At 43.8% G+C, this 70,737-nt stretch overlaps 5 protein-coding genes across 5 annotated transcripts; 4 read left to right on the forward strand and 1 right to left on the reverse strand.

The window, feature by feature from the left end:
* The first annotated feature begins 8,004 nt into the window (after positions 1-8,004).
* Positions 8,005-12,228, forward strand: LOC133908736 (MACPF domain-containing protein CAD1-like). Its single transcript, XM_062350877.1, has 6 exons — positions 8,005-8,570; positions 8,742-8,980; positions 9,108-9,303; positions 10,021-10,204; positions 10,659-10,822; positions 11,459-12,228. Exons 1-6 carry the CDS (start codon positions 8,292-8,294, stop codon positions 12,059-12,061), a joined length of 1,665 nt encoding a protein of 554 aa, XP_062206861.1. The 5' UTR covers positions 8,005-8,291; the 3' UTR covers positions 12,062-12,228.
* Positions 12,229-14,719: 2,491 nt separating this feature from the next.
* On the forward strand, positions 14,720-17,681 carry LOC133908737 (probable hexosyltransferase MUCI70). The gene is made up of 6 exons (XM_062350878.1): positions 14,720-15,226; positions 15,785-16,011; positions 16,099-16,275; positions 16,372-16,527; positions 16,785-17,061; positions 17,181-17,681. Exons 1-6 carry the CDS (start codon positions 14,923-14,925, stop codon positions 17,432-17,434), a joined length of 1,395 nt encoding a protein of 464 aa, XP_062206862.1. The 5' UTR covers positions 14,720-14,922; the 3' UTR covers positions 17,435-17,681.
* Positions 17,682-30,305: 12,624 nt separating this feature from the next.
* On the forward strand, positions 30,306-32,860 carry LOC133908739 (large ribosomal subunit protein uL13c-like). The gene is made up of 4 exons (XM_062350880.1): positions 30,306-30,654; positions 31,230-31,415; positions 31,690-31,860; positions 32,508-32,860. Exons 1-4 carry the CDS (start codon positions 30,439-30,441, stop codon positions 32,622-32,624), a joined length of 690 nt encoding a protein of 229 aa, XP_062206864.1. The 5' UTR covers positions 30,306-30,438; the 3' UTR covers positions 32,625-32,860.
* A 1,573-nt stretch (positions 32,861-34,433) lies between these two features.
* Positions 34,434-36,763, forward strand: LOC133908738 (heat stress transcription factor A-4b-like). The gene is made up of 2 exons (XM_062350879.1): positions 34,434-34,791; positions 35,381-36,763. Exons 1-2 carry the CDS (start codon positions 34,576-34,578, stop codon positions 36,476-36,478), a joined length of 1,314 nt encoding a protein of 437 aa, XP_062206863.1. The 5' UTR covers positions 34,434-34,575; the 3' UTR covers positions 36,479-36,763.
* Positions 36,764-44,118: 7,355 nt separating this feature from the next.
* On the reverse strand, positions 44,119-48,949 carry LOC133908740 (probable alpha,alpha-trehalose-phosphate synthase [UDP-forming] 7). Its single transcript, XM_062350881.1, has 3 exons — positions 46,537-48,949; positions 45,570-45,843; positions 44,119-44,975 (listed from the first exon to the last, which is right to left on the reverse strand). Exons 1-3 carry the CDS (start codon positions 48,615-48,617, stop codon positions 44,595-44,597), a joined length of 2,736 nt encoding a protein of 911 aa, XP_062206865.1. The 5' UTR covers positions 48,618-48,949; the 3' UTR covers positions 44,119-44,594.
* Positions 48,950-70,737: the final 21,788 nt, after the last annotated feature.

Genomic DNA, 70,737 nt, shown 5'->3' on the forward strand with positions numbered 1-70,737 from the left:
TAATATGATCCTGCAAGGCTTCGTTGAGTTCTTCCTTGGACACACAATCCTTAAAATCCGACGGAGAGCCATCACCTGACATGGTTAGTAGAAAACAAAGGACAACAAATATTATCCCTATCAACTACTAGGTTGTGGAAGGTGGAATCACACACACTCAAGCGTCTTACCACGCTCTTACAAATGTTCTTACTAACACAGCAAGGAGGAACAACCGGTGATGAGTCTAGAAGCGTGGGATGATTGCAAGAGTGAACCTGTTCGGATCAAAGGAGGTGGAGCTTGGAAGGCACAATATGGTAGCAAGGATTAGCAATAATTGTAATCAGAAGAGCAAAGCTAAATAAGTGTCCAAAGTATGAATCACAGTTGCTGGTCTATCTCGTGTCCCTAGTCCTAGCACAACAGCTGAAACAAACCTAAAAAGGATGATCAGAGAAAGACACAGCAAATAGCACAATGATCTGGGTGTTCTCTATGTGCTCCTCTTTTTTGTCTTTTAGCACTAGTAGGAATCACAAAATTTGTTTTTTTTGTATTTTTCTGATATTTTTTTTCTGAATTAGGAGCACACAAGCAACAACCACAGAAATTTTCAGCTCAAACGGATGCAAGATGTGGCCTATAGAAAATCAAGCACGTTCTTTGAAAAAAAATTTCCGAGCCGAATTTGGGAAAAAAAATTTCGGCGAAACCCGACAAAACAGGGAGCAACAGATGTAACTTTTTCTGTAGATGTCCGTGAAAATTTTTTTTGCCTGATTCGGAGTTCGTATGAGAAAGTTATGGCTGTTTTACTGAAGCCCTGTCGAGTTAGGGTTTTTTTTTCAAGCAACTCTTGCAGAAATTGACCTCTTTAAGGTATTGCAAGCAATAGAATCGCGAGATGAACAAGGATGGCAGCGGTGGCAGGGCAATTGATACAAGGCGGCTTGCGACCTATCTAGGGTTGGCGTGGCGGAAAGTAACACAAGGCGGCTCACGGTGGCAAATCGAGTAATGTGGTGGCTTGACTTGTTGGTGAGGATGGTGGCGATGGGATAGCGGCGTGATCAAAACAGCACGGAGCGTTGACTAAAAACCAAGAACACGACTCTAAAACTAGCAACAAGACTCGACCACGGACACAAACTCAACAACGCGCAACTGAAAACAAAAATTGCAAAGGCACAAAGGGTTCTAGGGCAGCGGAAATTGACGGATTTTTTTTTGGCTTTTTCTGGACTCTAGGTAATGAAAAACAAACTAATCTAAAGGGGAAAACGAAATTACCTAACGGGCAACCTGAAAATCTGATACCAGTTGATGAGCAATGTTGGCCTGATCTTCCGATAGGTAGCGATAAGTCGGTGGGTGGAGAACTCGACGTTGATGATCCAAAGGCTTCGACCCGAACAGACCGTCTCCCTTGCAATCACTACACCACAGCTCCGTTGGTTATCAACCGTGTCGCGCGGTTGACCTCGCCAAGAAGGCTCAATCCCTGCAAGCGTACCGAGAACACAAGCAAGAACGTAGAAGATGCAATCTGAAATATTGCGAATTGAATTCAAGCACTCGAGGTCGGGGTTCCACAAACACTTGCGGCGGCCTAGTCGGTCCGGAACAAGAGTGAAAATCTCACAACTGTGTGTAGATCAATATCTAAGCTAAACCCAACCCTAATTAGGATGGCGGCTACTGTATATAAAAGACTAGGGTCGGCTAAGGACCCCTGGACGCGTCCCTAATGGACCCCAACACGATACACGGCCCAACGGCCCAAAAGATGGTGGCGCAACACCCTGACAAATTCTGGACGTCCACTTGTTTCGATGATTCTCGTTGACTCAGAAATAATTTGGATATTGGACCAGTCCCGTTGGAAAGCTTATCTCCTTAGCTTTCCAACCATGTATAGAACGTTGAAAACGGAGTCCGTATGCGTCCTAGGCGACAATTTTAGTGCAGACTGGTCCTGGACTCCGAAACGGACTCGAACTTGATTGGACCTCCACCTTGGCTTGGGCGCCCTTGCTGTTCTTCTCCCGTGTTCCTAAGTAACAATACATCACAATTATTCAGTAGCATCCCATCCTCATCAAAATATAAAGGAACACTAAGGAACGAGCTCACATCATGATTTAGTTGACGTGCACGAGCTCGTGTCAATGGACCTATTGTTGGAGGAATACTCGGTGTGTGTGTATCCGAAAGAGTGATGTCCTCATCAGAGAAGTTTGGAGAAGTCTCCTCGGTTGATATTCAACCGTCGTGGTGGTCGTGGTGGTCTCCCTCTCTTGTCTCTCCCGGTTTTGAGTGGAGGGAGAAGTGAGTGCAAGAGAGAGAAGAGAGGTGATCGATGGGTTTTATGTGGGCATCTTTGAGCCCTGGCAGTCAGACTGCATGTCGAGCCTAGGGATGAAAATCGAGTACCACGGGTATGGGTAGTGCTCACCCATACCCTTACTCGATAGTTTTTTACCTACCCATAGGTATACCCATGGAGGTCCACGGGCGAAGAGTGGCTCTCAACCTATTACACGCGAGTACCCGTTACCAGCAGGTATACCCATTTACCCGCTAGTGAACCATACTTGTCTGACAATCTTTGAAGAAAAATTTCCTCAATTCATGAAAGACAAATTAACAATGCCTTGTTTGCTTCTCCGATCAAACAAAGAAACCACCGATACATACAGTTAGAACTCATGGTTTACACTTAGATTTACTTCGAAAACACCTTATAAATTGCATGCAAAAAGATCCACAAGTGCAGTCAAAGTGTGTCCTGAACTGGTGACTGACAAACCATTTCTATCATCTTACACCCATCTCCCATGCCACTATTAATTCAGCTCAGTTCAATGTGCAGTGGAGGATTGAGTTGGCTCACCTGTCAGACTTGTTTCACAGTAAATGAGTTTCGTGAGTATGGATACACCTTACCCATACCTATACCCATTTACCTGTCGGGTAGTATTTTCTGCCCACAAACGTACTCATGGGTACCAAATGCTACCCGTACCCTACCCTATTCATGTATTTACACGCGGGTTATCGGGATAAATTGCCATCTCTAGTCAGGCCACGTGCAAAAAATTCTCTTTTTCCCCTATTTCTACCAATTCCTTTCCTCTTCCTTCCTAAATGGTTTTGTGCTATCTAAACTACTTTCAAACAATTCACTCATAAGTATATGGTGGAAACACAAGTCGTTTATCGACATAATATTTTCAAAAAGTTCTTGGAATACTTAAAACAAAATCATAAGCATGAAGCATTATATCATGATATATGTGCGTGCTTGATGACTAGGTTAGGGTTTTAAAGTGTGGTAGGTATGGTCAGTGATGATTGTACCGCACCCCTCCAAGCCTTCTGGAGTTGATTTGGACGATCCTCCAAAATAGAACCTGTACCTTAAGTTTTGGGATTGACCCTAAATTTCTTGAGTTTTACTCAATAGATATCTTTTGCACATTAAATGATTACAATTAATATGAAATTGATAAGTAATCAACAATATTCATATGCAAAATTGAAAGGATCTTGATGTCGCCTAGATGGGGGTGATTATGCGTTTTTGAAAAGTTTGTCCCCTTTTTAATAGTTGACCTAAACTAGCAGCGGAAATAAACTAACAGAGTTTTCACAAATGAAAAACCTAAATATGCTAAACTCAACTAGTACACTAACACCATAAAACAATTGTGAAGTATTACAATCCTAGGTGACAAAGATGATTGTCGGAGGATGAACTCCTGTCGCAGGGATCCCGAGAGACCCCTTTTTAGAGATTCGGCCGGGGGATGATCCTGAACGAGTTTGTCTGGGAAATAAACGGGAACGGAAATAAATGCAGTGGCTGGTGGTGGGAGATGATCGACCTAGTGCAAAAAAGATGGGTGCACCGGGTTTTAGACAGATTCGGGCCGCACGGAGGCGTAACACCCTACTCCTGTGTGAGTGCTATATCTTTCCTTGAAGGGAATTCTTCAAGGATGTATCTGGTTACAGGGGTGAGCTGTCTACAGAGAGCTTGAGGCTCTCGTGTTCTAGCTTGGCTTGAGCTTGTTTGTGATGTTCTTCGTCTTTTGATCTGGGCTTCGGGTGCTTCCGGGTTGTCCCTTGAGAGCTTCGGGGTCTGAGGCCGGGGTTTTCGGTCTGTCTTCAGAGAGCTTCCGGATCTGAGGCGGAATGTCTTTATGTGTTCTCCATCCTTTCCTTTTATAGGCGTGCCGACCTTGACTTATCCTGAATGGGAAAGAGGGGGCGCGAGTGCCAAGGCGCCACGGAGAAAGGCGTCATCATTCCGTCTTGGCGAAGTGACAGGGGCGGTGGAAAATTGCGGCGTGCACTCGACCACCCGCCACTGTGGAGGTCCTTCGGCGCCATTAAGAGGGCCCACCGGGCAGCCGCAGAGGTGCCCGGTGCGCCCACCCTGTCTTGTTCTTCTGTCAGGGCAGGGTGGCAGGCGGAGCGCTTCGATTTTGGCAACGTTATCCCGAGGCACCCGGGTGAAACGGGATGGGACCCGTGCATTTAATGGACCCACGCCTCCCCCTGCCAGAGCATGGCAGGGTCTGGCACTAGGGCGTGGGCAGCCGAGAATGTCAGGATGTCAGGCCGCGCGTGCCTGTTAAATGTGGCATTCGGGCCTTTGACTGGCTGACACCTCGACGATGGGACCCTTCGGGTCGTCGAACGATCTTGCGCGAACCTTCAGGGAACCGAGTCCTCGGGGGCTGCCACGTGTAGCCCCGAGCACTCTCTCCCGAGCACTCCGGTGAGTCCTTCGGGGAACCGAGTCCTCGGGGGCTGCCACGCGCAGCCCTGAGCACTCTCTCCCGAGCACTTGGGTGAGACCTTCGGGGAACCGAGTCCTCGGGGGTTGCCACGTGCAACCCCGAGCACTCTCTCCCGAGCACTTGAGGGAGACCTTCGGGGAACCGAGTCCTCGGGGGCTGCCACGTGCAACCCCGAGCACTCTCTCTCGAGCACTTGGGGGAGACCTTCGGGAACCGAGTCCTCGGGGGCTGCCACGTGCAACCCCGAGCACTCTCTCCCGAGCACTTGAGGGAGACCTTCGGGGAACCGAGTCCCGGGGGCTGCCACGTGCAGGCCCGAGTACTCTCTCTCGAGCACTTGGGGGAGACCTTCGGGGAACCGAGTCCTCGGGGGTTGCCACGTGCAGCCCCGAGTACTCTCTCCCGAGCACTTGGGGGAGACCTTCGGGGAACCGAGTCCTCGGGGGCTGCCACGTGCAGCCCCGAGTACTCTCTCCCGAGCACTTGGCCGTTTGGGTCATCGGGGGACTACAGTACTCGGGGGTAGGCGAGGACCCTTCCGAGCACTTCCTTCCCGGTACTTGGACTCTGCAGATCATCGGGGAACTGGGGTGCTCGGGAACCAGAGGCGACGGCCCCGAGCACCTTCCCCCGGGACTTAGCTTCTTCTTATCTTGCAGGGCGGACCTCGCGGGATGGTGACGCGTGGCGGATGGCCGGCCCGGTCTCGGGACTCAGGGACCCCTGGTTCCTGATACACCGACAATGATATTCAATTATAACAAGACATACAAGAACAGAAGAGCTAATTAGATGTTCCGATCCACCGATTGGATATTTCAATTTCAATAGGATGTCCCAATCCACTGATCGAATATTCTGATACAAGTAAAAATGAGCTAGAAAGGATATCAAGAAATTAACTCAATGAAAATACATATAAGCAATTAAATTAATGTATTGCACAAATATAAAGAGATACGGAGACAAATGAGTTGTTACCGAAGTTCGGATATCCACCAATATCCTATGTCTCCATTGAGGAAGTTTAGCCACACTTGATCTGGGTCTCTTTCAACCTTTATTCTCACAAGGTTGCATAATGCACTCATCGTGTGCACTATGACCAACTCCTTTTCCACTACAAAGATGGTGAGTTCCGTTACAACTTTCAGGCTTTCTCATAATCTTCACTTGAGAAGACCACATGTAATCCACCACCAAAGCATCTAGCAGATGGTGCTCTCTAAGAGTATCAAGCTCCCAGATGCACGTTTCACACTAAACCAAGTGCTCAACCATATACAACCAATGCGTCATGTGCAGGCTACTAAAGCACCACACACCTCTTTCTAAACTCACTAAGCCACAAAGGCTTTGGATATCACAAATCAATCTTAGAGAGAGAGAGAGAGAGCATTCAAAGGTGGAACACCAAGTTCCAATACCTCTTAAGCCTTTTCTAGCACCGGTAAAACAACATCCAACCCTACTAAAGGCTTGCGGCTTGCGTCCACGCAAGGAGACAAAGGGGTATAAATACGCTAACTCTAAAAAATAGCCATTGGACAGATTCTGTACTAATTGAAACCCTCAACCTTATGAGTCCCAATGGTTAGATCTGGTACACAGAGCACACTCAGATTTGCTAAAAAGCACATATCGAAATTTCTGATGTATGGATTGGAACATCCAATCCAAAACTAACTCAAACCCAATAACACCATATTTCTGAAAACCAGAGGTTTCGACACATCGGAACTTACATCGAAACTTCCTATCAACACTGCTGACACTCTGAAAAACATCGATAACTTTTGAATCCGATGTCTGATTTCGGTGATCATAGATTTTACGGAAAGCTTATTCAGAGGTACACATCCCAAATAATTGCTTGATCTCAAACACATTATATCAAATGTAGAAATATTTTGAAAACTAATTCGGACACTTTTATCCATTTTATTAAGCTCAATCACCCAAGATTAAACTAGGTACTCCAGTTAACACACTAAACACCACCAGGGTGTTATCATTTGTCGTCACTTTGTTCAGGGGTGTACTTGCCCATATGCTCATAGAGTAGTTACTGTTAACATATTTTTTTCTTTTTAAAAAGCGAGCATCGCCAAATACAATAGGAGGGTATGTTAAATATATCACAAGCATGGGTCTTTACATGCATGAATAGAGGTCCCAATTTTTATTCCGATTACCAAGATGTATGTTTCCACACCACTATATAGGAGCACCACATTCGAGCATCACATTCACACATTCTCGAGTGCACCTTCTTTTACACGGTTATAGGTTTTGTTATTAAAAAAGTCTCACATGTAAAGGTGGACACTAGAATTTTAACCCTATTATTTAAGGTACCGTTTGGTAGGAATTCTGGATTATATTTCTCTTTAGAAAATCGGAGAAACTCCAATGAAACAAGGATTCTGATTTCTGATTCTTGTAAGAACCTAGGAGAAACATTTTTGGGTAAAAAAAAAGTGTTTTCTCACCTGAATCACCTCCCCCTCTCACATACACTCTTTTAGGAATTAGAATCAGCCAATTTACCCAGAGAATTGCACAAAGTGATTTTTATTCACTACAGAAATATTTAGAAAGAAAAAGATCTGAAAATGGAAATTGAAAAATTCGGAGCCCTACCGGACATGGCCTAAAGGTGTGCGACTTGATTACTCCCTCCAGTCGTAAGTGATGTTTTGGTTGCTTGCAGTAAGTATAAATTTTGATCATGAATACCTCGTTACATAATATTTAGTCTTCCAACTTTATAATGTACTACGATAAAATTAGTGATCAAATTTACATTTGAGGGCTATGCTGATATCTAAAATGTCACTTATTCATTACTTTATAGAATACTCTTTCACAGATCATTCCAAGCTAAAAAGTTTCAACAAAACATTTCTTAAATTCATATCTCTACGCAAAAATTCTAGAGAAACAAATATAGCTTTTTTTTCACTTTAGCTTAGGTAAAATAATCAATTTGTCCTTTTTCTTTGTCCCTTTCGAACAATCTTACAGTATTTGAGCTTTTTCATCAACTCCAAAACTAAAGTCAACTGGTTGGTCAATGCCATGCATTCCATCAAAAGAGAACAAGCCACCTTTCAAGCGCACACAGCATGACAATATTGAAAGCATGCTTTGAAATATCTAGGTAGCATGACAACGTTGAAATGCATTAATAACAGTAGCAAATCACCAAACGGAGATACACAACCCAAAAGGAAAGAGAGGAAGAAAAGAAAAGCCAGTCAAACCCAACCACCTCAGCAGCGGAGTCGCCTTCCCTTCCTCCGGTCCTCCCCGGAAACCGTGTCCCCTTCTCTCTCTCTCTCTCTCTCTCTCTCTCGAGATCAACAGCAACAGCGGCGGTCAGAAGCTTCCGTCGCGACAGCCCCCAACCTCCTGCTGGTCTCCCCCTCTCGTAATCCGTGCGAATCCCAAGGCGGCGGCGGAGGAGGAGGAGCGGAGGGGGGCCATCACCCACCACCCATGAGCCTCGCTGGCTCCGCCCTGGAGGCGGCGCTGCAGGCGGTGGGGCGCGGCCTCGACGCCGCCGGCGACCACCGCCTGCTCTACTGCAAGGGCGCCGGGAGGCTCGTGGCTCTCGACGAGGCCCGCGCGAGGGACCTCCCCTTCAGCGGCGGTGGCGTGCTCCCGGGTGTGCCCCCTGACGTCGAGGTCGAGCAGTACCGCGGCAGCCCCGAGCGCGTCCGCCCCGCTTCCCCCAGCGCTGCCGCTGACGAGCCCTTCGTCTGCAGCTTCCAGAAGGTGAGGGGATGCTCCCGATTGGGAACTTCCGATCGGATCGTGTGCGCGTATGGTGCATGCCGTGTTCAGAGTTCTGTTCTGTTTGTTGTGGACTTCTGATGCGAATCCTAGTCTCCTAAGGTTTGCAGCCAATTTCTTCGCCGTATCTGACCGTGATGCGTTTGTTGGTAGATGGCTGAGCATTTCAACAGGAAGTCAGGCTTGGTGGAGACAGTACCGCTGGGTTCCTTCAACTCACTGTTCAGCTTCACTGGTTCCTGGAAGAATGACGCAGCAGCTACGAAGGCCCTTGCGATCGATGGCTACGCCGTGCCTCTGTTTAGAGTGAAAATAACAAGTTCCGAGCTGACTCTGCTTGAGAGCATCAAGCGCGCGATTCCATATAGTTGGGATCCATCAGCATTGGCTAGGTCAGTAGGTAATCTCTTTATTTGATACTGTTATCAGGATCCATTTCAGTTTCCCCATACTGTATAACTCTTTGTCTAGTTCTTTACCTTATAAGCCGAGGGCCACTCTTGTTTCACTTCCCTGCAGCTTTATTGAGAATTACGGCACACATATTATTATTTCTGTTACTGTTGGTGGCAAGGATGAAGTATACATAAAGCAGCATTCGTCATCCCAATTGTCAGAGCTGGAGTTCAAAAATTATGTGAGGGAAATTGGGAGGGAAAGATTTTCAGATGCGGAAAACAAGTCAAATGCGACTCCTATCAATTACAGTGAGAAGGTTAGCGAATTCCTTACTGCCCTTGCCATCTTAAATCAATTAGAGTGAGCTTTTTTCTTCATCTGTGATGTTCAATAATAACAGAAGCTTGTCAAGACTATCTTAATTGGTTTGCCTGGATGGTGGTGCAACTATGTGTTTACAAGGCTAATTTCTGTAGTATGGCTATTTTTATAACACAACCTCTAGTAAATTACTAGCTGTTGTTAAAAAACGATTACACTCAATGAAAGAAGATAGTAGCATGCATCTGTGCATTCATTAGCAACAACAGGAATTGTTGAGCGCGCGAGGGAGGAGGGTCATATAGCATAACATAGTAGTATGATACTATATTTCGTTGGCTTGCTAAGTAAGGGTCATTTATCGCCAAGAACCTACTCCCCATCAGAATCGCCCTCTTCAATTAGTACCACACAAACTTCCTAATCCCTAGCACACCTTGATCCAAATACAATAACACCAGCTGCATCACCAATAAGGCAATAACAACAAGTTACACTGATGAAACTGAATCTAGCTTTGTAGATGGGACTCTTCTCACCGGCACCTGAACTGCCCAGTGTGCTAGCGTAGCGGTTGGGTAAAAATTCCAGCATCGCTGCCACCACCACCACACACCCCCCCCCCCTCTGTAGCTGCCAATAGATCCTTATTCTAGGAATCTAGCATGTATATGCAAACATGATTAATACAATAATACTTTATTCTCTACAGGATATGACAGTAATATTCAGAAGGAGGGGTGGTTGTGATCTTGTTCAGAGTTTTAGTGATTGGAAAGGAACTGTTACCTCGGCACCAGATGTCATAGGCATGACATTTCTCCCAATTGTCTCTCTTGTTGATGATATACCTGGAAAGAAGCACCTTGCTCGTGCCGTTGATCTATACTTGACATGTAAGACATGCTTCTTGTTCCTTATTCTGTCCATACAGCACATTTGTCATCTCAAATATACATTTTTTAATGCCCTGAGTTATTTCCACTGTTGATTATATTATATTACCAAATTCTCTTAGCACTTTGACTCCTGTTTGGACCAAAATGTTTTAGTATGGGTAATGTTTTCATGATCAACACTTGTACCTCAAAGTCATGAAGTGTGATGTGACAAAAAAAAAAATACATTAGTGAGGCTTTACAAAAGTAGAGCTGTTGAGAAATCCTATAATCTTATACAAATCATTCCCTATATGTTTCCTTTACAAAAGTAGCGCTTTAAATACATTTGTATGTTTCATCTGTCAGAGAGTAGGATACTTTTCTTTGCTTGTTTACTGCTGCAATTAAATGTTAACACATTATGTGATATCTCCTCAGTTATGCTGTTTTGATACGTTTTGTTCTCCAGACAAACCTCCAATTGAAGAGTTGCAGTACTTCTTAGATTTCCAAGTCCCACTAGTTTGGGCTCCAGTACCACCAGGTATTGCTGGTCACCATAGGAAGGAACCTGTCTGCCCGTCACTTCAGTTTAGTTTGATGGGCCCAAAGCTCTTCATCAGCACAGAACAGGTAAAGGCTACCCCTTTGATCTAAACTTATGAGTATGATGATTCCTTTTTCAAATTTTACACCAGACAGGTTAATTTAATTGTTCTCATCAAATCCTATCTTGTATTATCTGAGTGTGTGAGGCAAAAAATAGAGTCAGAAACATTTTTCTACTGCTACATATAGAAGAAAATGAGTAAATTGAGAAGGGGTACAACAACTTGCAAGGTGGGTGTATTCAGGTCACATAACATGACCATTGCTCAAATGAGTCACTAGTCTTATTTAAGTGGTGCATGGCAGGTCCCTGGATGGGCTACTGTATGTGATTTGACCTGCCATGCACTACTTAAACAAGATCATTGACCTGATTGAGCAAACCTCAAGTTATGTGACCTGAATGCACGCACCACGCTACTTGTTGTCCCTATGGTGCATTTTACTCTGACAAAACATTGGCATTTCGTAGCTCCATTGCAACTTGCTACAAAATATTATAGTTTAATTATTCAAGCCTTATAACCTCAAAATGGTAGATAAAATGCAGAGAAATTAGGGGAGTTCTACTTTGCTTTGGGGCTTTGAAATAAATGTTTAAGATGATAAACTGCGGAGAACAATGGAAAGACATGCTAACTTTGAGTGAGACAAATGCAGATCTCTGTTGGACGTAGACCGGTCATTGGACTCAAGCTGTGTTTGGAAGGAGCCAAACAGAATCGCCTAGCTATTCATTTGCAGCACCTTGGCTCATTACCGAAAATATTCCTACCACATTGGGACTCACATATCACAATTGGACCTCCAAAATGGCAAGGCCCTGAAGAGCAGGATAGCCGATGGTTTGAACCAATCAAGTGGAAGAATTTTGCTCATGTCAGCACTGCGCCCATAGAGTACACTGAAACAAATATTACAGACCTATCTGGTGTTTATATTGTTACGGGAGCACAATTTGGAGTGTGGGATTTTGGTGCAAAGAGTGTTCTCCACCTTAAACTCTTGTTCTCCAGAGTTCCTGGGTGCACAATTAGAAGATCAGTTTGGGACCACAGCCCATCAAGCTCTTCGATTCTTAAAACAGATGAATACTCATCATCCTCAAGTGATAATGCTAAACTTGTGAAGATAGTTGACATGACAGAGACATTGAAGGGCCCGCAAGATGCACCTGGCCACTGGCTGGTCACAGGAGCTAAGTTGGGTGTCGAGAAGGGAAGGATTCTTGTGCGTGCAAAATACTCCTTATTGAATTATTGACCAAAATGTTTAAAGCATTCATTCACTCACTCTACTATGACGCACCGTTTTTAAAGATAGCATTTGTTCTTTTGTTCCTCATGTATTGCTCTCCTTCCTCATGTAACATGATGTGGATCTATGTTTCTTGTTGATGCGATGAGTAAAGAAGTTTCATGCTTCTTCTTGTTCATGCGGTGGTGGGTAAAGTAGCATCAAGATGTTTATGCCCAGTTCAAAAGTAATTGATCATGCCTCAATTAATCTCTTCGGCAGTCATCGCAGAGAATGATGTACTTCCGTTGGTCATAAATACATATCATTTTAGTTAAGGTATCATCTCCAATACAAGCTTTGATTTGTATTAGGATATATTTATAAAATCTATTGAATTTATGATATTATGAAAGCATTTTTTAAGATAAATCTACACATGATTTTAAGGTTTCTAAGTAAAAATATTTTGAAAACTATTGTTAGTCAAAGTTCTAAAAATTTAACCGAATCTTTTCAAAACGACATGTATTTATGACCGAGAGGGTATTTTATGAATTTTGCATTGGAGTTTTGCCCTTTGAAATATGTCAGCCGAATATAATTTGTAACAAAGTGCTAACAGTTCGGTGATGTTCATCAAATTCGATGCAAGTAGTATCTGGATGAATTCTTGCGTTTGGATGGAATGGTTGAAGTTTGGAGCACATATCATCTTTAACAGAATGGCCCAGTGTATGGTTATCGCATATGTTTGGCAAAATTTTAAGGTTCAATTGCTGATATGGAATATAGACTTCTTCAAGTTTGTCCGCCACTGAAAGCTTTGCTTGATTACTCGACGCGACGGTTGATTTGAACAATCATACTGCCTGTGTGGACCAACAAATACAACAGTGTTTGTTATCGTTCTAGAGCTTGCCTGTCTGTTACATCGAACGTGTCAAGAAGAGGAAACGGTTATAAAAGATCATAGGCATGGTCACAAATGAGTCGCTGTTCTTTCCAAGGGAGAAAGTAGTGAGCCATTGTACATGACACATGTACATACAAGAACTGTGCTCTTTGCTGCTGCTTATAGCTTGCTTAATTAATCGAGTCGATTGTTTAAGTTACGCGAATAATCATACTGTTTTGACTGGATCAAGATATTCATCATCTTTTGTAATATGTTTAATTAATCGAGAAGTACAACAATATGATAAAACAGCATTAAAAAAGCATCATGATGACTCAGTGTAGAAAGATATCTAATCGTATTTGTTATGCCACAGTTAAATAATAAAAAATATAATACAATCGAAATATAAGGGGTAGGATCTAGCTGGAACTAATCTCAATACAAGATGAACGGACGGGGAAAAGGACGTGTTTATCCATCTGATCTTGTGGACGTAAGGTGATGCTTCCAAATGGAACAAATGTAACAAGTAGGAGAAGACCCTACTGTTCCATCAAAAAAAAAGGAAGCCGCCGTTGACGTTGACTTCTTTTCCCTTTCCCTGCCCATTTGCAAATCCTCTGACCTTCTAAACCTTTACAGAAAGCTAAGCTGAACTGACGCAAAAGGATTTTTCTTCTGACTATGCTATTTTAATTTGTGCACAGTAATTTAGCAACAGAAATATGCAGGGTACAGGCTTGGTGAATTCTCAAGATTCTTCCTGCTTCCTTCTGAGCTCTGACTTGGTGCTTCCGCAGGTCGGCAGGGACATTCTTGTTGTCTCCGTGGAATGTGGATTAGTTTGATTGTGCTGTCGAGCAAATTCCAACCAACGCCGTTCCTTCGTTGCATGTGACAAGCAATTCTCCAATGAAATGTCACACTCCCAGATACTCTCTGAACAATTTATGCGGTTTGATCAGCTTCAGCGATGAACGCACATGGCGTCATTTTCAACTTCGTAGAAGTTCCCTTCATACTGAAGTTGACATGTGATGTGATCGCGAACAAAGGAATGAAATATCCGATCCTTGAAAAACACAGCTGTGGATGTTTCCTTGGAGAGCCTACTATGTACGCAACAGAACATCTGGAGTTCTGGACAAAGTATCAAAGGTAACAGCTTATGCAAGGGTTAGTAAACAAATCAATGTGATTAATTCTTATGTTCACTGGGTTTGCTAAGTTCTAATCCACTATCTGGCAACTGTGGTTGTACACACCCACCAAGTTGTACTAAAGAATTCGACGAACTCCACATCCAATGGTCGTATCTATCGATAATTTAACAAAAGCAAACAATGTAAAGAGAATATCCTAGGAGGACTCGTTCGTCCAGCATGCTTTTTAGATGGTTTTGCATTTGCACCTTCTGAGTTCTATCTGTCCAGCTTAGATAGTTCTTGGCCAAAATGGAAGCTTGTTTTCTCCCTGTCATTTCCAACTTCCCATCGTGCCAATGTTCTCACTCGAAAGGCAACTCACAAGGGTGTGGATATACATGTTATCTCGTATGTTCGTCCCTCTTAACTTATATTCATCTATCCATACTTTAATTCTCTTATCCGCCATATAATTTTTCACCTACCTCTTCTATAAGAATTAGAGATGAGCGTAGAGCGATTTATAAATCAATTTTAGTTTAACTCAATCAACTAGTTATTTTAATTAGATTAAAGTAAATAATTAATTAAATTATACTAGAATAGATTTATAAATATCAATTGATGTTTTATATCTATCTCTAATATAAATCACAATGTAAATAAACAGTTTTAATAACTTGTATGTGTAGGACGGCTGAAATTTTTTCCCTCCTCGTTTTGCTACCCAGGCCAACCTAAACGAACTTGGGCCGGACCGGTTTTACCTAGGCCAAGAGCCCACCCACCCGCTAAATGGCAAACCCACCACGGCCACCATTTCGCCACCGCTTCCTTCCCCGATGCCGTCGTCGACGATCCGGAGCATCTCCATCACAGTGTCCGACGACGACGGCGCCACGGCGCCGGCGGCGCCGGCCCCCCTACGAGCCCGCGCCGGACGGAGGAAGGTGGCGCGCGGCCTCGGGCAGCGGGCTGTCCGGCTGGTAGCGCGGTGGTGGCCCGTTCTCCTGCTCCTCCCGGCCGTCGCGCTGCTCCTCTTCGAGGCCTCGCGGCTCCGCGCCTCGCCCACGGCCCCCGGCCCGCCCGTCTCCAGCCTCGGACGGCTCGACCCGACCACGCGCCTCGTCCGTGGCGTGCGCGAGCGTGAGTCCCCCCTGAGGCTCTGATTCGATCTACGCATAGCCTGCTCCCAATTTTCCCTGGCCCTAGTGGTTACAAATGATGGATTGCGAAGGATTTCGCGACATGGCACAACAGGAACCGATTGTTATGGTAAATTAATTGGTAATGCGAGTGTCGTTCGGCGCAGTATACTGTGCTTATGTTTTTGCAGACCACTGTTTTTGCACAATTCATAGGGTAGACCATGGCAATTGGACTGAACATTTTAGATCTTACGTACCTGTGGGTAAAGCAAAGCTAAATTCAATGGAATAGGAGTATGAAAGTGCTTATACACCTTTTGCTGTGACCTATTAGTCAAATCGTCTGTCTCGATTGATCGTTATGACAAATCACGGAGCACATAGTGCTTCAAATTTGCTGTGCTCACTGACTATTACTAGATCAATCTTTTTTATTAAGTAAGATTCTCTTGGTTTGGGAACTACTGAGTTTTGAGCTCCTTTCCTAGTTCAAATATGTTAGTACAATTAAAAATTAAGCAATGACACGATTAGTTTGTGTTGTTGATATTGACAGCTTGCTTGAAGCTCCTTAGTCCCAAAAGTTTAGCAAATTTGGCATTTCCTGAAGGCACAGGACTTGATTATCTGGTGAAGACGATCATATACAAGTCTGATGATGACGACTATGACACATACCGCTCTGAGGCAGACTCTACATATTTACTGCAGCATGCAGAAGCATCAAGGTTTAATTTGTTTACAGGATTTCAGACACTTACTGAAAGAGAAGATGGCTTCAAGGTTTTAATGCTAACTGTGTGTACTATTTTGCTATCAGAAAACTGTGCTACCTTGGACATGTTTAATGTGTTTTCCATACTTCTGCAGGTGAATGGGACTGTTAATGTGCACTGCGGTTTCTACAGCGACAATGGTGGCTTCAAAATGTCTGATGAAGACAGGAGATACATGAGAGCTTGTAAAGTTGTTGTGTCTACCTGCGCATTTGGTGGTGGGGATGATCTGTATCAGCCTATTGGAATGACCAATTCTTCTATTGGCAGGGTACTCCAGCCTCAAAGATTTTCAGAAATGAGCATCAGAGTAAACCATCACATTCAGTGATTAAATGTGATTTTGCATGGTCGTGCTGTAAAACAGGTTTGCTACGTGGCTTTTTGGGATAAGGTGACACAATCAACTCAGGAAGCTGAAGGAAAGATAATAGGTGACAACGGCATGATAGGAAGGTGGCGTATCATTGTTGTAAAGAGCGTCCCTTTTGTGGATCAACGATTAAATGGAAAGATACCAAAGGTAAAATACTAACAATTATATAATCCATCCTTTGTACAGATTTTTATGTACTTCCAACAACTTGTAAGTTTAATCTGACTGTGATTTTTTGTTTTTGTGTGGTAACTTTCCTTGTGGTTATTCATATAGAGGAACCTCAGTGAAGTAATTTTCTGCTGTTACCATCAAACTTTCCTTTGCCTTGCATTTTATTTCTAGGATTGCACAACAGTGTATATTTTCTGATAGTAAATCACTTAACATGATTTTTTTTGCAGATGTTGAGTCATCGTCTTTTCCCAGAAGCAAGGTACTCCATTTGGGTGGACTCTAAATACCAATTTCGTAGGGATCCTATAGGAGTGCTCGAAGCTCTTCTTTGGAGGACAAACTCTACCTTTGCTATTTCTGAACATGGAGCACGGAGTAGCATTTATGATGAGGGGAAAGCTATTGTTCAAAAGCACAAGGCTACTCCTGAAGAAGTAGAGGTGCAGTTAACTCAGTATCGTCAAGATGGTATGCCAGATGATAAAAGATTACACGGATTGAAAGGTCAGTGTTTGATTTGTTTCGAAGAAATTTATCGTTGCACATGCTGAATATTTTCTCCAAGCTCTGTATTTGCTGTGTGAAGCACGGTTGATATGATGACATCGTTTGTTTCATTTCAGCTTTAGCTGAAGCCTCTGTTATTGTGAGGGAGCTCACCCCTGGAACGAACCATTTCATGTGTGCTTGGTTCAATGAAGTGGTCCGCTTCACATCTCGGGATCAACTCAGTTTTCCATATGTTTTATGGCGTCTAAATATGCCCGGAATCAGCATGTTTCCTGTATGCACTCGCAGGGACCTTGTCAACAGTTTGGGTCACACAAGGAAAGTAAAACCTCTTACACAGATGAACTCAGAGTCTTCTGCCTCATGACATTATTTTCCTCATTCATTTGCTGATAGTCAACTAACCGTTGATTTACGTGTGGTTCTAGTCCTTGACATCTCTTGATCCACAATTTTGTTGTAAATTATTCTTTTCATTTTCCTCTAAGAATCATGACTTGTACATGGACCTGAACCTGATACACATTAAGCTGGTACTTTAACTGCATCTACCTGTAAAAATATCGTTTTCTTTGGTAAGAATAAAAATATTCCGCCTTTACTTTTTACTAATATGTGAATGTGCAAGTGTAACATGTGAATTGTGATTCTTCGTGTGCATTGATCTTTTTCTTTTTGGAGAGAGTGCATGGATAGTTGTGAAAATATCGTACTTATCTTTTGTGCTCGGGAGTACTGGAGTAGTTCTCATCTCTGTGATAAATGTAATTTGTATTCCGGTTTTCGCTTTTTAAGATCCACATTTCTGGTTTTATCGGCCTTTCTCTTGGGCCCAATCATGTTGAGCCGAAATCCCCAGTAATGTACTCTAGTTTTCACAGGTTAACTTTTGGAAGGACCCTAGTCAGTGATAAATGCGATGCTTGATCTGAATTGTCGTCGTGATGTTCTAATGTTCTAATGTACAGTTACCTGATGGCGATGATAGTTTGTTGCGGAAACTAAGGGTGTGGGTGGTCGCTCGAATGAAGTTTCGTAGAGTTATATTGAATAAACAAATTGGGAGGAAGTATGTTGAGTGGTGTTATATATGTTGATAAGTAGATTGTTTGTTTGGTTATATCTGAGGCCGTATGAGCGGATGAAATGTGAAATGAAAAATGGGTCTGTATGAGCGGATGTAAGAGTTGAAATTGTGATTGGTTACCTGTATGAAAATAATTTTGTGATATTGATAGGTGGATCCGTCTGTATGAGCGGATACAACAGTCAGGATTATGCAATATATGTGCATTCGTTTATGCAGACGAAAATATTAGATATAAGTAACCAAACACGTTTTTTCTTGAAATTATACACATGCTCATATACGTCAAGGAAAATGTAGGGAACCAAACATACCTTAAATGAGGATTGACAAATTTCTGATTCATGGACCCCTATAGTAAGCGTTTGAAGCTAGCACTTGAGTTGCAGTACGACAGCAGAGAAGCACTAGCATTCAGCTCTGGTGGATGCGAACACCTAGTCTCGCCACCATTTTCTGTGGAGCTGTGAAAGGCTCTGTATCGCAGATTAGTTTTTGATTATGTTCATAATTGAATTGAGCTACCTTTAAGATCAGGTATCGAACATAAAATAAGATACATGATGTATACAGATTCATGCCTTCGAAGAGGAGTAATACCCTACGCCCCGTGTGCTATATATAGATTGTCTCGTACAAGCAAGGTGGCTAGATCTATTACAATGAAGTAGATCAGATTTAAACTAATTTATGGTTGAAGTCACCGAGTATCTCCAAAACTAAGGTCTTAGTGCTTGCGTCAAGTTGTGTAGGTGTGGATCTGTTATGAGTTCTCCTGGGGGTCATGGCGCCGCTTTAGTCCTAACCGTACTTGATAGTGAGTCATTCATATTATCGGTCAAAGCAAGGCAGTCGAATCCAGCTTAGATACTAGTCTTGCACAAGTCGGTTAACCCGATTGAGACCTTTCTAGTATAGGCTTTCATGATCTTCGGGCATACTTTGCTCCACATATTCAGATTCACAATATCTGGAGGTATCTATCAGGTATATAGTGTACCCTATCCATATGTAGTATACTCCTTATGCGTATATACTCTATATTTAGATATTCAACAATAGCTTCCTAACTCTGCTCAGCAAGTAGGATTTCCACAATTGCCTACAAAAGTATTGCCAAGCCCAAACTTGGTCGAGTGAGGTAGATCAAGCTTGTAGTCGAAAGAATCGAGCAAGGAAAGTCATGTTCTGAGTATCTAGTGGAAATACTATTAGGTCGAATGCCCCGCCGTTGTCCGCACTCGAGACTCCAAAAAAGCTTGAAAACTCAACTTCTCGACATCCGTCTCTTAGTAGAGTTAAAAAAATCTTCAAAATTTGAAACGCTAGGTATAGGCGTATTTAATGCACTCGGATGGGTGTGTAGAGATTCACACGATGTCATCATCCCATCTTTCACGTAGAACGAGACTCCACAGTAACGGGAGCATTTACCAAAGTAAATGTTAATTACCAGGCTATTTATCATTACAAATCTGGAATGTAGCTATTCTTCATCCTCTCGGCATCAGTCCCTGCTTCAAGCTCTCACCTTTCTCTGCTCAAGCTCACGTCGTCACACAGAAAATCTTGATCATGGCTTCCAACCTTTTCGGGAACGCTACCTCTCCTTCCTCATCTGAGAAAGAATCCAACTTGAAGACTGCTAACGTATCCCTCAAGCAACTAGACGAGATGAGGCTCCTGACCGAAGCCTGGATGATCTCAATGATGCAAGAATCGAAGCTCTAGGAACTCGAAGGCGAATGAATCATTTCTCCTCGTAATCTGGCCAATTGGAGGCCGACATCGGGTGAGGAATTCCCATCCTGCTAGTTTGATGATGAGATTGTGATTTTTTAATCCTTTTTTCACTGTGGTTTTAATGTTTCCCCTTCCAAGTTTCTCTTCAATATACTCGACTATTACCAAATTGAGCTCCAACACTTGAATCCAAACTTTATCACTATGCTTAGTGTCTTTGTCCATCTGTGCGAAGCCTTCCTTTGCATCGAATCAAACTTGAACTTGTTCTAGTTTTTTTATCATTTGAAAAGGAATACTGAAAATAAATGTGTCGGAGGTTGTCGTTTCCAACTGCAAATCAGAATGGAGAATTCTTATATCCCAGTTGCTTTATTCTCCTCATGGCAAAAAGATTGGAAAAAACTCTAGTTTTATGTCCCCAACCCCAACCCAGTCGCCTCTCCATTAGTTTATATGGGTCTCCAGCCCCACCCAAATTCGTCCTGGTCGAAGAAGCACCGCGAGCTCGACCATACTGTCCACTATGTCAAGAAAATTGGCGAACTTAGGTAAAGTGGCTTAACCGGGTGGCATATGGCCAAAGATTTCATTAGTCAAAGGTGAAGTCCCTCGAAAGCACAGGATCACTTCGCTTGGGATTATGCTAGAGATAATGATAGCTTCCGAGGCGCGATCGGATGTAAGATTTGGCTTAGCATTTTACCTCTCCTGTAGCTGCAATCGAACTCTTTCGAGTGACTCCTTTTTCCTTCATCCTTGTCCCTGTAGGACACCAATGCTCGACTAAGCAAACTATTTGCTGAAGAGGCACATCCATGCTCTGGTCAGCCTTACTCCCTCAAGGATCCTCGATGAGAATTTGCTCGGATTAAGGAAACAATATTGATGATTGTTTATTCGACTTGATTTGTCTTTTTGATTTCAGGTTCTAGCTCTCCATCAAGAGGATACTCCCTCCTATGGCGCCAGCGGCATGGCGAAAATGCTGATTAGTCACAATGCCGAATGGTCTCTTCGATCCAAGAGATCAGCCTCGCCATTCGACCCACCGCCCCTCAAACTCACCTGGGGAAAGAATCAACTGGTATTAAAATCGAGTTCTTCAATGACCACTTGTTCATCTGAAACTCTGACTATCGACTATATACCAACTGACGACTGGTCTGTACGGGTGGCTTTTTTCTATGAACAACTGGTGCACCCTCTCAATCGCCTCCTTGAGAGACCACTGCGCCTGATGACTCAGTAAAAAGGTGAATCTTTTCAAGTTATCATCCTTTTGTTGCTCATTCTTTTTAAGGCTTCACTTGATAATTTCAGTTTGATGATGTTTTATTGCAGGCAATGGCTTCTTTAGCTTCATCAGACTCCCTGGTTATCCCTTCAACCCAACCAGTCCCATCTACTGGTGCGATGAGGAAGAAAGTCACCATCAAGAGGCAGAAGTTGAACATTATCTCACGCATCCCAATCGCTAAAAGGTTTTGCTTGAACAATTATCTTGTCTTGTAGTCTTCTTTTTCCTTCCTTATGCTACTAATGGCATACCTTCCTCCTCGGAGAAGACAAAAGAGCAGACGACGAACAGTTCATCTAGTTAGCTGGTTCCAACCTCTCCAGTCTCATCACCCCCGCTTCCTTGAGTAGAAAAAACTTCCACAGATGTACCTAAACCAAGCCTATAGCCCAACAAAGCTAAGACCCGATATCGACCTCAACTGATGATCCTTGGGAAACGCTCGAGGATCTCCTCAAGGCTGCAAGTGCCCAAGTAGCTGTTGCCAAGGCTCGGTACACGGCGATCGATCACACTAGCCATCGGAAGGCTCTCGAGGAGAAGGATGCCCTGCTAGTAGCTTGCCACAAAAAGATTAACAGTCAGTTTACCTACTAATCACTAGTATATGATCCGAACGCCAGATAATTGATACTGAATTGTTTTCGTTTGCTTTCTTAGCTCTCGAAGCCAACTTGAGGATCCAACTCGATGTTGTTGCTGAGTCAATAAAGATCCACAAGGATGTAAATCAACGAGAAGAACTTATAGGTGCTTTGAAAAAAGCAGAAGTTGATCGAGACGCCATGGCTGCCAAGCAGGACAACATTACTACACACGAGATGTTGTGATTTTTGCGCTTTCGAATATGAAGAAACGGACCCTCAATCTCATTTCTTCTTGATTCTGCAACTTTGCTCGTTTGTTGTAGGCCCTCGGCGACCATTGTGACCACCCCCCTGATGGTGCCCCGACCTGATACCCCGGCGCCTCTGCCAGCGTTGGCTTTGCCCCTCGGTGTATCGACGGCGGCTCCAGGTCCCACAGGCTCGGTCGAGGAGTCTGTTTTGACTCCTGACTTGCTCTCGTGGGTCGGCTGTTTCCCGACCACCGTCCGCAAGCTGGTCGAAGAGGAGACAGCGACCAGCAGATGCGCCGAGCTGGAGAAGCAGCTGGCCGAGATGTAGCGGAGGTGCGACGAGCTCTCCCAAGAGAAATCCGCGCTGGCCACCGAGCACTCCCAGCTCAAGGAGGATGAGCGCACTACCCTCAACATTCTCCGGGAAGCCTTCGGAGCGCTGGCGGATCCCTTGGGTAGCCTCGGGCTGGGGGTGATCGAGCCGAAGGATGACCGCACCGCCCGAGCCTGGGCCTACGCCCTCCGGGTCCTTGTGGAGCACTTCTCTGAGCTCCCTGCCACCCTGGTGTTGAGAGGCGCGGAGGACGTCTCGCAGGCAGTGAGGGCGATCGCGGAGTATATCTTCCGATGCTACCGCAGTCGTGACCCCAACTTCATCCTGGACTTGGTTCGGGAAGGGGCCGCAATTGCCAGACCAGAAGCCGAGGAGAGACTTCAGTGGGAGTGCTAGGGGGCGATGGACTATGTTATGTTCATCTTCCAGGTGGAGTCCGCTAAGGAGTAAAAAACTTGATTGTAACCTTTGTTATGTAACATTTTTTGAATGGAGCCCGCACACCTTTGTTTCCTGACAAGATTGTGTCATTTTGGTCGTAGAGTTCCCAGAGAGTCCGAGTCTTCTGCCCGAACCGATTTGCCGCCTACGCTGATTGGCCCCCAACCCTCATTGAATCCCCGACCATATTCGTTGACCACCCTTCCGACCGACAATCCTTGGAGGTGGCGGCCAGATGTGTGCGGGGGTCTGTGGCCGTGCGAGCGAGTACATCGAGTGACCTTCAAGGTGCGTTGCACCAACCACTCGCATCACGTGATGGTCCTAGGTTACACATGTAGGATTTGACTGGCTAACACTGGTGTGGCTTACGCTCTGCCGGGAGGAGTTACTCGGGGTGCAGAGTAACTTGGAACAGGCGACCAGGGAAAGCGCCCAGCAGAGGGAGGAGTTCTACGACTGCCTTCTCCACTGCCGGGAAGATCTTCATGCGGTGCGAAAAGAACTCGAGCGGCTAACCAAGGAGAGCGACGAGCGACGAGTGGCATTCTACGACCAACTCAGCCGAGCTTTTCCCCCTTTTGACTCGTTGCTTCGGTCCGATGGTGTCCAAGTTTGTCTGACCCCTGGGAACACCGTGACCGGTCATATCGAGTGGTTTCTAGGAGCCTCCGAGGAGGAAGGTGGCCTCGAGCAGAGGATTCGCGAGACCGTCAGAGACCATCTTTTCGAGGTTGGAGTCTCCGACGCCTACCTGGCCCTTGCCTGTGTCTGCGACCACTTCCCTTACCTGGACCTCTTGTTGGCAGTCAGCGTCGGTTTCGAGGGCACTCGGATGATCGCGAGGGAACTCGGCGTCTGGGTTGATTCCTTTTTGTATGTCGTTCGTTCCTGTCTATGGACCATCCAGTTTGACCCTCTCAGGGGTATTTTTGGGTTCTAGGAGGAATGTCGTAGGTTTGTCTAGTTCCAGCCCCCGGGCTTTGTAATGACAGGCATTGGCCTTTATGTGGGTCTTCTCCGTGTTTGGATGATGAATAGCCTCCGGAGTGCTTGTGTCGCTTAGGGAGGATCGCATCAAGCCGCTCGCGAGCAACATTCCTGGTGCTGAGGGAGACCCTTAGCACGAGGAGTCTTTTGGTGGCAACCAGCGCTCGACCCGATTTAAGACTTACGGCCTTGTGGTCATTAACCCTCGTGCGCCTTTACCCTGTCATCGTGCGAGCGGGTTAGCTTGGGATCTCGTCCCATCAACACGAACGAGCGGGCTAAACAAATCTTGGAATTTGGCAGGAGATCGCGTTTGTCCATGGAGTCCTGCAATATAAAGAGTTCGATTACTTGGATTTGGAAAAACTTACAAGTCATGTCCACGCTCTCCTGGAAGGTCCTGCAAAATAGACAAACATGCTTGTCTCCGAGCAGCCTTATACACAGAGCTGGCGCTCCACGAGCTGTTTGATCGGCGGTCGACCACCTCGGCAAACCCGAACGCGTGAGGCCAGGAAACTGGAGGTCGCTAGTGACATGTGAACAGTTTCGCGCGTGGTGGTCACGGCCATGCCTGAGGTTAGGAATTTAGGACTGCCTGGGGTTTTAGAGAACGGTCTCACGACGTCCAGTCCCCAGACAGCGAAAAGCTGAGAGAGTGGTATGGTTTGCAGTGCCCGGGCTGGTAGGTTGGTATTCCGGTCATGGTGCTGGCACGACTCGCACCTTTTCACCTATTTGCAAGCATCCTGGAGGGCGGTGGGAGGTGGGAGTTTCGGCCTCCACGTCTGCCTCCGAGGATGTTAGGGAGTGCTGTGCTCCCCCATCTTGAGCGATGTATTTTAGTAAAGGGTCGTTGCTTACTTGGTGGTCGAGGCGTCCCTCTACCAAGGATGATTCTAACGGTTAGCCCGTGTGACCTTTTCTGCTGACACATCGTCGTCAGGGGTTGCTTGATTCTGAAGGTAGTTCAAGATTTGATCCATCCAGGTTGTACTTGAATCGAGCAGGGTGACCACATGACGGCCACTCGAGGTCGACGACACCGAGGGAGGCGTTGCCTCCAAAGGTGTTGCCTCTGGTGTTTTGTTTCCAAGCGTAGTATCCCTTCCCGTCGGCCCAAGACTGCAGTGGGTGGCCGTGTGAGTCTTTTTCTCAAAGACTTCGACCGGGACAGGTTCACAAGAAGAGGCTAGACGGGCCAGCCCATCGTCCAGGAAACAAATCCTTGCGAGGGACGTGTGTGACTTCCCGGCCGGTGGAGCGTTGCTCTAGCTTTCTCACTTCGTAGAGGTATGTCGCTATTGTTCGGTCCGAGTACTGAAAACCCCTTAGCAACGGGGTTACACCTAGTAGCGAGTCCCTCATTGCTAGTAGGTGTTTTTCCCCGCGCGGGTGATGCTCGTGTTTCGGTTATGAGGCTCTCATACTCTGCTTCGTATTTAATAACTAGAAAAAAAAGAACTGAACCATGTACCTGACGATGCATGGTCCTGTGGTCGCTCCTTCCTGGTCGGAGGAAAGCATGCCTCGCTTTAGCGACTAGTACCGCATCCGTGGCCCTTTGAAATCCTGCAAGGTAGAACAAGGATTCCCCCTTCTGATCGAAGGGTGGTCAGCATCGGGAAGGGAGAGGGTTACCTTTCTAAGATTCTGGTAAGTTGCCTTCCTTACTAGTACTCAACGGGGAGTGGTCGTTACTCATGCAGAAAGTTCGAGGTGCAGACCCTTCTGTTTGTCCTTGGGTTGAACTTGCTCGGAGAAGCGACACACGCGATTAGTTCTCCAATACTCTTTTGACGAATTGAATCATACCTGCCCGATGGTTTCAGTTCACATCATGGGGCTGGGGGGTAGCAGTCCCGGTGCGGTGAGCAATCCTCCTGGTGGGGTTTCCATCGAAGAAGCCCGTTCCCCCAGAGCTTACGGTCCATAAGCTCTCCTTGGTGCCAGGAGCATGGATGCCTCTGCTGCCTCCCGTTGCCTCACGAAGCCTTCGGATCCTGATCCGATGTCCTGAGTTTGGGACATATCAGCTCCATCTGGGTTATACCCAATGAACAACACCTTACAGCAACTTGGATCCCGAACTCAGAAACGCGCCCCCTACCTGGCGCGCCAAACGTCGAGGGTAAATCCCTGACAGTGATTCCGGGGTGTATCGGACGGCGGGTGCATGATCTTTGTACGTGGAGTGCCTACTGAATTTGTTTGTGTATGTGCAACTCAAGAACATCGAGAATTATCCAGGTTCAGGCCGCCCTTAAGGTAATAGACCTACATCATATGTATTCTTTTCTTGTGGTCTAAGTTGGTTACAGATGGTGTTCTTGCTAAGCCTTCTTCTTGGCCTCTTTCGCCTCTAGGCCCATTCATTTACAAGCTCGGTACTCCTCCCTTTATATATCAGAGGGAGAGAAGAGTTACACTTGAGTCACGACATAGACCTAGGCCTAGCTAGAGTTTCCCACCTAGGCCCATCATTACTAAGAGGAGACGTATCCCATTTGCTCTATGGCGCTACAGAGCCTGTCCCATCGCTCCACTGCCTGTGTTATCACGATCGCCTAGACTGCCCTGTCCCATCCCCACGCGTCGCCTGCACACCTGCAAAAGGCCTCCTGACACGCTTGTCAGGCCGTCCCATAGCATTTAGTGCTACGGGACCGGACACGGCAGCTCTGCGTCGACCATGCCTTGGTCGGCCAGAAAGAGGACATGGTGAAGGGAAATACTCAAGTGAAAAAGTATTTATTGTGATTAGACTGTTTAGACACATACCTGCCCCGCGACCAGAGGAGACTGGTCGCGGAGCTTGGTCGAAGAGCCTGGTTGCACGGTCATTGGCTGGTCGTGCGGTCGCTGGCTGGTCGCGCGGGGTGACCACGGTTCCCGACAAACATGGCATACAACACCTGCTGATATCTTACTGGCATGGGTCCACCCGCGAGTGGACCCCACTATTCTTTACACCAACAGTGGTCAATAACTCGATCTGGTCAAGGGGCATGGTCGATGAGTTTTGAGTTATACTATGAAGGCTTAACTCCTGTCTTGAGCTTTGACCTTTGGATTCCTATCCTGTTTAATGTTTTAGCCAATATGAGGTTAAGCGAGCTACCTCCATCGACCATGGTCCTATGGACTTTGATGTTGAGGATAGTAGGCTTTGGACCACAACCAGATATCGGCCCAGGTGTGGAACTGCGCCTGGGTGGTCAGCTTGGTCGATGGTGATCGAGACTTCCGACCACCTAAGGTATTAGAGAGGTCTAGTTAGAGCTAGGTTGACTTCCCTTTCAACCGCCTTGTACTGCATCTTGGAATCGTATGACGTGGATCCTCTGAAGATGTGTGCCAAGCTCTGGTTGGTCCCGCAAAATTCAGGCTCATCGTCTTTGGCATATAGCTTGGTTTATTTGCTATGGTACTCAGCAATAGCAGCATTAAGCTTGTCATCGAGCTTCTTTTTTATGATGTGACATTTGTCAAAGTTGTGATGGTTGGTCCGATGGACAAGACACCTTTTTTCGCCTCCACGGCTCAGGCCCTTATTATCACCGGTGTTATGCTACTTGCTCCTACCGATCACAGCCACGTCATGTTCGGACCCTTACACTTGTCACCAGGTTTATTTTTCTTCCCATCATTCTTTGAGGACTCGGGCTTATCCTTGCCAGACTAAGGATTTTTTGGGAATGTGCTTGGGCTTTAGCATGCTTTTTGTACTTGTCGGCCATCTTGAGGAGTTCTTTCAGTGTATTGATCTTCTGGGTAGCAAGCTTCCTAACCAATTCTTTGTCCTTGACACCTTGCTTGAATGCGATGATGACCGAGCTATCGGAGATGTCCGGGATTGTATTGTGCCTATCTCTGAATCTGCGAATGAAGTCCTGAAGGGACTCGTCCTTACCTTGGTTCAGCTGATGGAGATCGTCTTCCGTTCCTGAGCACTCGAACGTTCCCTAAAAATTGTCGATGAACTGAGCCTTCAGCTCAACCCACGATCGGATCAAGTTGGGCGGTAGGTTCAACAGCCAGGACCTTGCAGGTCCATCGACAGCAATTAGTAGTTAATTGGCCAATACCTTATTTTTGCCACCGTTCACTCGAATAACAGTGGTGTAGATCCATAACCACTCATTGGGGTTGAAGTTCCCATCGTACTTCTGGATCAGACCCGCCTTGAACTTCTTAGGCCATCATGTTGACCAGAGCTTGGGTGCGAAGGCTTCACAACCTCCATTGAATTCTTCAGGAGGAGATAGAGGAGGACTGTTATGCATGTTCCTTTGAACAGGGGAGTCACGTTGTCCGTCTCATCCTGAAGGTTTGCAATCGTTAGAACGACGGTCGTCATCGTGACATTCCTCATGACGGTTGTCTATTACTGTCCGTAGGTTGTGCTTATCATGAGGGATACAGTTCCTTTGGTCTTCCTAGTTGGTTATAGTCTGGCCCGTAGGACTGCACTCAAGCTCGACCACCCAAGCTTCCTGTTCTGGATCCTCGATCCGGGGATGTCCGCGTCTGTGACTCCTCGAACAAACGACTTGCTAGCTGGGTGCCTAGAGCCGCTGTGGTTATTCACTCGAGCTGCCTGGGTCTAAGCCGCATCAAGCAGAGTCTTGAGTTGATTGACCATCGGGGTTAGGGGGTTCGTCGGATCCAACTTGGGGAAGAACCTCATAATCATATGAGCACTATGGACGTCATCTTCTAGGGTACTGAAAACACCACTGCCATACTTAGGTGTGGTCGAGACAATGTTGCTCCACATTCGCTATGTTGAGAGAGTTCATTCCTCGATCTTGGAATCATTACGGGTGGGGGCACCACCTGCATAGCACACGTTCCCAGGCCAAGTCGACATAGAATATTATAGTTTCTTAATTCTCCTCCGTCCATTGATGATGGGTGGTATCGGGGGCCTATGGAGTCCCAGCTGTTGCTGCGGGGTTCTCGGGGATTTTTTTACCATCATTCATCATGGTGTCAAGATCCTCCACATTTTGCTCAACAGGTGTGCCATCGGCGCCGGCCATAAACATGAATCGATATGTTTGGCTACTCTGGCTGTCGAGGGAGACGTCATTGCCACTTTCCTGACTTTGGCCATCGCTATTGGTGTCCATGAACTGAAGAACGTTAGGTTCCTTGGAATCCCACTCGAGGTGTCACACTTTGCGATATGTGTCCAATGGGTTGGACTCGATGATACCGGTGTGAATTAGTTCACCTTGATGGTTCCAGCGGTATGCCATTGTTCCGAAGGTGATCTTTGAACCAGAATGAGGTGATGCAAAGATGATCGTCGTCGACTCAAAGTGGTCGTAGAAGCCATATCGGAGAATCCAACATGAACGCGCACTTGAGACATGATCGATCCTAAAAAACAGATGAAGGTCCCTACCTGGTGCACCAACTATCAAAGATTAGTTTCTGACAATGTGTTTGTAATTGAACTGTAGTCACGAGATTAGGGATCAAGCAGAAAACAAGACACGTGATGTATACAGATTCGATCCCCTGGAGATGAGTAATACCCTACATCCTGTGTGGATGATGCTGTATAAAGATTGTCTCGAGTACAAGTTGGCTAAACCTATTATAATAGAGTAGATCGGATCTAAACTAATCTGATGTTGAAGTCACCGAGTATCTCCAAAACTAGGGTCTTGATACTTTGCGTTGAGTTGTGTAGTCGTTGATCTGTCTTGTGTTCCTCAGGGGTAAGGGTCCCCGCCTTATAAAAGGGTCTTGGCGCCACCTAGCGCCACCTTAGTTCTAGCCGTAGTCGATAAGGAGTCATTCATCTTATCGGTCAAAGCAAGACAGTCGAATCTAGTTTAGATACTTGTCGTACTCAAATCGGTTAACCCAATCGAGACCTTACTAGTATAGATTTTTATGATCTCCGAGTATATCAGGTCCCGCAGATCCAGATCCACAATATCCAGAGGTATCCATCAGATATATGATATACCATATACATACATACATACATACACACATATGTGTGTGTGTTATAGTTAAATATTCACACCAACCATATTCCTGTCAGGAGTAAGCGAAACTATATTAAGCAGTTCGATTTTGCAGCAAGGCCTGTTTGGAATAAAAGAAATTTGAAGAGACAGTTCAATACTTGCAGCAATTTCAAATATGGAATCAGGGTCCGAGAAGTGAGAACCATTGAAGCTACTGTTTTGAACGATGCAGCTGCAGGCTGTGAGCTGATAGAGATGGCCCAATAAGCTTGCCCATCAGGCCATGACGCCCATATCTTACGCTTAAGCTTCTCTTCCCTTTCCAAAAAAAAAGCCTCTCCTCTCTTCCCTATAAAAAAATTCTATGATTTATCGTTAAATAATTTATTATATTTTTTATCTATTATAGTTGTGTCGATAATATATAAATTTAGATTTTACGTGTTCTCTATATTAGGGATTAACCGATTATTAGATGGTATGACATAGATTTATAAAAAAACCCTTTAATTCCCTCCCCTCCTATCCCCTTATCCACTCAACACTCCGCACCTGGCCACCCCGAAGCGAAATGGCAGCGGCATCCCACTGAACCCTTCCCGTCGTCGACGCCTCCTCGACCCTCTCCTGCTCGCTCACGCCGGCGCAATGGCCACGACCGTAGCCTCCTCCGCGTTCCTCTCCTCCGCCTTCGCCCCGCTCCCCCGCCACAGCCGCCTGGCCAGGCACGCGCCGCGCCGCGCCGCCGTGGCCGGCTTGTCCGTGCGGTGCGAGCAGAGCGACAAGCAGAAGAGGCAGCCGCTCTCCGCGCTCGTGCCCCGCGAGGAGCGCTTCATGTTCGAGGGCGACGAGCTCTGCGGCCCCGTACGGTCTTTCCTCTCCTGAAACATTAGGCGTCGTTCTGCTGCTTGCACGCAGCCCCTGAAATCCTATCGTAGTGCTATAAGGCTGTTGCAATGGGCACTGTACATCTCAATTTTTTCAGTTTCATCGATTGGTTCGGTCTCCTTAGTCCATTTCAGTCAGTTCCTTTACTTGCATGAATAAACAAGTTTAAATGTTATTGCTTACATACTATATATCACATACTGTCACGTCCAAAGTTATCTACGGGCTGCTATATGGTAAAAGAGGATTCAATTCAAATGAACTTAGCAAAAAGAGGGAGTCACTTGATGGAATTGAAGTAATAGATGTTGCATGAGAAATTAGGAAGGAAAGGAAGCCTTGGTGAAAATTCTTACTACATGTTATGCAATCGTTGATTACCTCGAAATATTTAGCTATGATTCGTCACCAGCTTGTTCATTTCTAGTGCTGTTTAGAATCATTTAGTAACGACACAATGTGAACAGTTCTTTGGTAACATGTGCTGTTCTCGCTTCTTTTGAATTACCTTTGTTGTACATCAATCTTGATTGGCAATTTAATTTGTGCAGGACATATGGAATACAACATGGTATCCTAAGGCTGCAGATCATGTAACTACTGAAAAGACATGGTACGTTGTTGACGCAACGGACAAGATTCTAGGCAGGCTAGCATCCACCATTGCAGTACATATCAGAGGAAAGAATGAGCCCACATACACTCCAAGTGTGGACATGGGTGCTTTTGTTATTGTGGTATGCATGTTTTTCCTCCAGAATAGCTATAGTATTATCATGCACAGTAGGTACTCTACTCCCCTCAGGTTCCTTAAAGAAAAATAGAGGAAGGTCCATAACATTAGGAGCAGAGACAAAGAAGCACCACAAGTCATCTTGAAACTGATATTGTGTTTTATGTTAATGTGGTTCTTTTGACACTGCTGTATCTCTGAAGACTCATTACCACACAGATATGTGCATTCGTGTCCTACCATGCTGAAAGTTATGAACACTTTTTATGTTTGAATAGGTTAATGCTGAGAAGGTTGCTGTTTCTGGTAAAAAGCGGTCACAGAAGCTCTACAGGAGGCACTCTGGACGGCCTGGAGGAATGAAAGTAGAAACATTTGACCAGCTTCAGAAAAGGATTCCAGAAAGAATCATTGAACATGCAGTGCGTGGCATGCTTCCCAAGGGCAGGGTAAGACATCATCTTGTAGCACTTCTTAACTAGCTTATTGCATCAGGTGTACATATACATAGCTTAATGCATATAAAAAAAAATGAAAATGACGACCAATTTTCAGTTTGACCTTTGTTTTCAAAATCTAAAGTATTATGTTCATCTTGGTATTAATTAGCATCTCTGCGGAGTGATTTGTTTGAACTTTGATGGTTAATCCTGAGGTACATCAAACCATAGCCTTGTTCATGCTTCAGCATATGCAGGACCTTCAGCATGCATCCCATGACTAAAATTCAAGGGAATACTGTTGTTGAACAACAGTCACAAATCCGGACCAATTTATCTGATTCGATCTTGTCAAGTAGTTTTTCCTTGCGTTTGATGTGTAACTTTACAGATGCCCTGTCCATGCTGACTGTATGGTGTGTTGCATGTGCTTCAAAATATATGCTTTTAGATTTGATTGATTGGATGGCATGGCTAACAAAGCACCAGATGCGTTCTCTGAAACTTCTATTTTGGCTAGAAAGTATTTTGTCATCTGAAGCATTCTACTCTGGCCACTTTGTTCTTCATGTTGGTGGCACGTTTAGTTGAACTCATATTGCGTATACTATATACTTATTCTATTTATTCTGCTTACCATTTTGAACATTTTGCAGCTGGGAAGAAGGCTGTTTACCCACCTCAAGGTTTACAAAGGAACGGAACATCCGCACGAGGCTCAAAAGCCTGTTCCACTGCCTATCAGGGATAAAAGAATACAGAAGACTGACTAGAGAATCCATGTCGACTGAAAAAGATGCAGCAATGAATTCCTCTTCTCAAGGTTTTGCCCAGTGTTTGGAATGCTATCCTAATTCACGCGTCTGCCAGATTGAGTCTAAATTTTTTTGTAATTTGATTTTCCTCCCAAAGATTAAAAATCTTCCGTTCATATTTCTACCCGATGACTAGTCATGTAATATACTAATCTGGTACGGTTTAAATCATCCCAAAATTTCTGTTTGTTCAATTCAAGTTTGTAAATTTTGACCTGAGATGGGATGGTAGATGGTTTCATTGATCGGCTCAAATTCAGAAGGTGCAATTTGGGAATGGGGACCTACCCTAAAAGCCAATCAACTTCACTAAACTAGGGCAGTAGGGTGCAGTAATTTTTCCTTTTATGTGTTTGTTAAACATAGGAGCTTCCTTGACTCTAATGTGCTATATGTCATACAGAACGTTGGTAAATATACTGTGCAATTTGCCTAAATGCTACAAACGCGTGGAAATCTCATGTAGAAGCTTTCGAGATGCTGAAAGAAAATACCATACATGCTGAGGTTATGTTCTCATTTAAGTATTTGCCTATAGTATCGATCTCGTATAGGAACAATTATATAAGAGCATTTGGATCACAGTACTGGTCCAAGGAATTTCAGCAGGGAATTTTCAATTTCTCCACTTTATGGTGGATTACCAACGTGAGCTTGGCCTCACAACATTTCTTGTGAGAAGTATTCTCTCCATTTTATAGGGTGTATTAGAATTTGAGAAAGTCTTTAAAAATATATTTGAACCATTAATTTCTTTTACAATATGTTATCGATTGCTATAAAACCAATATTTTATTAAAAGATATATGAAATACAAATCTACTCACACATCTTTATACACTAAACATGCGTATAATTTGACTAATTATTAATCAAAGTTTGACTTTTGAATCCTAATATATCCTATATTTTGAAATGGATGGAGTATTAAATAATTTGTGATTCTACCTCTTAGCTTTCCACTGTCTTCAATAGATGTTCTACTCCGAATTTACTCTATTATCGACTGTGAACCATCCACACATATGTCCTCTCGTGTTTATATTGATAGAATTCATGGGGGATTCCGAAGTGCTTAACATCTCATTAGTGCATTTTTAATTCATGTAATTTTTTTTTACTTCATATGTTCCGAAGGGACCTTGGATCCTGCACCACTACAATAGATGTGTCACCTAATACAATGCAAAGGGCCTCATGTCACCCTTGTAAAAAAAAGCCTTGCGCCAAACGTCACGCGGAAGAGCAACAATTTCATAGGACGAAGCTATAGAACGTTCATGAAAATTCTAAATTGGTTGGGAGAATCCTAAAGAGGACACGCGCAATCGATAGTGACCGCGGAGTGCGCGACGCTCCCCTTCGATGTCGACGAACGGCGGACGGCGACGGCGACGGCAGGAACAGAGCGCGCCGGGGACGGGGGCAGCGCGATGCACGTAGGCCAGAGATGGACGACACGAGGACGTCAACCACTGAACCTGACCGTGAAGACAGCGGGAGGAGGATGTATCTATCCACCCGTCCATCCACTCGCCCCCCGCGACGGAGCTCGCACGGCACGGCTCCCACCCCGTCGCCTGCGCTGCACGCACGGATTGGCTCGATCATCATCCGCTCCCGAGCCGCGCCGCCTGTACGCGTCACTGCTTACCTACTCCAACCCAACCCAACCAGAGCCGCGCACTGACGCCGTCCGTCCGTCCCCTCCCCTCCCCTCCTCTCCGCCTCGCGCGCGGCCCACGCTGCAATAATTTCCGCCAATCCGATTCCGAGGAAGGCATTTCCCCCCGACCTCCAACCAACCAACCAAACCTAGCCCCTCGGATCACCGGGCATGCGCCGCGCCGCCGCCGCCGCCGCGTGAGGAGGAGCAGCAGCAGCAGCAGCAGCAGCAGCAGCCGGCGGGATGGAGGCGGGCGGTGGGGGCGCGTCTTCGCTGCCGCCGTTCCTGAGCAAGACGTACGAGATGGTGGACGACCCGGCAACGGACGCCGTGGTGGCGTGGACGCCGTCGGGCACCAGCTTCGTCGTCGCCAACCAGGCCGAGTTCTGCAGGGATCTGCTCCCCAAGTACTTCAAGCACAACAACTTCTCCAGCTTCGTGCGGCAGCTCAACACCTACGTAAGCCAACACGATCCTTCACCCTTGCGCTGCGCGCCCTCTCCCTCTCTCTGTGTTCCGCCGCTGGCTCAATCGGGCTTTGGTTGGAATGCGTAGTGGCGTGTTGCTGTCGGTTATGGTGGTTGCGCCAGTGCGGGATTCCTAGAATTGGGTAGAATTGGGCGAATCTTGTTAGCTGTAGAACAATTGTTTAGGTTTCTTGTTAGTACAGCGGATTGGCGGCTTGGCGTTAGGTTCATTTTCATGTAACATGTAGAGAACCATGGTCAACCCTTTTGCCCGATACATGTAGTATGTTCACTTATCTTGTGCGATGCTTTTTCCCTTCTTAATCCGATAGAATTCGAGGACGGTTTGACAGATGATCCTCTGACAACGGTAAATGATGTTCAAGTGACTTCTAGTTGCACTCCCACATCAAATCACCTAAACAGGTAGACCAAAGTTAAAACACCAACTGAATTAATGTGATTTAGCTGGTCTACTTCGTTTCTTTTGTCGACAGTACATTATTTCTTTTGACTTAGAGCCTTGACAATGGATGCTCCTGTGATGCTATTGTAATATGTTTCCACCTGTTCTTACGCAGGGCTTTAGGAAAATTGATCCTGAACAATGGGAGTTTGCAAACGAGGATTTCATTAGGGGACAAAGGCACCGGCTAAAAAGTATACATAGGCGCAAGCCTATATTCAGCCATTCATCGCACACTCAGGGTGCCGGACCACTAGCAGATAATGAAAGGAGGGAATATGAGGAGGAAGTTGAGAGGCTTAAGTGCGACAATGCAGCTCTGACCTTACAGCTTGAAAACAATGCACACAAGAAACTTGATACTGAGAGACGAATGCAGGAGTTGGAAGATAAGTTGATATTTTTGGAGGATCGGCAGAAGAATCTGATAGCTTATGTCAGAGATATTGTAAAGGCACCAGGATTTCTATCTAGCTTTGTACAGCAACCTGATCATCACGGAAAGAAGAGGAGGCTACCAATGCCTATTTCTTTCCATCAAGATGCAAATACTCAGGGGAATCAGATTACACATGGGGACTTAACAAACTCACCGGTCCATGCGGTTTGCAGAGAATCATTTGACAAAATGGAATATTCCTTGAACTCATTGGAGAATTTCTTTCGAGAAGCTAGTGAAGCATTTGATATTTCATATGATGATGGTGCCCCTGGCCCTTCGTCGGCTGTTGTTATCACAGAGCTCCATTCATCTGGGGAAAGTGATCCTCATGTGCCATCGCCTCCTTCAAGGATGCGTACCTCAGCTGGTGTAGGAGACTCGCACTCTTCTCATGATGTAACAGAGTCGACTAGCTGTGCAGAAAGTCCTCCCCTTCCACAAATGCAGTCCTGTACAGATTCACGAGTTAAGGTGTCAGAGATAGACGTCAATTTAGAGCCTGCTATTACAGAAGCCGGTCTTTCAAGAGATCAACCTGCCGAGGACCCTCCTGCTGTAGCACCTGGGGTAAATGATGGATTTTGGCAGCAATTTCTTACTGAGCAGCCTGGATCCGATGCACATCAGGAGGCCCAGTCAGAATGGCGAGATGGAGACAGTAAAGCTGATCAGATTAGAGTAGGAGACCGGGAAAATTTCTGGTGGGGCAAGAAGAGTGTGGAGCAGATGACAGAAAAGCTGGGGCATCTCACCTCAGCAGAGAAAACCTAACTGTTTGTATTTCTTGTAGATGAAAAACAATTAGCACAGAAACACGTAGGACCATGGTACTGCTGACATCCACTTTGCAGTGTATCATACCTTTTCCCTTGCATTTTGCTTGTGTTTAGAACGTTGGAGGGACTAGTTATGATACTTCACTCTCATACTTGGTTAGTTGAAACTTTCTGATACTACTTGTCAGCAACTTGTATGATTTCTCAGGTTTGTGGATATTGTTATATATCACAGGTGACTTTGAATACATAGACTGTAAGCAACGACTCATTTTTCATACATTTTCTTGTTCGTTGGTACATTAAGCCACACCTTTTGTGTTGGAAACGTGAAAGTTGCTGCATCCCCCCCCCCCCCCCCCGGCCCCCCAATTTCGTTTTCTTTCTTTTCATTTCTTTTGTTTCTTCTGAAGGCACAGCTGGTGCCTGAACTATTATTTTCCGGAGTGTTGCATTCGGTGCTAGATGAAGTGTCTGCATTTTCGAATTCTTTATCAGGGGTAAATCCATTGTAATGTACTAACATTTGTGTAGTAAACAGGTGAAAAATGTTTTGACCAGTGGTTGCCTATAACTGTTTACACGGTTGATAAGTTTTCTTTCTAATAGTCCTTCCATTCCAGCTTAAAAATAGGTTGTAGGTGCTTTTCATCGATAATTTTAGTTTGGTAGTAGTTACTGTTAATCTATACCAGAAAATGCAATTTAAATAACTATAATATTTTAATGTGAAAATATATTGACGGTTCAAGTGGTGAGAGTTTCATATAAGAAAATGAGTACTCTACCGCATCACCTGATGATTGCATCCTTCAAATTTCGTACAATTTTTTTTACATATCATTAGATTTAGCTATGTCATGTGTGGTAAGACTAAAATTTCACGCATACTATCATGTGTAGTATACATCTTATGTATCATCACATGTTATTTTTAAAAATTTAATAAATAGAGATTAGTCATGCTGTCTATAAATTATGAAAGAAATTTCAATCACAATTTAATCAACATATGTAGTAAGTATATCTTATCATATGTGTACATCCTATCAGGTGGGTGCTCATACGAACCTTTCGAATATGCACATGTACTAGAGATACACATGAATCAACATGTGTTTCTTTCTTTTTAACATGCACATGTATGTGTTGTTGTGTATACATGAACTAGTATGTGTTGTGTACACATAAACTAGTATTCTTTTTAGCTGAACCATCATGTTGAACTAGTACGTGGTACACATAAATCAGTATGTGTTGTGTACAAAATAAATTGTTACCTACGGAGCAAAATCTGGTGAGAGCAAAATCCGGTCACCACCAATCGTACCAAAACTTTCCAAAAGAAAAAAAAACAACTAATTAATAGACATTAATTTACTTTCCAAAAAAATAAATATAATAATCATGGGTGATATATTACCTCCTAAGATAATATGTTATATTCTTTAGTCCTAGTCATCGCGATCCAATAAGATAGACAATCCACACTTATTTAAGTGTATTATAAAATTTGCCTTTAAAGAATCCTCTGCTGCTACAGTTACCCAAAGAAACGAGTGCCACGGTTTCCACCCAACACCGTTGCTTAGCAACCAGCGTAGGTTGGCAAACAAAATAGAAGCATTTCTCAAACAAGCAAGCCACAAAACATATGCTTGCACATGCCAAATCTGGAGCCTGTGTTAACAACGCGTTGATCTTTTCCAGCTAGAAGCATTTCTCAAATGTATAGCATAACTATCAGAAAAACGAAGCCAAGATAAAGCTTTTCAGGCAACGAATCAATTCAAACCTCACCCTTCAGATTGTTACGACTCTGAATTCAAAAAGAGAAACCACTGTGTAACGTGTTAATAAGATATCAAATCACAAGCTGCGCACGGACACCATTCTCCTATACCACAAGTACCTCAGCCACACAGTTCATAGTCGGTGATGTGCAACTAAAAAGATATATCACTAAATATTACAAATGCCTTTTTTTGTCCATCGGAAGACGATAATTTCTAGATGGTGGAAACTTAAAGGGAAGATATATCCCAAGTAACGTCTCTTTTCCTGGAAGGGAGGTAAGAGAAGCAATTTTCCAGATAGAACATAATAAGTCTTTTGATTCAGATGATATCTCATCTGAATTCTACAAGTATTTTGAGAAGTGATAAAAGGGGATACGATGGACCTCTTCAAGGAATTCCATGAAGACCGTGTACCCCTCTTTAATCTTAATTTTGAGGTGATCACTCTTTTACCCAAGATTACATATGCCAAATAGATCCAGCAATATAGACCAATCTTGTCTACTTAATGTCAGCTTTAAGATATTCAACAAAGTTAGCACTAATAGAATTAGTGAGGTGGCTGGAAAAGCAGTTCATCCAACTCAAACTGCCTTTATGTTGTGCAGAAATATAATGGAAGGCATGGTAATACTCCACGAAACAATCCATGAAATGCATACCAAAAAATTAAACAATGTTATCTTGAAAATTGACTTCGAGAAGTCATACGATAAAATAAAACGACCATTTCTCCAATAAACACTACGAATTAAAGGGTTCTAGTCCAAGTGGTGTAAATGGATTGAGAACTTGGGAAAATATTGGCATAAAAGTTAATAATGATATTGGCCACTACTTCCAGATAAAAAAAATGATTATGTCAAGGTGATCTTATGTTCCAAATCCTATTCAATACAGTGGTTGATATTCTCGCTATACTAATCAAGAGGGCTAAGGGATGATGGTCAAATCAGTGGGGTGGTTCCACATCTGGTTGATTATGGATTGTGCATTCTACAATATGAAGATGTCACCATTATTTTCATGGTCTATGACTTAGAACAAGCCAAAAACATGAAGTTACTACTTTGTGTCTTTGAGCAGTGTTCGGACTTAAAAGTGGATTGTTCTGCTATGGTGAAGAAAAAGAATTTGAAAACTAACACATAAAACTATTTGGGTGTGATGTTAGGTCATATCCCTTCAAATATCGGTAATTCTCATGCACCATAGAAAACATAGAAACATTGATTCGAAGAGGGTTGAAGAAAGTTTCGAGAAGAAAATTAGTTGGAAGGCCAAACATTTGTCCTATGGAGCCATATTGGTTCTTATTAACTCCGTACTCAGTAGTTTGCCCATGTTTATGATGTCCTTTTTCGAAATAAAGAGATGAGTCCTTAAGAAACTAGACTATTTCCAATTTAGATTCTTTTGGCAAGGGGAATATCATAAGAAAAAAAGTATAGATTAGCCAAATAGAACTTGCTTTGTAGACCAAAGGATCAAGGAGGACTGGGTATTGCAAACTTGGATATTAAGAACATATGCCTTCTCAATAAGTGGATATTTAAATTACTAAATAAGGATGTTGTATAGCAAAAGCTTCTTGGAAATAAATAATTGAGATCAAGAACTTTATCACAGGTTGAAATTAAACATAATGATTCACACTTTTGGAAAGGCTTGCTAAAGGTAACCTCTTATTTTTCTTTTGTAATGCTTGCAAAAATTGAGCATTACTGGTGCAAGCATTGGTATCAATATTATAGCAACGAGAGCAACTTTGACTAGTGGAAGAATTAGAGAACAAGGTTGCATCATTAGAGTGGGAAATGCTATTCTTAAGGATATCAAATTGCACTTCAAGAACTTTAAGAGTTCCATCTAAACATTTGACATTCTCTTAAAGTGTGACATTCTCTTAAAGCAATGGATTCATTTACCAATCTTAATTGTTTGGTCAACTCCTCAACATTCTCCTTCTCTTTAGCAAGGAGCTTCTCGAGTTCAAGGTTTCTATTTTTTCAAGGATGATAAAGTGCTCTTGCTTCTCGAGAATCTACTCTTGACTCTCTATTGTTTTTATTAGTTCTTTTATTTTAGTCAATGCATTTTCATTTGGATATTTTAACAAAGATTCACAACCACTATCGCTATCGATATCACTATCTAGAAGCTTGGGTTGTGATTTTACCTTGCGCCCTTTTGCCATAAGACACTTGGAAGTGTCGCCGTCATCGCTCATGTCACTAAAAAGTGAGCTTATCGGTGGAGTGAAGCGGATGGTGATGGTGACGACCCCTTCATCATCGAAGCCGGAATCAGAGTTAGAGACTCTCTCCTCTCCGATGTGAGCTTGACTCGAATAGATTTTCTTATGGGTCTTATGCATGTCCTTCTTGTAAGGCTTGTCTTTTTTCTCTTTCTTGTTCTTATTCTTCTTCTTGTTATGACACTCAGCGATGAAGTACCCAAACTCGTCACACTCATAGCAAGCCCTCTTAGATGATCTTCTTTTGGACTCATCTTTCTTGTACTTTCTATAACCACCCTTCTTCATAAATTTCTTGAACTTCTTTAAAAAAAGCAATTTCTTCATCATCGGAGCTTTCTTCTTCACTTTACTTGATCTTGCTTGCCTTCAATGCAACATCTTTAGTCTTAGAGGTTTAGCTTTACTTGACAATGTTCTTTCTTTCATTTGCTTCCTCTTCCATAAGCTCATGAGTAAGAATTCTTCCAATTACATCACTTGAAATGAGTCGCTTGTAATCCCTTTTTTCGCGGATAAGTGTTACTAAGGTGGGATTCCTTGATGCGAAAGCTCTCAACAATCTTCTTACTACTTTGTGGGTATCTAGCTCTTTACTTCTAAGCCTTTTAATCTTGTTCACTAGCACTATCATAAAGTCATATATTGCTTGAGGGGTTTCATCATCTTCTATCACGAATCTTCCCAATTTCCCTTCAAACAACTCTATATTTTATTCTCACGCTTGTGGTGCCTTCATGTGTGACTTGAAGTGTGTCACATATAACTTTGGCCTCCTCAAGCCTATCTACCTTGTTGAACTCCTCGGGGCTCAAGGCACCCAGTAGCACGCTTGCAGCTTGTGCATTGCGGTGAAAGTTTTACTCTTGTTTGGGAGTGAGCTCTATATCTTCATCTGGTAGTTCAAAACATGTACGCACAATCTTCTAAATACTTGGATAAAGAGATATTAGATGCAATTTTATTTTGTGCCCCCACTGGATATAATGTGTGTCATCAAAATATGGCGCACGCTCGGACGGTACAAAAATGTAAGAATGAGATGCATTAATTTATCATAATTGAAACCGATCTCAACTCCCTTGTTCTTGTTGTCGCCCAACGTATCATCCTTAGGACTTTTCAAGCTTTCTCCCAGGATGTTAACATCTTCAAATTCTCCAAGTAGTGAAACCTTGTAGGAGATTAGGCTCTGATATCAATTGAATGTACGAGATGTCGCTAGAGGGGGTGAATATGTATTCCTGAAAATTTAAACCTTCACAGCGGATTAACAGAATCCAAAACTTTCGGGTTCAGTTCGGAACTTCTGAATATCGAAAGTTATGAGTTCAACCCGCACTTTTCAGCCAAATAGAATGAAATCGAGAACAAACAATGCATAGGTACTTCTAGTTGAATCTAGTTGTTACCACAGGTTCCAAATTAAGTGTATAGTGTATTTCACCTTTCACCTATAGCCATAAACTCACAAACACGTAGATTAGGAAAAATCTCCTAAAAGTCAACTAGAACAACAAAGAACACAAAAACAACAAAGGAGATAAGAATTTGTTTCCCAAAGTTTGGATACAACGATCATACGTCTCCGTTGAGATGCTCACAAAGAGTCAGGTCTCTTGCAACCCTATTTCTCACCAAGCGACCACAAATATTGAGCTTGGGCTTACTCAAAGCCCTCTTTCCTTGCGGAGGCGAGGATAAACCTTTACAAACGTCTTGTGGCACTCTACAAGCTTGGGTGCTCGGCGGGCAACGGCTAATTGTCTAGGAGCTTAAGGCTCCAAGAGTAATGAGCGTGAAATCGACCGGCTTGACGACAAACTCAAGTGCTCAAATGTTTGAATTGAGCTCACTAGCACCCAATCACTCAACCCAAGCCGAACTCAAGTGTTCAAAGGTTTGAATTGAGCTCACTAGCACTCAATCACTCAACTGAACTCTCAAAACCTTGCAAGATTTAATGTCTAAGCGAGTGAAAGAGCTATTTAATAGCTATGAATGCTTTTGTCCTCGTGGTTGCTCAGAAGCAAAAGAAGGGAGGGGTGAGAGGGTATTTGTACCCAACCCTAAAAACTAGTCGTTATACAGCTTTTCTGCACCAACCCGAAACTTCTAGGTTCAACCCGGAACTTCCAAGTTAGCTTGAGACTTAGTAATCGAGGACCCTTGCTCGGAAAGAATCTAGAGGTTCTGGCACTCGAAACTTTGGGGCCAGCCCGAAAGTTCCGAGTTAAGCACTGAGGTCCTAACCGAGCACCCTAGCCTGGTCTCAATCCAAAGGTTTCGGCTACCTAGAACTTTTGGGCTGGTTTAAAAAAGCAAGCTGAGCACACTTGCTCGAAGCTCCACCTAGAGGTTCCGGCTACTCGAACTTCCGAGTTGCACCCGGAACTTCCAGGTATATAGGGCAACTTTAAAAAATACAGTGATCGTAGAGTGATTTGTGTCTCTCATCTTTTAGATAAAATGATATTTTGAGACTAAGATATCCTCAAGACAATCTAAACATATCCCTCTTGATAGTACAACATACCTATATTCAAAATCAAAAATAAAATCAATTAGAACTATTTAGTACCCATGTACCGCTTCTCTTTTCCTCTTGAGGGACGCCAACGTCGTTTTACATATTTAACGAGATTAAAATATGTTCATAATCTCATTAAACTCATTAGTCTCTTAATAGTTTATCATCAATTATTCAAAACCTACATAACGGGCCTAGATACACTTTCAGGGAACCCCTCGGTGAGCCACCATCATACCACCCAGGTGGGTCGAAGGCTTCGATGTGACGTCGCAGGTCTACGGCGGGACTCGCGCCGGAGCGGGTGCGCCGCTACTTATGCAGTGCACTGCTGTGGCAATGATGCAGCCAAGGCGACTCAGCCCTAGCGCCATTGGGGTGGTCGGCGCAGGCGTGGAGGACGGTGGCGCCGAGACAACGTCAACAAGGACTTCGACCTCTAGTGGCGATGAGTCTGCAGTACTCACTGTCGATGAGTACGAGAATGGTGCGAGGCCATGGATCGGGCAGAAGCTAAGAGGCCCTGGTGGACGACGACACCTGCGCTAATCAGGACTGTGGTGGTGCTTGGGTCGACGCCTTGCATGTCGACCGGAGTACGACGGCGCAGACCGAACCATGACGACAACGGCGATGGAAGAATCAACGATCACCCCCGAACACCATGACAACCACCGAAGGTGTGCGGGTGACGACATCGCACGCGATGCAAAGCGCCAAGGAGAGCGATAACCAATGCCATTGCAAGTATGTCTAGGATCGCCATGGTGCTCACATGTGATTGATGGAGGCCTTCGTGCCTCCTATTCTTCTGTTGATCGCTCAGTGGAGGGCGTAGGTTTTGATAATGTGTTGAAAGTGATAGAGCAGAGAACAAATGGTTTTGAACTACTTCTTTATTGATCTTTTATTGATATTTATATATGCTCAAGAGGTGTCCGTTTGGACTAAACAGATGTCTATCGACCAACAGACATGAATAACCATCCGGCAAAGCAATTGCTCGATAGTTGCCTTGACGGTTTTCTAACACTTCACATTGAAGGCTATTGCAATGCACGGGTGGACCCTTAATATTACTCTTCCTTAACATATTCAGTCCTGTAATTACAATATTACCCCTTGAACTTAGGTACATGCTGAAATTGTAATAAGGACCAGGCTGCATCCATTACAAAATGCAGAGACTGGAATGAACTTTCCATTATCTAAAAAAACACAGTTCACTTGCCTTTTGTGAAACTTTCTGTTCACTTCAACCAGGTGAAAAAAAAAGTTAAAAGAGAAACGTGCAGAGAAAGTCGGCGGGTCAGCTATGGACATACGGACCTACGTCTTACAGGAAAAGATCTTGCCGGACTGGAGAAACTCGTGGAGTCCAGCAAATTGAGAAGCTTCCCTCTGGAGCATTCGGAGGCCCTGCTGTTAGTCATTTCTTGAGTACCCAACTTCATCCATCAGAAAAATGTGTAGAAGATACTGTCGAATCAATCATCATACTCTGCAGGTGTAAAGCAAACCTTGGCTACGATCCTCCACCAATCGGTCTATCACTGGATTCTGTTTGTTCATCACCAATATCAAGCAAGGAGACAGATGCAGCCAATCCATCGGACCAATCGGTCTCCAGTTCAGGTTCTGTGGCATCTGCCAGTGCGCTCAGCATGGTGACCACTTCAAATGTATCATCCAGGTAGAATTTGGCTTTGCTTGGTTTTTGTCCGACAGTGCATGCAAACAATGCTGTTCTTGGAGCAACTATACTCCTCTTCATGATATCGGCTATGTTTTCAAACATGTCCTCATCCGACCTGTCATCACCAATGCATAATACGAAATCAGCCTGCTTTCCTCTCTCCTTCATTGATGTGAGTATCCTCTCAGCAACTACTCCCTTGCTTACTCCCTGCAGAGTTCGCACAAAACAACAACAGGAAATCAATCTTAATTATATAGCAGTAAATACCGGAGATGACAGTGAAGGTTAGTCATGTAAGGTAAAAGTTGTATGAGCATTGCTTGAACTGGCTATTACTAGAAACTATACAACTTCAAGGGGAAAAAACGTGGCAGAAGGTAAGAAAGATGGTAAACTAAGGGCAGTAGGTTGTTATGGATTCAGAAAGCAAACAAAAAAGTGCTTACCAACAAGGCAAGCACAAATATTAGAACTACAGCAAAGCATCACTGAGGAAAGTTGCTTTCAGAAAGCTATCCTGCGATAAGATAAAAAGCCAAAACAGCGCCTACAGCGTCTTTCTAACTTAGGAGGGTAATATGTTTGTAAGGAGCAGAAGATTTGCAATAGCTGCATACAAAAGTCCGAAACTTATGAATATTAATTGTGAGAAAACAGAAGACACTAGCTAAACTCAGCGGGGACCATAGACACATGAAAGTAAAATATAGAATGCATTTTTTACAGTGTAATAGTGAACTTTTTAGTTAAATGGATAAATCTTTTAGGATGGTATTTTAGAAATTAAGGAGATGAACGAACCTGAGGTTTGACTTCAACAATGAACTGACCGCTCTTGACAGTGACTGGTTCATTTGCTAGTACACTTTCAAGGTGATCAAGCATCTCCTTTGCCTGTGAGGATCCAAAGCCTGGGTCAGCATCCTGATGGTGCCACACCAAAGCACTTTCCTTGGTCTCAATATTGGATCCATCAGTTGCTTCCGTATACAAATTCATCACTGGCTTTGCCATTTGCATCCATCCAAAGTTCATAGCCTGGGTGCTAGCTTGCCACTCTTCATCTCTGGCCCACCTACACAAATTCCGAAAGCTTATTTCAGTATTCATTTATTGTTGAGACAAGTTTATAGCAGCAGGGTCAGACCAGTTATTACTGTTCACCCTACTGAATAAATCAGATAGATTAAGATTAATTCATAAAAATAATAAAAGTTTTTCATATTCATATGAACTCTTCAAGTCAAAGTAAAGTTAATATTCTGTACCTTCCTAAGAAGGGGAAATACCAAGACACTACTAAACCAAAAGTAAAAAAAACATATATAGACAAATTATGGGAGATAAATACTGCCGACTGCCTCCGTTCTACTTGTAGAAAAGAAAGCTGTGTCTCAATATCAGAGTGATGGCTGATAAGCATGGCAACGCCAACAAAGAAAGGTAGCAACACTTTCTTCACACTTCCAACAAAAATATAAATATTATGGATTTTCTTTTTAAATAACGTTTCCCTATATTTTAGACCTCTCCGTGTTGCACAAACAGAATGATCGTTACAATTGCAGTTTGACTAGTTACATCAGGAACCAAGCCACTTAAACTTTATATACTAAGTTCAGTGTTTAGGAGTACATGACTAATGAAAAACAGAACAGCAGAAGTTGTATTGTTCTTGCTAATTATAGAAAGATCAGAAGAAACGTAGCACCCTGCTGCTAGTATTCACCAAAAAGTACGGAATGTGCCCAAATGAAAAAAAAAATACCTTAAGAAGTAACCATGCTCTGCTGCAATTCCCAGCTTTGGACACGAGGCAAACCACTCTCCCAATTTATCCTTGTCTCGCCCACTGACTAGAAAAACAATGTTCCTCCTATCTGAGCAGAGGGTATTGATGATGCTCAAAACGTCTGCATCAGGTGGCTTGTTGATGGAAGTCTGAGGAACCAAAGTTCCATCATAGTCAAGCAATATAGCCCTGCTCTCTGACATCTCATAAGCACCAACAATTGAATCCATGTTAAGCTTTGTAAAATGAGGGTCTAAGGCCACCACCCTGAAACCAAAACCCAACCCTATGCCCCAACAAGTCCTCCTAAAGTGATCCTTGCAGGCCCTTTCCAAGTCTTGGATGAAGCTCTTTGACCAATAAGCAACGTCATGGCTGCTGACATAACGGTAATGTTTCTCGTGCCTCAACTGCTTTTCCTGTTCTGGCATTGAAATAGCCTCATTCATCGCCTCTGCGGTTGCCTCTATATTCCAAGGATTAACCCGAATTGCACCACTCAATGACGGTGAGCATCCAATGAACTCTGATACAACCAGCATACTCTTCTTTGGCCCGCTCACCTCTGATATGGACTCAGATCCTGGAGCTCCCTGCCTACAGACAATGTATTCATATGGTGTCAAGTTCATCCCATCCCTCACAGCAGTCACCACCACACATTCTGCTATCGTGTAATATGCAATCTTCTCGACACTAGACACATCACGATCAATGAAAACAACGGGGCTATACCCCGACTGGCCAAACTCTCCATTAATCCTCTCGCAGCTCTCCTGAATCTCAGCCTGGATGGCTTCCAGATCCTTACCCCTTCCGCGGGCCGGATTAGCAATCTGCACTAACACTGCTCGCCCCTGCCACTTGGGATGTGTCCTCAGCATATTCTCAAACGCAAGAAGCTTCAAATTGATCCCCTTGAAGATATCCATATCATCCACGCCAAGCAAGACTGTTTTCCCCTCAAACTGCTGCTGCAGCTCGGAAAGTCTCCACTCCCTGTCGGGCAAGCGCAGAACCGACTGCAGTTGACCCATATGAACTCCCACCGGCATGATTTTGATCCCAACAGTGCGGCCAAAGTAATCCAATCCAATGTACCCACGCTTTGATTGGTATTCAATCCCCAGCATCCTACTACAGCACGAGAGGAAGTGCCTGGCGTAATCGAAAGTGTGGAACCCAATGAGGTCGCAATTGAGCAGCGCCTTTAATATCTCCTCGCGAACAGGGAGGGTGCGGTAGATCTCCGACGAGGGGAAGGGGCTGTGGAGGAAGAATCCGATGCGGAGGCAGTTGAAGCAGCGGCGGAGGAAGGTGGGCAGCGCCATTAGGTGGTAGTCGTGAACCCAGACGTAGTCGTCCTCCGGGTTGATGACCTCCACTACCTTCTCGAAGAAGAACTTATTGGCCAGCACGTACGCCTCCCACGCGCTGCGGTCGAAGCGGCCGTTGCCGGACGAGGATGCGGGGGTTGAGGAAGAGGTGGTGGCAGTGGACCCGGATGAAGAGAAGGGGAGCATGTAGTGGAACAGAGGCCAGAGGTAGCGCTTGCAGAAGCGGTGGTAGAAGCGTTCGTTGAGGTAGTCGGGGAGGAACACCGGCGCGCAGCGGAATCGGTCGAGCAGCGCCTGGGACACCTCATCCTGGTCGGCGACGGGGACGTCGGCGCGGAGGGTACCGACGAAGAGAACCTCCATCTCGTCAGGAATGCCGTCGCGGAGCTGGAGGAGCAGCGAGTCGTCGTCCCAGGAGAAAGACCACCCGCGGCCGTCGGGTCGTCGCCGCGCGACGACGGGCAGCTGGTTGGAGACGACGATGAGCCGGTCAGCCGCCACCGACGAGGGCACGTCGGAGGCGACGCTGTTGGTCGCCGCGGGCTCCGACTCGTCCTCGCCGTCGAGCTCCGACAGCGTCCCCGGCACCGTCATCACCCTCGACATCCTTCTCAGCCCGAACGACCCCTGCCTCCGCCTCCCCCCGCCGCCGGCCGGGCCCAGCGCCGCGAAGTTGCCCTCCGCGAGATCGAGCAGGTTGGTGTACGACCGCGACATCATGTCTGAAACACGAGCTGAGAGAGAAAGCCTCGCCGTGAGAGGAGCGACCAAACGCTAGCCCTTCAAATCCACAGTGCTGAGGGTTTCACAAAGCCTAGTAGGAGGAGTTGGTGTTCGGCTTTGATCTGATCCGAGAGAGGCGGCGCGGGAGGGAGGTGGTGGGTTCGCGAGTTCGGAATGGGAATGGGAAACGCGACAGGAGGCGAGGCGAGAGGTTGGGGAGGGAAAGGCAGGACGCGCCCGAATATTCCAACGGGGGTTGGGCTCGGCGTGCTCAGCCTCTCTCCTGGACCCATGGCCTGTCCGTGGGCGCGCGCTCCAGGACCGTGTCTAGGGATGATGCCTCGAGAAGAGAGGATAAGGTTGCCCCCTCCGATGCCAGCTGGCGTCACGCGCTCCGCCGTGGGGCCTACTTAGTGGACGGTTCAGATGCAGGCAATTCGAGCCGCGCCTACTGAATGGACGGTTGATAATTGACCACGAGGCTGGTGATTCAAGTGGCAATGGCCCATTTGAAAACTGTTGGGAAATTTTTACTGTGCCGGGGGTTCATTTGGATGTTTCCCACCTTCGTCTTTTACGTGGCATAGAGGTGGGCGCCTGGCGGCGAGAAAAACGTGTCGAGCACAGGGGTTTGCCACGTTATGACTTATGGTCTCGGTGTGACGCCAGCCGTGACGAGTGGAGAGTGACTCTTCCCCACGACCCGTGCTCCAACTCCCGCGTTTCTCTACCCAGCACATAAATCACTGCTATTTTTTCCTCTAAACAATTCACACCTAACTCCCTCAAAAATAAGCAATGCAGTATCATTTTCATCTTTCAGATCCATGGTCTGTAACTACGATGCAGTATCATTTTCATCGTTTTGGAGTTTTCGTTATGTACTAGAAAATGTTCACGAGGGAAAACCATTCGGAGGAAGAAGTGAAGACAACGGATGAGTAGTCATGTCTATAGGTTCACCGTGGGTCAACCCCTCTCTCTTCGTCACTCTTGCCACCGTTGAGTGGATAATGAATTCTTCTTTTTTTAAGTAATTTTAGATTTCTTTAGTTTCTTATGTGTTTTTTCAAGATTAAGTTGTTCTAGTTTTTCTCACTTATAATTTTTTATTTGATTTTGCTTATTTGTAATGGGTTCTATTGGACCAACTCACTCGGATGACAATGTCGACGTCAACACTGAAGATCAATTTCTAGTTGAAATGATTATAAATAAATTTTCTCTGGTTTTCTTTCGACTAACGACATTGCTATCAAGGCGCAAGTCCTATCTATCTAGGAAAATCATTGAAAGACTACTTTTTGCATATGCGATCATTAGCAATCATATTGCCCTTGCATATGTCTTCGATGAGAAAAATCAAGAAGTTCAACACGTTTATCATCTAAGGGTGTGTTTGGTAGGGTTCTGATTTCTCTTAGAAATGTTTCGGTTTCGGATTCTTTGAAATTTTTTCTCTGGTGAATAAGAATCACCTCTGTAAACCGTTTAGCTAACTGTCTAGATTCAGTTTCTTAAAAGAGAGGATGACCGTGCAATTGATCATTTTACCCTTGTGCTTATATGGTGTTTGTGTGTTTTATTTGTAATAATAATATTAGAAATGAGTGGTAACAAAAGATATGGTTCCAAAAATTCAGACTTTGACATTCATGCATTGTATGCGTCATGAGCATCATCTCAGCACTTTTGAGCAAGTAATTAAATACAATTGAAGTTAAACCTAAATTGTTAAGTTTAATGAGAAGTGATGCATTGTGAAGGCACCCATAAAATCACTATGTAACGTAGGGTTAGGAATAATTTTAGTAATTACTTCATGAGGTATGATGAATACTATTAATTTTTTTTCAGATTTGTGAGAATTTAATTGAAGCTTAAAAATTCGTAACCGGTTAAAATGGGTTGTTAGTGAGCTCTAATTTATCCATAAAAATTTTTAGAATTTTTAGACGACCTTCGGACCACCAGAAAATTTTGAGAAAGTAAATGAGAAAATGAATACGCTAGTACACACCAACAAAATGAGGCGAAGCCGCCGGCGGGGACTCGGGCACAGGCGTGGGGCAAACTGGGAAATGTTGTGCTAGAAGCAGTGAGAAACAGCCTCCCAGCCGTTTCGGTGATTCGGGCCGATTCCTGCTGAAACGTTTCCACCGTACGCGTTTAGCAACAGCCAGTGGTGATTCTCTGGAGAAACGGAAGTGATTCAGGTTGCCAAACAGGACCTAAATGATTTGATGGTAGCAAATTTTAGGTACTCATATAACTGCCAGCATTATTATTGATATAAGTCGGATGGTCTTTCTCTCTCAAATAAAAAAACAGTTCATGTACTGTATTTCATCTAGTGTTATCAGCTAGGCGCGGCGAAACAATTTTGCAACTCTCAATAAAAAAGGAACATGTCGATTATGTCATCCAAGTAATCTTCCTAACAAAAGTGCTTAGCGAAGCAGTCCAAGCAACTTTATTTTATAATTAAGCCCGAAACCGATGCCGTCAAAGGACCCACCCTACCGGGCTGGGCGACTAGCTTCTGGTACACGGGTACGACAGTTTTTCCAAGGCTGAGTTTGGATTCGCATCATCCAGCGGCGCACAGATGGGCGCGGCCACCTAGCTGGTCGTTGCGAAACGCCAGGTCGCCACCGGCAAAGTCGGTAACTCGCCGTCGTCGTAACTGTTGACCAGGCGAGGAGCGGAGCCGGAGGTCGTCGGGCGCACGGCTGACCAGCGACAGTTGCAGCACGTGGTGGTGGTGGGTCGTCGCTGTGCGGCCCGCCCCGATCCGCGGGGAGGCGTGCCTGTGCGCGCTCGTCGGCCGGCCGTGCCACTGCTGCCGTGTAGGTGACGTCGTGATCGACCGCGGTGGCACAGTTCGGGCCGCGCGCTAGCTGCGTCCGTGTAGGCTCCGAGTCAGCCACCCCTTCAACATCCGGACAGGGGAAGGATTAATTAAATGGAGAGAGAGAGACACGGAGAGAGAGATGAATGTTCTCCTCTAAGATCAATCTCTTCAATAATCGATATGCCGCGCCGTAGAAACGTCGTTTGGAACGCCAGTACAGCTGATCCGGATCCTGTTTCATTAGATGAGAAGATTCCATTAGCAAGTAACCGAAAGGTCCACCCCTGCTTTGCGCGCGAGCGAACTTTCTACAAAGGCCATGCTTTTTGCAAAACAACACAAAGTAAAGCCTACGCCCAAGCAAAAAGATCACGGTAAGAGATAAAAGCCGCGTGCCTAGCTCAGCTGCAATTTGCTGGGGCCATATCCCCGGATTTTATTCGGATATGAGCGAATCGCACTTTTGCAACTCCTGCCAAAGGCAACTCGTAGCATCTACCAGTAAAGCCTTTATTTTTCAAATTTTCCGACCTGTCTATATAAGAGATATTATTTATAAAGAAACTTTATGTATCTATTCAGATGTTTGTTTGGAGGAACCGTATAGAAATGAACAATTCGTTGTCACTCCGAACCCGATCTAAGACTCTAATGGATTGGTCTATTAGCATCGTATCCTTTGTAAGCCATGTGTTAGTTATGAAAACTTAGCAAGAGATGATCTTATAACAAACTTACCGTTGGTTTTTAAGCTAAAAATATGTTAGTATCTTTTCCACTTGGTGGAATCTCCATCGCTATAACACGAGGATTAGTCAGAGCCCCTACTTGCATGACCCTCGTGGTTGTACCACTTTAATTCTCCACAGGGGTGGAGAGAGAGACGAGGCGCAGAGGGGCCTGCCTCCTCCGAACGAATCCCCCCCCCCCCCCCCGGCACTTCCCTGCTCTAGCCTAATAGGCAATAGGCAAATAGCAGATTAAGCCCACCACACTAAACTGGTTCAAAAACATCATACATCGCTCGTCCAAACGCCTAGACACTAAATTCGCGACTTTGTGTATTCATCGATTCAACTTCCACTCATGTCACCATCGGCCCGGGTGGTTCTAGGTTCTTGCAGCAGCAACGGCAACCGATGCGGTGCCACCACTGACGTACTAGTCACTACCGAAGCCGGTGAGCATGCCCATCGACAAGTTTGCACTCCTCCCCCATCTTCCTCAAAGTCAAGCCAAACGTTCTCACTGTACCGATACTACTGTCTGTTTGCATTGATTAAATCCATCCAACGATTTTGGTACACTCAATTTTTAACACTCGCTGCATTCATGGGATACTCAATTCTGGTGCTAGGCAATACGTTAGTCCGGATGTTTCCATGTAAATATGTTTTGTTCCAAGTCATAATTGTTCGACATGAGGTAATCCAAAAGCCACACTCATCTTATGTACCTGGTATTGGAATTTGCATGCCACTAGATTCTTAAAGTTCTCTATAGACACCGTTTGTAATGTGAGGGTTATTATCTTAATTTGGATACAGATCCTTTGCATTAATGATTATTAATGTAGAGGATCACTGTTTAAATAGTAATACGAGTCTACCCATTAATTATCACCGTCTACTGCGGATACTGTAGCAATAGTGTTCGATTTTACAATGGAGCAGATATGTACTATAGCGCATGGTACTATAGTAGCATTGTAACAGTTGATCAAATCTATCTACTTAAAATCAAGGACTGTAGAGTGCTACTAATGCACTCCACTGTAGCTCTAGTAACTACGGAGGAGCTCGATCCTCTTAAATCCCGATGCATCCTTAAACTGGAGTCTAAATAATGTCTCATACTATGCATCTTAGCTCGACCTATGATTTGCACACTAGTAGCCACATAGGCTCCTTGCTCTAGTTCATACTAGTGTTAATCTTGTATGCACGTCTGATGTATGCTTCATTTTATTCAAACTGATCAATACTATGGAGACTTGCATCCTTGTATTACAACTCATGCATGTGACCCCTCTAAATTCGATTACTGGCTCCACCCCAATCCCCATGGCATCCTCGTGCGGTGGTGGTTAGTGGCCTCTTGCAGGCAGATCGAAGCGAGGGATCGGATGTTTGATCTGTTCTCACCGGCTGGTGCCTTTTTAGCCTTTAAGCTGAGCGCTCATGCGTTTGCTACTTTCCTTCTGGGCTGCTTGCTTTGCGTCCTAATCCGAGCGTTGTGGAGCAGTACCACGCCACCACACCACACAACAAGCACGAGATCTTTTGCGGTTTGGCGTACCTAGCTGTCATGCATCCTCCAATTTGCATTGCACGCGTGTTTAGTTTTGTTGCATATCAATCAAATGGAGAGCATGTATTGTATCTAGTGAAAAGATCGACGTTGTCCAGGTGGCGAGAAATAAAACCGCTGAAGCTATCGACCTCGTGTTCCTTGCATGGTTTTGATTTTGCTGCTTCAATAGTGCTACAAGGAAACGAAAGGCGCATCTCATCCACTTGCAGCTGGATCTGGCGTAAGTAGTGTGCCTCAATCGAGGACCCTGAAGAGCATATCCTGGCCTGTACTTTTACGTGTTTCAAATGCGCCTCTTCGGATAGTCGTACATACAGTTATGCACAAGAATTTGCCCTTGATTTTGGGGAAGGGGCAACAACAACACGTGGTCAGACCATGCACCTTAAAACAATGGCTTAAGGAACCAATTCTGGGGCTGGTGATTAGTCTGCTGCATGCAATCGAATCAAATGCCCACATGACGTAGCGTACAAAAATGAGTTCTACTGCGATATTTTAGTGACAAAATAGAAGCCGCTTTCGCCCTCTTTTGGCGAAAGATACTTGTAGCTTTCCTCCGCCACCCACTCCACAATCCACATGTACTAGTTGAGTGGCTTGACCAGTGGTCGGAGTAGAAAACAAGAGAGCCCAAATTATCTTTGCACGAACCGGACGCCGCCGCCGCCGCCGCCACACACCAGGCGGGCAAATTTCGCGCGAGATACGGCCGCGAGTAGATTTGGGCTTGCACCACGTCATTTTCCGATCCTGATCGACCAACCGGCCCTGACAGCCGGCATTATTTGCTCCCGGGATGCGACTGGTTGGATTTCACGCGCGCTTGTTGAATCCCGGGGACGAACGAAGCGGCGGCTGCGTTTCGGGTGGCTACCGGATACCGCGCTTGGCCTCGGCGTGCGCGACGCGAGGCCTGTGGAGCCCGCGCCGGGACAGCGTCCCCGTCGGCGGAAAGCAGAGCGGAAAAGGCCGCGGTGGCTTCGGATTTGGCCTTGGCCCCGGCGCAATCTGGTCCGGGCCCTGGGCATTTGACTTGCGGTTCGCGATAAGACGGTGACGCTCATCCGTCCAACACGCGTATCTGTTGCGGATAGGAAGCAGCGCACTGTTGTCTATAGCATTGCATTGCATGAGATATTGTGGGTAAATTTTATAGATAACTCATTATATGAATTATTTTAATATTATTTATAAATGATAGGAAATATACAAGTTATTTTTAATACTATTTATAAATAATATGGATGAGAATTATAGACAACCGATATATAATCATGTACATGTCCTTAGTGTGCGAATTTTTCAGTTGGTTTTTGATGATTTGTAGGGACCACGGCGGTGTACGCACCGGTATTTTCTTAGGTTTATTTCTGCCTCTCGTGCTCCTGGTCGACTTTTGACCTTCTGTAGCTTGTCGGATTCCCTGTCCATCCGGTGAACGAACAGTTCGGTGGTTCTGTTTGGAAAACCATGCTTTTTTTTCCCCACAGAAAGTTGTGATGTTTATGTAGGTTCATATAAGTTTCATGCCTTATAAACATTGTAATGTGATGTACCTGCAGTTTTCAACTTTGACGTCGGACCGTCGACAAGAAATGGGCTCATGCAACAGTAGAGAAAGAAGAAAAGAAACAGCAGCATGGATGGGATTGGAATTTGGGACCATCGTGATGATATCCCCACCTCAAGTCAAACGTGTTGATCATTCTCACACACATTTACAACTAGCATATCCAGCGTGATAGCGTCAATATATAAGATAATGATAGCTATCTACTCAACTAGAAAATAACGTGCCGTTGGCACACGACGTGGCCCGTTAGTGAGTGTTATGTTGATCTATTTAGATAGGCAGAAGTATCATTACTACTAATGGGTATTGATGCTTTTAAACCAGAGTTCTCGTAAAAAGCAATTTTGGTATCTTATAAAAAGTTCCAAATATAGATAAAGCAATTGGTTATGTCTTATGATAATAACTAGGCGGAATGGCACGCTTAGGCCGCACCTTTTTTTTTCACAAATATGACAAAAGAAACCAATTTAAGATATCTCAATATTTACTTATGAATTTATCAATATTTAACACATTAACTTAATTATAGGGAAAACAGTAGTACTTTCATGCATGCACATAATTTTAGCATGTAGACAACAGTAATACGAAACTAACAAAATTTGTTTCATATTTTTATAGTTTTATATATTTTTCTTTGTATTTTAGATTATTTCAGTTGATTTATCAATAAACTAATATTCCTGTTGATATTTTTTTGGAATTTCCTGAAAATAAAATTATATTATATATGTAAATATATGTATATGTATATGTATATATATACGTGTATATATACATATACATATATACATACATACATATATCCGTATATCTATACATACATATATGTAGGTCCACTGCCACAGTACTACAGTGCCCGAACCCTGAGAGGGCTCCAAATCTTGACTCCATAATATATGTTATAGATAGATAGATACATCACAATAGCATGTTTAGTTGTAGGTAAATTGCATTTAGAAAGAGTTATACATCATATAATTAAACCCATTTTAAAGAACCAATAAATTATACCGGTAGCGAATGGCACAGTCCAAATTCCACATCAAAGGAAAATAGAGTATTAGAAGTTGTCCATGAGTTAATATTTAGATGGTGAATTTTATAAATCAAGTGACCCTGCCCCATTAGCTCTAACTACAAATATGCAAGCACATGCACCATTCGCTGTTCACAATCTTGTAAGCTCCTTACCAGCATTGGTTGCCGTGTCTGAATCATAGGGAGAGAAGGTCCTGAAATTTCTTAAATTTCCGAAGATCCCAAAGATTGACACCATCAAGAGTAGCAGCCTGCAAAGTGATGGCAAAATGTCAGAAAATAAAGAAATTCAACATTGTGCATGTTGCTTTATGGAAATATACATACCGCTAGGAAGTAACCATTTTTAGAGAAAGACATAGCAGTGACTGGTCCGACATGCCCCTCAAATTTAACAACATTTGACTACAGAAGCACAGATAATAAATGGTTCATTAGCAAAGGTGTTTCAAGGTACAATCACCTAAAAACATAATTTTGAAAATAGCTTCAGTAGTTCATGTTCCAAGGATAAGACCATTTGGATGGAAAGATGCAGATGTATATCCCTCTTGTACATAAATTAGAACAACGTGAAGGGGATAAGACCCTGTTTGTCAACTTTGTGACTCTCAAGGTCATCTATGTTGAGGGTGAACCTGCCCAAGAGCAGAAATAAAAAATGCTCAAGAGATGAAGAGTTTGTGTCAATTCCTTGTGCTTGTGCCAGCAGATGTGCTAAGATACACCAAAGTGTATTTCGGGCTTGCGTCTCATTTGAAAACAGTGAATAGTCCAATATAGATCGAAGCATTGTAATATAGCACTAACAGAAACATAGTTTTCAAATGTAGGATGGATTGCTCATAAAATGTGATCCAATTGTTTTAAGAAGAAAAAATCACTGACTTCCTACAGATTTTGCCAATAGGCCAGAGCATCGTTATCAAATACAGCATACATGTTCTATTAGATAGAGGACTACTTTGTTCAGAGACAGCATAACAGATATTAGGCATGAACCACCAGTTTGCGTCCAAATTCCAGACAAACAAGCCCTGTAATAATACTATTTTCATATATATTGTCTCCAAACAAGGCATTATCCCAACATTATTTTGTTATTGGGACCTATTTGTTCGAATATTAACTGCACTAAAATCTTTGAAGTCCTATCGAGTCTGAAGTCTTAGCCACAACACAGAAATCATTAGTTCCCTATCTATATTGGACTATTCATGGTACATGTAAGATAACACTACATACGCGGTAACGATTTGATAAACATGGCAAGTTCGGGATTCCTTCCAAGAATCATAGAAGGTGAAAACTTATCTGTGCCAACAGAGAGAGAGAGAGAGAGAGAGAGAGAGAGAGAGAGAGTGAGAGAGAGAGAGAGAGAGATGGAAGAGCCAGGGAAAAATGGAGGTCCGCTGGGCCGGGGGTGAGTGTGAATGAACTGGCAAGGAAAGCGACTAAGTTCAATTTCATTCATGGGGGAGGGGGGGAGGTAATTTAAGTTGGAGTCAACAAATTGATGATAGAAAGTTAATCAGCACGACTAAAGCTGTAGAAATGGGGTGCCGTCACTCAATCTTGCGGATACAGCAGAAATTCCAGGAGTCTATTATGATCGTACGAAAAGATTTGATCTTGATCTACGAAATACGAAGCACAAGCAATACACACACATTTCCCAACATAGCCAAATTTAACACAGGATCCGCCGCATCCATACCAGTGTAACTGGAATTGAGAGAGAGAGAGAGAGAGGAGGGCACGCGCACCTTGCAGGGCCAGTTGTTGTGGTAGAAGTGGCAGACGAGTCGCTCGCTGGCCTTTGCGGCGGAGAAGAACTCCTTCTCGGGGATCTCGTCGTACTCCCCGTGCCCTAGGGCGCGCCACTTGGAGCGGCGCTCGTCGGCTCGGTGCATCTGCTGTATCCGGCGCTCCCAGAGCACCTCGATGTCATCTGGGTCGAGGCGTTCGAGTGCGGTGATCTCCTCGTCAAGCTTTTCCTCCACCGCCTTCGCCAGTGACAGCACCTGCTTCTCCAGGATCTGCAGTCATCCGCCACCACAGCGTCAAAGAGAGCGAGCAGAGGGGGGGGGGTTGAGGAGGGGTGGGTGGATGGTTACCTGGCTAACGACTTTGTCCATGGTTGCAGCACTGCGGCGGGAGGAGGGAGGAGCGCCGGCGGCTGGCTGAGATTGGGATGGGAAGCAGATGCCAGAGAGTGGGGAGAGAGCGGCGGCGACGGTATGGAAATGGGAGTGCGTTTGAGCGCGAGGGACGGATTAGGTATGTTCGCATGATCCGAATCCAACGCCCCTCCTATTCTGGTCGATGTGGCTCAACGTGGAGCCAAGAAACCGTAGCGCTTTAATATGTACTAGTGCTTTAATATGTACTAGTGACTTGCGCGCGGCCCGCCGCGGGCGAAAATATTTTGGTTGGTAATATGTTAGTTTGATGTTTAGTATGTATTTTGTCTGTGAAGCAATGCTTGGCAATACATGAAGGTTTGTAGTACTAAGTTGCGCTGATTATATCGGTTGGATGTTACATATAATAACTCATACATGAAGCATAATATAGAACATGTATGACGCAGGAAAATGAAATAGGCTCAAGCACCATAGGAGCAAACCACACATAAGAAACATCTCAGATGCTGTCAGTACAATGTGAAAGGAGTGATGCAAGCACTATAAACTGTCTTTCTCCAACGACAAAATTTTTGGAGTACCAGTCAACAGCCTATAGGACACAGGCAATGCAGCAAGTGATCAACTAAAAGGGTAGAACAGAAAGAGTTGATATCTGTCATGTAATCGTTATATGTCACATTTCTTTCCTAAGCTAGAAAAAAAAAAGCACATGTCTTGAAGTACTGGATGAGATAGGTGAATCATACCACACAAAAAAGGGTAAAGATCTTGTAAAACAGAAACTACACTTCATAAGAACAATATAGGATGCACTTGATCAAGCCAAGAGAATGCATGTGGTACACATATACATCAGTTTGTGCGTCTATTGATTTTCATTATGCAACATGATAAGAAATAAGCATTACATCTAACATCAGTGTGATGTCTGAGCATTGTGATATGATGTGATGGAACAAACTGCTATATGCAAGCACCATGGAAACCAATAACCTGAGAATTATCGTCCAAAATATACCGGTAGACTACTAAAGTGAAGCAAAGAGAATTACAAGCGAAAATTTGCACTTATCTCAAATAGATAACAACAGTGCTGATTGCTAGACTTAACGTACTGCAACAGGGATTTAATAGACAATATGAATGTTACATATAACTCATATAGGAAGCATAATATAGAACATGTATGGCGCAGCAAAATGAAATAGGTTCAAGCACCATAGGAGCAAACCACACATCAGAAGCATCTCAGATGATGTTAGTACAATGTGAAAGGAGTGATGCAAGCACTATAAACTGTATTTCTCCAACGACAAAAATTCTGGAGTACCAGTCTACAGCCTATAGGACACAGGCAATGCAGCAAGTGATCAACTAAAAGGGTAGAACAGAAAGAGTTGATATTTGTCATGTAATCGTTATCTGTCAGATTTCTTTCCTAACCTAGAAAAAAAGGACATGTTTTGAAGTACTGGATGAGATAGGTAAATCATACCGCACAAAAAAGGGTAAAGATTTTGTAAAACAAAAACTACACTTCATAAGAACAATATAGTATGCACTTAATCAAGCCAAGGGAATGCATGTGGTACACATACACATCAATTTGTGCGTCTATTGACTTCCATTATGCAACATGATAAGAAATAAGCATCACATCTAACATCAGTGTGATGTCCGAGGATGCGAAAATGAGCACTGTGATATGATCTAATGGAACAAACTGCTATATGCAAGCACCATGGAAACCAATAACCTGAGAATTATCGTCCAAAATATACCGGTAGACTACTAAAGTGAAGCAAAGAGAATTACAAGCGAAAATTTGCACTTATCTCAAATAGATACCAGCAGTGTTGATTGCTAGACTTAACGTACTGCAATAGGGATTTAATAGACAATAGCGCCAGAGATACTACTGAATATGTTTACATATTGGTTACCTGGAAGCATAATGGTTGTATTGGCATGCAGATGTTGATGGATGCTGACACATACATTGCTGAGATATATATGAGAAATATTAGGGGAGCTTGACGCTATTTTGTTCATAACATGTAGTCTGAGGAGGCTATGGTAACAGAGGGTGGTTATGGTTAGTTCTTTTGATACGTTTGCTGTCCTAGGAGGATATGTATGTACATATAATGTTATAGGAAGGATGCTGATAGTGTCTCCAGCTATGGGTGGCGCGTTAAGAGGCTGTCTATCACAGTTCCAAAAGTAAGCTCCAACAAAAAAAAAGGGCAGAGCAGACTGTTTTTTCTCCAGCTATGGGTGGCGCGTTAAGAGGCTGCCTATCATAGTTCCAAAAGCAAGTTGCAACAAAAAAGGGGAAGACCAGGCTCTTTCCTACGGCAAAAGACAAGCAGTGCTTCAAGATCAAAATGTGGTTGTTGTTTTGGTTGCCTGCAGGTTGAAGAGAAGGCAAATTAGCATGTTTGTATTATGGTTGTAGAGGCAATAGATAGAAAAGTGCTATGTGCCTGAAGTAACCTTCGTTATTGTTTTTCTAAGTATCAGGAGTTTCGAGGTCAAGCACTTTTGTGCCTCCACTTGTGGCTTGCTGGGAAGCAGTTCTTTGTGGATATACAATGTTGTAACAATATCAGTATTAACGTTGATTGTAAAAGGTGATATGCAAATTGTAAGGTAGGAGGAGGGTCATTATCATACTGCTGGATTGCCAAGTGGAGCGATGCGCTGGCTGCTGCTCTGGAAGAGTCATTTTTAGTTTTCTTGCGAGTGGTACTGTCCTGCTAGGTAAACAGGAAAGCATATGTGTAAAATTGAGTCAATAGGATGATGGCTTATATGCACAGATGATTATGTAGCGAGGAGGACAAAGTATGCTTGCCTTTGCAGTATCCATTGTATCTTGGAATAGCCTCTTCTGAGCAGTAGAGTGTTTAGATGAACCAACATCATGCCTGCATGTCATAGAGATAATCACTTATTATACTACGTAGTAGAACAGTAAGAATGTTTATTTTGTTTGCAATGTTGGTGGATAGTTACGTGAGTTCAGCTTTCTTCAACAGTGTTTCATCATGTTCCTGTGAATGTGGAGGGGTCTGCAATATAAATTCAGTATATTGGTATGCAATCACAGTAAAAAGGTGATGTATGTGTTCATGTGCTATTGAATAGGCTACAAGAGAAAGTGCATTCTTACAATATCTGTTGGCATGTTTTTGCGAGCCACTGTTTCAATATCTGGTTCTGATGATGGTGAGATGTTTGTGGATCCGTATGGTATGGTAGGATTGGGTGGAGTGGTATAAGAACCCATAGGATAGTTCAGTGTTTGTGATGTTAGGTGAGTGCTTGACGATGTTGGATATGTGAGTGCATGAGCTGGCATTTGGGAAGTTGCTGTACGTTTATGCTGGTCATCTCTTGTATGTGGAAGTGCATGTTGTCTGCCATAAGCAGTAATAACAGAATTGACTTGATATGATTTTTGAGGATTATAGTAGCTCTGTTCTGTTAAGGTGACTGCAAGAGTGAATTTTAAGGATACTATGGCTGCAATGTCTGGTGGTGTGTCGTTCGCGAATCTTGATGTTCGCAGGACCTGTTGGACAGGTTTACCCACAATACGCCGACCAACCTCGCCGAAAGCTATCATTTCAGCTTCGGCGGTTCCATCACTTCCGATAAAGCACAATTTGTATCTACATAGGTCGATTTGAACAGCGTATTAATTAGTGCAGTTCTAGTTGTATGGTAAGGGAGGGAAAAGCAATTCTTACTTGAAGCGGTAGCCTGTGCAGGAGTATGTGTTGCACCTATAACCATCACCATCTGGTATGCAGGCTCTGCTACATCTATTACACGATGGGAACCACCATGGGGTGCTTAACACTAGGCGGGTGATAGTAATAGTACATCGACATACACCATCTTATTATTGGATTTGTTCAGTGATTGTTAGGAGATGCAGTTAATAATGGAAGAATATTAGTCATGCTTTGCTATTTAGGGATAATGCATAGAGCAATGGTGGGAAGAATAAATGTCTGAATAGGCAGCAACAATGATAGGATAGATGTTGTATACCGGAAAGTCATATGGATCCATTGCTTCTAAGTCATTGAGATGCTTGTCTTCAAGAGAAAGTGTGTTCGCAGTGGCACTGTTTGTTCTGTAGAAGCATTGATATGTTTCATTGGCAGGCACTGATTGTGAAGGCTGTAGATGAATATTTGTGAATAAATATATAGTCAGAGTGTAAGAAAGGATGGAATACAGAGTGGCATGGGAATGTCATGGAGTGGTGTGGAAGAGTTTTAGTATTGCGTACACGGTGTAAAATTGTCCAGCCTCTAGAATTGTGGGATTGAAATACCAGCGGCATACAATATTTTTGCTCAGATATTCTTCACCTGTTTAAATAAAGGAATTAGAGATGTTGATGTATGACTATGAAGTAGTTGTTGTTTTTGTGTGTAGGGCTATGATTACCTGAATAGGTTTTCATAAGGCTGCCAACAACGAGGATAATAATTGGCTTAGCTTGTTCTTCATTGTAAATGCCGTCGATTGTGAATTCAGCGGTTCGCTGCCCCTATAGAGTTAATCTAATTTCAGCATTGCTGTTGGCAAAAATAGTTAGTTTTGTATAAAGTCTTATTGGCTGTATTTGTGTTGAAGCGTTGTGAATATTAGCACATAGTATTGAAAACAGTCAGTATATAGAATTGAAAACACCGGATGGTGGAGTGTAGGAAATATTAGTACATAACATTGAAAAGATAGGTTGATTACCTGAGATCCTTAAGGACAATATCTCTGTTTAGGGTGGTTGTTGGTTGATTTGGAAGCTGCACCAAGCGTGTGTCAAAAACTTCAGTGATGATGCCAAGAACATCTGCAGCGATTAAATCAGTATGTGTTAAGTTTTTGGTTGAGAAGTGGAAATATATTAATATCGGGTTATAGATATCAGTGGTATTAACCTAGGAAATTTCTATTCTCGTCGGTGTGTCTTGGAAGGTCAGCAAAAGGTGTAAGCTTGTAGATATATGTTGGGAATGTTTCTAGCACATCCTTTGCTGGAGTTACTTTTGTGTAGCAAATGAATTCTACCATGTAAGGTCCATCAACTGACCTGTAGAGAGATTTAGCTTTTGATACTCTAAAACGGCTGATGATGTAGATGCCACCCTCTTGAATGAGTGGACTTTTAGTGTCTATCTCAGAGCTGGGTATTTCAGCATAGATGGCATTTCCCTGTGGTTTCAAACTGAAGGTAAGTGTTTGAAATCATCAAGCAACTATTTTAGAGCTATGTGTGTAGATTCGGTAAGAATTATATGGATGGAAGATATGTTAAGGTGCATGGAAGTATAGCATGCAAAGTATGTAAAGAAGTGTGCTAGTATATCTGTATATGCAAGAACAAGGTGTACATCTACAGAGTACTTTTTAATGTTCATTTCAAAGTTGGGTATTTCAGTATATGTGGTATGCCCTTATGTTTTTCGTGTTGAAGCTTAGTGTCTTGCATTATCAAGCAAGTGTTTTAGAGCATGTATGAAAATTCAGCAGTGTTAAGATATCTATATGTGCAAGAACAAGGTGTACATTTGCAAAGTAATTTCAGTGTGTATTTCAAAGTTGAGTACTTCAGTATATGTGGTATGTCTTTGTGCTTTTCAAATTGGAGGCCAGCGTTTTGTATTATCAAGGAAGTATTTTAGAGCATGTGTGTAAATTCAGCAAGACTTTAAATGGAAGGTCTAGTAAAATGTATGACAGGAAAGTGCGCAAAATGCATGAAGAAGTGGCCTAGTGCCTTTTCACAGCAAGCAACTATTTTGGAGCTATGTGTGTAAATTCAGTAAGAATTGTATGAATGGAAGATATGCTAAGATGCATGACAGTATAGTGTGTAAAGTATGTAAAGAAGTGTGCTAGCATATTTGGATGTGCAAGAACAAGATGTACATCTGCAAAATAGTTTTAGTATTCATTTCAAAATTGAGTATCTCAGTATATGCGTATGTTATTGTGTTTTTTCAAATTGAAGGCTAGTGTTTTGCATTATCAAGTAAGTATTTTAGAACGTGTGCAAAAATTTAGGAGTGTTAGTATATTTATGTGTGCAACAATAAGGTGTACATCTGTAAAGTAGGTTTAATGTGCATTTCAAAATTGGGTATTTCGGTATATGTAGTATGTCCTTGTGCTTTTCAAACTGAAGTTTAGCGTTTTTTTATTATCAAGCAAGCATTTTAGAGTATGTGTGAAAATTCAGCAAGGTTTTAAATGGAATGTTTAGTAAGGTGTATGACAGAAAAGTGTGCAAGATGCATGAAGAAGTGGCTTAGTACCTTTTCATCTGCAAGAATGAGGTCCACATTCACTATTGGCCCATCATCGGTGTCACCACGGTACTCCCATTTGGGTGAAACACACGCACAAATTACCCAGTGCTTAGATTTTGGGTGCAGCGTGGGGAACAGATCAAATGGCATGTTGGAGACCTGCGCGTTGTGCATCCATTGAAAATGTTAGATGACAATAGAGGTGTTGCATTGATTAATGAATACAAATCACCTGTACCAAGTGGATATAAATAATAGGCATTGATGAAAAACAACACTTTATAAATAATTGCTCAAGTGTACCTTTCATTTTAGAAAATAACTGTTGGAGCATATCTTTGGCATCTGAATGTTTGAATGGAAAAATAAGGCTGATAGCTAACCTGTGATGCTGCAATATGTAGTTGTAGATAATAACGATAGCATGATTTTATCTTGTCGCACAATTCTTTTTTATGTGCAGCATAAGGATGTCAGGATTTTTCCCCCTATTTCTCTTTATTTTTTCTTCTTTTGTGGAGGAATGCATATTCATTCTATGATGAAGTAGATGCATGTAAGATAAATTGCAATACTTCTTTTAAACTATGTTACGTGTTGTATCGGTGCAGTTAAACATGGCCAAATGGGCCATTCATGCCGGCCCGGCACTGGCCCGACTCGGCACGGCCCGGCTACGACACGGCCCAAACGGCCCATCTACAGTAACGGGCCGTGCCGTGCCAGTCCGCGTGCCTTCCCCTCGGCCCACGGCACGGCCCGTCGGTGATCGTGCCGTGCCGGGCCGGCCCGGGCACGATTTCGGCCCGACGGGCCGAAATAGATAAAAAAATATAAAAAATAAAAAAAATATATAAAAATATATAGAAAATAGATAAAAATATAAAAAATAGATAGAAAAATATTAAAAAATAGCTAAAAATTAAATAAATATATATAATAGAAAATACGTGCCGGGCCGGACCGTGCCGGCCTGGGCTGGGCCGTGCCCGTGCCGGCCCGTCGTGCCGCACGCTCGGCCCAGGCACGGCCCGTGGCCTCGTGCCTGGGCCGTGCCTACAGTGCCGTGCCTCGGGTCGGCCCAGTAGGCACAACCCATTTGGACGTCTTTAGGTGCAGTATCCAACGTCATCCTCTATTAATAGTTTGAGGCCATTTTTTGAGGTAACACGAGATACTGCAACATATAATTGACCATGGCTGAAAACAGGTTTCCTTAAGTACACGCCTACTTTATCTAGTGTTTGCCCTTGGCTTTTATTAATGGTCATAGCATAGCATACTTGGAATTGACGACACTCGAGTATAAAAGGTAATTTAGGGTTCTTTAGCGTTAAACAAATGCGTGGAATATATACAATCTGGGCTGTATGAGTCCCGGTGATTATTTGTGCTTCGATAATCATATCGCCCATAGCTGTAACTATCAAGCGTGTTCCATTGCATAAGCCACCAGATTGGTTTAAATTGCGAAGTAACATTATTGGAACTCCTTTTTTAAGCTGCAGTTTATGAGGTGGAAAATTATTTCCATTCAATGAATTTAAAAATTCAATGGGATATAGTAAGTCATATGAATCATGGACACTCTGTGCTTTTGATATTTTATCACAACTAAGGTATTCCTTTTCATTGGCAGGAATAAGATATACTATGTGCATATTTATTTGATCAGCCAAGTTGTTTGTTGGAGTTAGTATAGCTCTTGCACAAAGATATGAAATATCAGAAAAGTTTATTTTCAAATCAGAGTATATAGCATCAACTAAGCAAGCAATTTTATCATCACTGGTCATAAGTAATAGGCCATGAGGTATTTGTATCCACGTGAGCTCTAATTCACCTTCATGTGCAATTGTCTTTAGTTTGCCTTCACCTAGGTCTAGCACCTATTTGCTGAATTTAGCAATTTCTTGTTGAGCTTGTGGATCTAAAACTGGGGAAAGGAGCCTCATATTTTTGCTTAGTGTTAAAATAGATATGTTATTCCAAAGAGGTGAATTTATTATTGCCGCATTTACGATTTGTGCCCTAGTACCACCCTCAATGACTGGTAGAATCTGTCTAAAATCGCCTCCCAAGACAACAATCTTGCCACCGAAGGGAATATGTTGGATGTCCGGTGATTGAAACGATAATAAATCACGAAATGTCCTATCAAGGGTTTCAAACGTTATTCTATGTGCCATTAGGGCCTAATCCCAAATCACCAATGAAGTTGCGTCAATAAGCTCAGCAAGCATGGTTCCTCGTTTGATGTCACAAACAGTGGCATCATCTATGTCACAAGGAATTTTGAAGTGAGAATGTGCTGTTCTGCCACCTGGCAATAGCAATGATGCAGCACCGGAGGAAGCAACAGTAAGGACAATTTTTTTCATGCTCGTAAGTATGTAACTATAGTGTTCCATAAATAGGTCTTATCAGTACCTCTATAACCAGAAACGAAAAAGGAGCCAGGAGTATTATTAAGGACTGCATTTGTTATGCATTAAAGGCATGGTGTTCATTAAGATTTGAAACCAAATGATCTGATTCAAGCATTAGTTCTTCGGTGTTATATGATAATTCTTCGTCTATAAATCGATTGGTGCACGCTACTTCGAAGTTTCCTGATCTCTGTGGTAAGTTGTAGTCTCTAATTCTGCTTCCATTCTTTGCAAATAGAGTTGAAAGATCATCTAGAAAATAATTTCGCAACTCAGGATTAGACATTTGGTAATTTTGATTGTTGATGACATGTTTAATCTATATTGAATATCATCGGCTAATGCTTGCCAAACTTTCTCGAAGAATGTGTACTCATCATTGACCTCACAGAAAAGCAACATTGTAACAAATAGCTGCCTTAATTGTGCGAAAGTGGCCCAAGCTGCTGCTTCATCAAAAGCATCGAACCATTCTTGATCATTACCAAGGAGGCCACGAGAGTTGCATGCGTCTGTGAATGTTGGATATGTAATAGTGTTGTATGTTTTGACATCATTGTAACTTTGCGCGCCTTTAACAATCATCAATAGCATTCTGAGGTAATAACGCTCGCCAACAGATGGATGCACATAGTATAAATGGCCTATTTTTTTATCCTATTTGTCTAGATTGCCATATTCTTAGTGTTTCATCCCATCACCACTTTGAGGGGAATTCACAATATGTTAGATTTCTCCCTTTGAGGGTATGTTTGGTTAGCGACGAACCATTTAGTTAACATTGTCCTGCGGAGGAATTCTTGTGAGACTATTACGGCTAAATTAGCATCACTATCGTATGTTATGTTATTTTCATGTGGCAAGTGTACAGGGAGACGTTCCACCGCCGGTAAATGTCTGTGGATATCAAATCCGTCTATGCGCCAGCATTCATCTTGCTCGCAGATGTAGCGACAATCTAAGTATTCTTTAACTTCATTTATAGTTTGAGTTTCACTATTGTATGGTGCATCATGGCCACTTCTTATTCTCTCGATATAAACTTTGCCGCAATATGGACCTTTTGTTACGTATTTGAATAAATATTTGATAAAAATGCCTTTGTTGCATCATTCTACATTTATATAAGCCTGGAATTTCTTTACCAAATACATATTGTAGGGAACTATCCATTGATTGTTTAGCCTCGTGTTTCCTTTTTGAATGTATCTGTCATTGACAGGTCTTTTATACACTGCGAAGCCATTCTGGTCAATCGTGGTTTCAGATTGTAAGGCTTTAGGGTACCCTTTGGAACATTTGCCATTTTTCATGCAGGGACTATCATGGTGATTTTTACCACATGGGCCATGTGTCATGTGCTCAGCGACTAATGCATATCCTAGAGGATCAATCTTTGGATCAGGGATCTCTGCACTTATGAATGAATCAATGAATGCAACTGTTGGTTGTGAGGTGTCCTGGGAGACCCACACAATAATGTGTGCATGAGGGAGGCCACTCTTTTGGAACTCGACGGTATGTAGGACTGATGTAGTGTGGAGGGACCCGGGGTGGCAATAAAAGAAAAAGACCAATGTCAGTATTGGTGCAGGTTGATTTGGTATGGAACAAACTTGAGTGAAAAAGTATTTTAAATAGGACAACGTACTTGCGACAATGGGACCAAAGACTGCACCGTTTTTAATATCTTGTAAAAGCTCTCAAGTTTCATGTTGTATACTCGCACGACAATGTCAGCTCTATCCATTGCTTTTTGACCTGGCTCGGTACTTAGGGCTTCAGTAATTTCTGGCCATTTGGAATCACATGTAAATGTCATAAAGAAGTCTGGTGGGCCATACACTCTGCATATTGATATGTTGTCATGGTAATTTTGGATCATATACCGTCTGCCACCCGTGTGTGAAGCCGGTAAGACTGTTTTGCCGATTTCATTGCCATCTGTGCAACCACGGCTGACAGCGTCAGTTATACCTTGCAAATTCTCTACTCTGAGCTTAGTTTGATTTTTAAGCACGAACCATAGTCTTATTTCATCTATGCAAGCACGAGCATCAACCTTGGCTTGGCTTGATAAAGAACCATAACATAGATAGGGATTTGGCTGATTTTTTCTATAATGGAACATATAGCGGTAGTAGTCCTGCATTGTCATTTTAGAATGACCTGTATTATAAGCCGGGTTTGTATCATTATAAGGTATTCCAATTTGGAAACCGCACTCACCATATGGAAAGAGAAGAGGGTACTGAAGCGCCATGAAAGCAGAATGTAACGCAGATATCTCAGCATGTGTCTCTATTACTATGTCTCGTTTGAATGTGTCTAATGTGAAGTTGCCAACAATAAGCATGGCACGTTGATCAATCATGGGTAAATTGTATTGCACTGGATCACCCTCTCTCGCGCCTATGATTCTAATGATAAATTCTTCGTTGCCATGTGTCGGAGAGTGAACTCCTGTCGCAGGGATCCCGAGAGACCCCTTTTTTAGAGATTCGGCCGGGGGGATGATCCTAGAAAAGCTTGCACGGGAAATGAGCGGAAAAGGAAATAAAATGCGATGGCTTGCGGGGACACCGGGTTTTTGGACAGGTTCGGGCCGCGCGGAGGCGTAACACCCTACTCCTGTATGAGTGTTATATCTATCCTTGAAGGAGATCCTTCAAGGGTATATCTGGTTCTCGAGGGAGAGCTGTTTACAAAGAGCAGGAGGCTCTTATGTTCTAGCTAGCTGGTTTCTTGATTGTCTTGTGATCGGGGGTGGTGATTTCTTGTTCTTCGACTGACCTCTTGTTTTTCTCTTGTCCTCCTCTTTTTCGTTGTTCGTCTCTCCGTCCCCTTCTTGGTGCCCCCCTTCTTTTTCTTTTATAGATGCGCCGACCTCGACATATCCTGAATGGGAAAGAGGGGACGCGAGTGCCCAGGTGCCACGGAGAAAGGTCTAATCATTTCACTTTGGCGAAGTGACAGGGGCGGTGGAGGAAGGCGGCGCGCATTCGACCACTAGCCGCTGCGGAAGCTTCGGGGTGCCATAAAAAAAAGCCCACCGGACCGCCTCAGAGGTGCCCGGTGCGTCCACTCTGTCTTGTTCTCCTGCCAGGGCAGGGTGGCAGGCCGAGTGCTTCGATTCTGGTAACGTTATCCCGAGGTGCGCAAGTGGAAACGGGACGGGACCCGTGCATTTAATGAACCCACGCCCCCCAGCCAGGGCATGGCCGGGTCTGACACTGGGGCGTGGGCAGCCGAGAATGTCAGGATGTCAGAATGCCAGGCCACGCGCGCCTATTAAATGCGGCATCGGGCCCTTGACTGGATGATACTCTGGCGACGGGGCCCTTTGAGTCTTTGAACGATCTTGCGCGAACCTTCTGGGGACCGAGTCCCCGGGGGCTGCCACGTGCAGCCCCGAGCAC

Source organism: Phragmites australis, chromosome 2, assembly GCF_958298935.1.
Source record: "Phragmites australis chromosome 2, lpPhrAust1.1, whole genome shotgun sequence".
NCBI lineage: Eukaryota > Viridiplantae > Streptophyta > Magnoliopsida > Poales > Poaceae > Phragmites > Phragmites australis.

What these genes read in the sequence shown, in the direction of transcription:
- LOC133908736 (XM_062350877.1), top strand. Translation starts at nt 8,292, where the DNA reads ATGAGCCTCGCTGGCTCCGCCCTGGAGGCGGCGCTGCAGGCGGTGGGG. An exon ending in CTATCAATTACAGTGAGAAG is followed by an intron (nt 9,304 to 10,020) that starts GTTAGCGAATTC and finishes TATTCTCTACAG; the next exon opens with GATATGACAGTAATATTCAG. An exon ending in CGTTGATCTATACTTGACAT is followed by an intron (nt 10,205 to 10,658) that starts GTAAGACATGCT and finishes TTTGTTCTCCAG; the next exon opens with ACAAACCTCCAATTGAAGAG.
- LOC133908737 (XM_062350878.1), top strand. Translation starts at nt 14,923, where the DNA reads ATGCCGTCGTCGACGATCCGGAGCATCTCCATCACAGTGTCCGACGAC. An exon ending in CCAATTCTTCTATTGGCAGG is followed by an intron (nt 16,276 to 16,371) that starts GTACTCCAGCCT and finishes GCTGTAAAACAG; the next exon opens with GTTTGCTACGTGGCTTTTTG. An exon ending in TAAATGGAAAGATACCAAAG is followed by an intron (nt 16,528 to 16,784) that starts GTAAAATACTAA and finishes TTTTTTTTGCAG; the next exon opens with ATGTTGAGTCATCGTCTTTT.
- LOC133908739 (XM_062350880.1), top strand. Translation starts at nt 30,439, where the DNA reads ATGGCCACGACCGTAGCCTCCTCCGCGTTCCTCTCCTCCGCCTTCGCC. An exon ending in TGGGTGCTTTTGTTATTGTG is followed by an intron (nt 31,416 to 31,689) that starts GTATGCATGTTT and finishes ATGTTTGAATAG; the next exon opens with GTTAATGCTGAGAAGGTTGC. An exon ending in GCATGCTTCCCAAGGGCAGG is followed by an intron (nt 31,861 to 32,507) that starts GTAAGACATCAT and finishes AACATTTTGCAG; the next exon opens with CTGGGAAGAAGGCTGTTTAC.
- LOC133908738 (XM_062350879.1), top strand. Translation starts at nt 34,576, where the DNA reads ATGGAGGCGGGCGGTGGGGGCGCGTCTTCGCTGCCGCCGTTCCTGAGC. An exon ending in TGCGGCAGCTCAACACCTAC is followed by an intron (nt 34,792 to 35,380) that starts GTAAGCCAACAC and finishes GTTCTTACGCAG; the next exon opens with GGCTTTAGGAAAATTGATCC.
- LOC133908740 (XM_062350881.1), bottom strand. Translation starts at nt 48,617, where the DNA reads ATGATGTCGCGGTCGTACACCAACCTGCTCGATCTCGCGGAGGGCAAC. An exon ending in GAGCATGGTTACTTCTTAAG is followed by an intron (nt 45,844 to 46,536) that starts GTATTTTTTTTT and finishes GAATTTGTGTAG; the next exon opens with GTGGGCCAGAGATGAAGAGT. An exon ending in TTGTTGAAGTCAAACCTCAG is followed by an intron (nt 44,976 to 45,569) that starts GTTCGTTCATCT and finishes CGAACTCTGCAG; the next exon opens with GGAGTAAGCAAGGGAGTAGT.